Raw genomic sequence first — 72,089 nt, 5'->3', positions numbered from 1 at the left:
TTAGCCTCTTGTTGCCCACTGACATGTTTTGGGTTATTGTTCTTGCTCCAAGGGGTTGACTACTGTTATTGTTGTTGTTTGTTTTGAATGGGCATGAAGAAGAGGCCAGGTTACCATGGCGTGTGTGAGGCTCCCATAGTGCCGTGCTGCAGGAGGGCGATGATGGATGACCACTGAATGAGACAAATTGTTTACAGGCCAGTTTGAAGCAGCCTTGGACCTGGGCGTCTCACCTGCCTGGTGGGCTGTGTCAATCTATCAAATTGTTGTCCTGACGTTCACCTGATTCATAGTATCAGGTGAAGCCTTATATTAACAGAAATAATCTCGCTGACTTTTGCATAGTGCCTCCACAGGAAAGTCAGACTCCAACTCCACTAAGGCCTTTTAACACAACCCATCTGCTGTCTGTGAATACAAACAAACAAGCTGTCAAAGTGAAACAAACTGTTTCTCATTTTCCGCCTCACTCGTTTCAATGACCTCCCTGACAACTCGATATACCCAACAATGTTTTTTAAATAACCCATGTCAATCAAATCTCCTTCCCAAAGCATCGAAGAGTATAATTCTCTTTCTTTAATAAGTTCCATCGCGCCACTTCAAGAGTGAAGCTGTGCTTGAGGAAATTGCTTTAGAGAGAGCACATATTTTCTTATTTCACTGTGCTGTATTTGCCTAGCACCTTGCAGAGAGAAAACAGTGTTTTCTTAATGACGAGTAATGGGTGAAAATGTCAGCTAGAGGCCCGGTCCATGTGCAAGTATACACTAAATGCCAGATGCAAAAAGCCTTAGCACGTTAGCCTGGATACATGCTAGAGGGTGGGAACAAAGCAGGTTTCTTGGGCTGGAAACAACAGTTCAGACCCAGGTTCAGATGGGCAAATAAAGGCACACACTTAGCTACCCTCCACTTAATACTACTACTACTACAAATAATAATAACTCTGGCCCTTACAGGTAGAGATATTGTTTTACGTTGGTGGTTCCTTTCTACTTACAGTAAATAGGTAATTCTACATTTTTAGGTGGGATTTGAAATGTGCCAACAACAGAATGTGCTTCAAAAACTGTAAAGGAGGGCTACCAAAATGTCATAATACAATGTTATTGCTATTTCAAGATGTGAGTAGGAAATAGATATTATACATGTCAGACCTGGGTTACAAATAATATTTATTGTATTTCAATTACTTTCATATACATTTGAAATTAACTATTTGAAAACATTTCTTGAAAATACAATAACTTCTTTTCTTTCTTTTTTTTACAATATTGGCATGTATTTGAAAGTACTCAAATACACAGACAAGTGTATTTTCTAATATAAATATGTAAGTACTCCATGCATCTGAACCCAGATGTGTTTGGTCCTGGGGGTATTTGATATGTATTTGGAAACAACTATTTAAAAGTAGTTTCAAATAGTATTTATATGAAATTACTTGAAAATACTTCAAATAGAGGTAGTTGATTCGGCCACATTATTTTAATATACTCAAATTTACAGATAATATGCATTATTACTTATTTAAGCATGTGTTTGAACCCAGGTCTGATACACGTCAATATGTAGAATATATAGAATACAATCACATATACACTACCATTCAAAAGTTTGGGGTCACTGAGAAATGTGACATTTTTCGTCCATTAATTTGAGAAACAGGCGCCTCAGAAGGCCAGTATCCCGGAGTTGCATCTTCACTATTGACGTTGAGACTGATGTTTTGTGGATACTATTTAATGAAGCTGCCAGTTGAGGACTTGTGAGGTGTCTGTTTCTCAAACTCGACACTAATGTACTTGTCCACTTGTGCACCGGGCCCTCCCACTTCTCTTTCTATTCTGGTTAGAGACCATTTGCGCTGTTCTGTGAAGGGAGTAGTACACAGCATGGTATGAGATCTTCAGTTCTGGGGACCTTTTACTCCAGACAATCAGCCTAAACCACAGCCGCTTAATGCTTCAACAGTTGGCTGGATTGTTCCAATCAAATCTCAGGAAGTTGCTTGAAGAGGAGACGAGACTTAATTTCTACAAAGTAACAATGTTAATCCTCGGCCTGAAGTACTAGAATAAAACGATCAACTTGAAGGTATTCATGTCTTTTAGACACTGAGTATACCAAACATTAGGAACACCTTAATACTGAGTTGCGACATGGACTCAACAAGATGGGGCAGGGACTCAACAAGGTGTCGAAGGCATTCCACAGGGATGCTTACCCATGTTGACTCCAATGCTTCCCACAGCTGTGTCAAGTTGACTGGATGTCCTTTGGGTGTTTGACCATTGTTGATACACACTGGCAACTGTTGAGTGTGAAAAACCCAGCAGTGTTGCAGTTCTTGACAGAAACCGGTGTGCCTGGCACTTACTACCATACCCCATTCAATGGCACTTGTATTTTTTGTCAAGCCCAATTTTTATGTTATTTTTTTAACCTTTGTTTAACTAGGCAAGTCGGTTAAGAACAAATTCTTATTTACAATGACGGCCTACCTCGGCCAAACCCGGACGATGCTGGGCCAAATGTGCGCCGTCCTATGGGACTCCCAATCACGGCCGGATGTGATGCAGCCTGGATTGACACATGCACAATCCACGTCTCAATTGTGGCAAGGCTCCTCCACTTCATCTGCACTGATTGAAATGGATTTAACAAGTAACATCAATAAGGGATCATAGCTTCACATGAATTCACCTGGTCAGTCTGTGTCGTTAAGGTGTTCTTAATATTTTGTATGGTCAGTGTATATTTACATAGATTTTTGGGGGGAAAAGGCATGAGTGTAGTTTGTTTATCATGTTAAACATAATGGTACATTTCAGACAAACTCCATTGACAGCAGCTAACATTAGCTAGCTGGCATCCTAGCATTACTAACTGGCAGGCTTTATCCGGCAGCTTTAGATGCGAGGGCAAATATATTTGCTTGTTAACCATCTGATTGATACATTTGATTGATTCATATAAATGACATTAGCTTGCTGTCAACATGAAACTGCTGTGGAAAACCTCCCACCATCATCGCTGTAGCTGATGCTAAGTTTCTAGAAAAGGAAAAACAATATTTGCTCGACATCCCTGATTTTTTGAACGTTTTTTGTCGAATTACTTTGTTCCGCTGCCTGATTATTGATTGATGGGAGAGTTGGAAAGAAACATGGCTCTCGTAAGTAGGCTGTATTGTTTTGGTATATTAGGCTAAATAGGCTTATGCACATTTACATGTCTGTTTAACAAGGGCCCCGGGACTAGTGGAAGTAAAACAGCCCCATAACATCAAAGATTTGGGTACTAGTAAGTACTCGTGGCTGTATAGTAACATGCTATACATGTCATCGGAGCGCTCTATGTTTTTACCATCGAGGACCACTTTGGAAACAAGCATTTTAATGAATACTTTCCTCTGGGTCCACATTGTGCATTTTGTTGTATATGTTTGTTTCCCAAAATAAATTCAATTCAATTCTATGGGTTTTGACTTGAGCACCACTCTCAACACGAATTTGCCCCTACCCCTCCCTGGTAAATGGTGCAACTTTTGCAAAAAAATAAATCTGTCTGCATGGGGGGAAATGCTGTAAATTAAGATGACTCTATGTATTTTGAAAGATGTTGAAGATTATCATAAATACTGCTTTGATGTCATACAGGCAATCCAAACACCTGTGAGTCCAAATGTGTACTTCATATTTTCAAATCATAAACCCATGTCATATAGTGTCAGTGTTTATGTTGGATGTACAGTAACAAGATGACATGGCATCATACCCTGGGTTGTTCTAAACAGAATGAGCCTATGTTTGTTTATTGTGAAGAAAATTTGCCAGGGCACAAACATCTGAATGCACTCATGACTCTTTTCTATTTGTGCCAAAATTATGATTTGTTTCTCTGAATTTCTTTGTGAAAGCATAACACTGAAAGATTGCATTTTATAACTTAGCTATGTTGGCAATAAAAGCTTTCAAATCATGCCCACCTGATCCCGATTGTGATTTATTATAGACCGTTTTTGAATGCATAAACAGTAATTGTGTGATGGCAGTGATGCAGGGTTGTGTCATATATTAAAAGACTACAAGTAAGCTTCTTCTAGTTCCTCAATATTTCTAAAACTAAAAGCATTGTATTTGGGACAAATAATTCACTAAACCCTAAATCTCAACTACAACTTGTAATAAATAATGTGGAAATTGAGCAAGTTGAGGTGACTAAACTTCTTGGAGTTACCCTGGATTGTAAACTGTCATGGTCAAAACATATTGATACAACAGTAGCTAAGATGGGGAGAAGTCTGTCCATAATAAGGCACTGCTCTGCCTGCTTGACAGCACTGTCAACAAGGCAGGTCCTACAGGCCCTAGTTTTGTCACACCTGGACTACTGTTCAGTCGCGTGTTCAGGTGCCACAAAAGAGCAATTGGTTCAGAACAGGGCAGCACAGCTGGCCCTTGGATGTACAGAGAGCTAATATTAATATATGCATGTCAATCTCTCCTGGCTCAAAGTGGAGGAGAGATTGACCCCATCACTGCTTGTATTTGAGAGATAATGACATGTTAAATGCACCCATGCATACCCCACAAGACATGCCACGAGAGGTCTCTTCACAGTCCCCACAAACACACACACATATGATAAAATACGCGGTATACATACACACTATACATACACATGGATTTAGCATTGTAGATACAGTGCCTTGCAAAAGTATTCGGCCCCCTTGAACTTTGCGACCTTTTGCCACATTTCAGACTTCAAACATAAAGATATAAAACTGTATTTTTTGTGAAGAATAAACAACAAGTGGGACACAATCATGAAGTGGAACGACATTTATTGGATATTTCAAACTTTTTTAACAAATCAAAAACTGAAAAATTGGGCGTGCAAAATTATTCAGCCCCTTTACTTTCAGTGCAGCAAACTCTCTCCAGAAGTTCAGTGAGGATCTCTGAATGATCCAATGTTGACCTAAATGACTAATGATGATAAATACAATCCACCTGTGTGTAATCAAGTCTCCGTATAAATGCACCTGCACTGTGATAGTCTCAGAGGTCCGTTAAAAAGCGCAGAGAGCATCATGAAGAACAAGGAACACACCAGGCAGGTCCGAGATACTGTTGTGAAGAAGTTTAAAGCCGGATTTGAATACAAAAAGATTTCCCAAGCTTTAAACATCGCAAGGAGCACTGTGCAAGCGATAATATTGAAATGGAAGGAGTATCAGACCACTGCAAATCTACCAAGACCTGGCCGTCCCTCTAAACTTTCAGCTCATACAAGGAGAAGACTAATCAGAGATGCAGCCAAGAGGCCCATGATCACTCTGGATGAACTGCAGAGATCTACAGCTGAGGTGGGAGACTCTGTCCATAGGACAACAATCAGTCGTATATTGCACAAATCTGGCCTTTATGGAAGAGTGGCAAGAAGAAAGCCATTTCTTAAAGATATCCACAACAAGTGTCGTTTAAAGTTTGCCACAAGCCACCTGGGAGACACACCAAACATGTGGAAGAAGGTGCTCTGGTCAGATGAAACCAAAATTGAACTTTTTGGCAACAATGCAAAACGTTATGTTTGGCGTAAAAGCAACACAGCTCATCACCCTGAACACACCATCCCCACTGTCAAACATGGTGGTGGCAGCATCATGTTTTGGGCCTGCTTTTCTTCAGCAGGGACAGGGAAGATGGTTAAAATTGATGGGAAGATGGATGGAGCCAAATACAGGACCATTCTGGAAGAAAACCTGATGGAGTCTGCAAAAGACCTGAGACTGGGACGGAGATTTGTCTTCCAACAAGACAATGATCCAAAACATAAAGCAAAATCTACAATGGAATGGTTCAAAAATAAACATATCCAGGTGTTAGAATGGCCAAGTCAGACCAGACCTGAAGTCCAGACCTGAATCCAATCGAGAATCTGTGGAAAGAACTGAAAACTGCTGTTCACAAATGCTCTCCATCCAACCTCACTGAGCTCGAGCTGTTTTGCAAGGAGGAATGGGAAAAAATTTCAGTCTCTCGATGTGCAAAACTGATAGAGACATACCCCAAGCGACTTACAGCTCTAATCGCAGCAAAAGGTGGCGCTACAAAGTATTAACTTAAGGGGTCTGAATAATTTTGCACCCCCAATTTTTCAGTTTTTGATTTGTTAAAAAAGTTTGAAATATCCAATCAATGTCGTTCCACTTCATGATTATGTCCCACTTGTTGTTGATTCTTCACAAAAAAATACAGTTTTATATATTTCTGTTTGAAGCCTGAAATGTGGCAAAAGGTCGCAAAGTTCAAGGGGGCCGAATACTTTCGCAAGGCACTGTATGTGGTAGTGGTGGAGTAGGGGCCTAAGGGCACACAGTGTGTTGTGAAATCTGAATGTATGGTAATGTTTTAAAATTGTATGAACTGCTTTAATTTTGCAGGAACCCAGGGAGAGTAGATGCACAAGCATTTTGCTACACTCGCATTAACATCTGCTAACCATGTGTATGTGACAATTTTTTTTGTTGATTTGATTGATTTGATTTGCTGCTTTGGCAGACGCTAATAGGGATCCATAATCAACACAAATATATATACAGATCAATGACAGCACTTGGTATGTAAAGTGTGAACACATTTTGATTATTTAATTGACCTCCAACATGATTGGCACTACTTTTATTGATCTCATATTATTCCTGTATTTTCCAGAGGTGCGTGTAGTTGGGCTGTCTTCCTTCAGGAATCTGTGGAGAAAATTGCTACCCCACATCTCAATCACTAAGCCAAGGACAGACCTGTGCTGGCAGTGCCAGAGGAACAACTATCATGTCTTCAGATCTGCCACAAGCTGTGAAGTCAGCCAAGCTGAAGAAGCAAGAGCAGCATCACAACAAGTAAGTAACATTTCCTTCTTTATACTGATTAAAGACATAGAAACACACTCAATTTTCTTTTATATATATCATGTGGGAGGCAGGAAAATACCTTTCATTGAGCCATGTAAAGACAGGGTGAGAATTTCTTGTAATTTCTCATAATGTTATTTTGCTGTTTGCAGGTGTACTACACTTCTGACCCTATGTAGCCAGGTCCCATCTACTTTTTAACTCCTTGCAAGTGTGGCTTGTTTGATGTCTGGGGTGAAGGAATACCACTGCTTGACTGATGAAGGCATGTCATCAAATCAAATTTATTTATGTAGCCCTTCGTACATCAACTGATATATCGAAGTGATGTACAGAAACCCAGCCTAAAACCCCAAACAGCAAGCAATGCAGGTGTAGTAGCACGGTGGCTAGGAAAAACTCCCTAGAAAGGCCAAAACCTAGGAAGAAACCTAGAGAGGAACCAGGCTATGTGGGGTGGCCAGTCCTCTTCTGGCTGCCGGGTGGAGCCGGGTAGAGATTATAACATGGCCAAGGTGTTCAAATGTTCATAAATGACCAGCATGGTCCAATAATAATAGTAATAATAAGGCAGAACAGTTGAAACTGGAGCAGCAGCACGGCCAGGTGGACTGGGGACAGCAAGGAGTCATCATGTCAGGTAAGTCCTGAGGCATGGTCCTAGGGCTCAGGTCCTCCGAGAGAGAGAAAAAAAGAGAGAATTAGAGAGAGCATACTTAAATTTACATGGGACACCGAATAGGACAGGAGAAGTACTCCAGATATAACAAACTGACCCTAGCCCCCCGACACAAACTACTGCAGCATAAATACTGGAGGCTGAGACAGGAGGGGTCAGGAGACACTGTGGCCCCATCCGAGGACACCCCCGGACTGGGCCAAACAGGAAGGATATAACCCCACCCACTTTGCCAAAGAACCGCCCCCACACCACTAGAGGGATATCTTCAACAACCAACTTAACATCCTGAGACAAGTATAGCCCACAAAGATCTCCGCCACGGCACAACCCAAGGGGGGGGGCGCCAACCCAGACAGGAAGATCACATCAGTGACTCAACCCACTCAAGTGACGCACCCCTCCTAGGGACGGTATGAAAGAGCCCCAGTAAGCCATTGACTCAGCCCCTGTAATAGGGTTAGAGGCAGAGAATCCCAGTGGAAAGAGGGGAACCGGCCAGGCAGAGACAGCAAGGGCGGTTCGTTGCTCCAGAGCCTTTCCGTTCACCTTCCCACTTCTGGGCCAGACTACACTCAATCATATGACCCACTGAAGAGATTAGTCTTCAGTAAAGACTTAAAGGTTGAGACCGAGTTTGCGTCTCTTACATGGGTAGGCAGACCATTCCATAAAAATGGAGCTCCATAGGAGAAAGCCTTTGCTTAGAAATTCTAGGTACATTTAGGAGGCCTGCGTCTTGTGACCGTAGCGTACGTGTAGGTATGTACGGCAGGACCAAATCAGAGAGATAGGTAGGAGCAAGCCCATGTAATGCTTTGTAAGTTAGCAGTAACACCTTGAAATCAGCCCTTGCCTTGACAGGAAGCCAGTGTAGGGAGGCTAGCGCTGGAGTAATATGATCAAAACATTTTTTGGGGTTCTAGACAGGATTCTAGCAGCCGTATTTAGCACTAACTAAAGTTTATTTAGTGCTTTATCCGGGTAGCCGGAAAGTAGAGCATTGCAGTAGTCTAACCTAGAAGTGACAAAAGCATGGATTAATTTTCCGCATCATCATCAGGTTTCTGATTTTTGCAATGTTACGTAGATGGAAAAAAGCTGCCCTTGAAATGGTCTTGATATGTTCTTCAAAAGAGAGATCAGGGTCCAGGGTAACGCAGAGGTCCTTCACAGTTTTATTTGTGACGACTGTACAACCATTAAGATTAATTGTCAGATTCAACAGAAGATCTTTGTTACTTGGGACCTAGAACAAGCATCTCTGTTTTGCCCGAGTTTAAAAGTAGAACGTTTGCAGCCATCCACTTCATGTCTGAAACGCATGCTTCTAGCGAAGGCAATTTTGGGGCTTCACCATGTTTCATTGAAATGTACAGCTGTCATCAGCATAGCAGTGAAAGTTAACATTATGTTTTTGAATGACATCCCCAAGAGGTAAAATATATAGTGAAAACAATAGTGGTCCTAAAACGGAACCTTGAGGAACACCGAAATTTACAGTTGATTTGTCAGAGGACAAACCATTCACAGAGACAAACTGATATCTTTCCGACAGATAAGATCTAAACCAGGCCAGAACTTGTCAGTGTAGACCAATTTGGGTTTCCAATCTCTCCAAAAGAATATGGTGATCGATGGTATCAAAAGCAGCACTAAGGTCTAGGAGCACGAGGACAGATGCAGAGCCTCGATCTGATGCCATTAAAAGGTCATTTACCACCTTCACAAGTGCAGTCTCAGTGCTATGATGGGGTCTAAAACCAGACTGAAAGCATTTCGTATACATTGTTTGTCTTCAGGAAGGCAGTGAGTTGCTGCGCATTTGAGAGGAATGGAAGATTCGATTTGGCCAAGAGTTTATATTTTCTGGGTCAAGGTTTGGCTTTTTCAAGATAGGCTTTATTTTATTTATTCCATCCGGTGGATAGAGAGCCGTTTATTATGTTCAACATAGGAGGGCCAAGCACAGGAAGCAGCTCTTTCAGTAGTTTAGTTGGAATAGGGTCCAGTATGCAGCTTGAAGGTTTAGAGGCCATGATTATTTTCATCATTGTGTCCAGAGATATAGTACTAAAACACTTGAGCGTCTCTCTTGATCCTAGGTCCTGGCAGAGTTGTGCAGACTCAGGACAACTGAGCTTTGAAGGAATACACAGATTTAAAGAGGAGTCCGTAATTTGCTTTCTAATAATCATGATCTTTTCCTCAAAAGAAGTTCATGAATTTATCACTGCTGAAGTGAAAGCCATCCTCTCTTGGGGAATGCTGCTTTTAAGTTAGCTTTGCGACAGTATCAAAAAGGAATTTCGGATTGTTCTTATTTTCCTCAATTAAGTTAGAAAAATAGGATGATCGAGCCGCAGTAAGGGCTCTTCGGTACTGTCTTTCCAAGCTAGTCGCAAGACTTCCAGTTTGGTGTGGTGCCATTTCCGTTCCAATTTTCTGGAAGCTTGTTTCAGAGCTCGGGCATTTTCTGTGTACCAGGGAGCTAGTTACTTATGAGAAATGTTTTTAGTTTTTAGGGGTGCAACTGCATCTAGGGTATTGCGCAAGGTTAGATTGAGTTCCTCAGTTAGGTGGTAAACTGATTTTTGTCCTCTGGCGTCCTTGGGTAGACAGAGGGAATCTGGAAGGACATCGAGGAATCTTTGTGTTGTCTGTGAATTTATAGCACGACTTTTGATGTTCCTTGGTTGGGGTCTGAGCAGATTATTTGTTGCAATTGCAAACGTAATAAAATGGTGGTCCGATAGTCCAGGATTATGAGGAAAAACATTAAGATCCAGAACATTTATTCCATGGGACAAAACTAGGTCCAGAGTATGACTGACAGTGAGTGGGTCCAAAGACATGTTGGACAAAACCCACTGAGTCGATGATGATGATGAAAGCCTTTTGGAGTGGGTCTGTGGACTTTTCCATGTGAATATTAAAGTCACCAAAGATTAGAATATTATCTGCTATGACTACAAGGTCCGATAGGAATTCAGGGAAAACAATGAGGAACGCTGTATATGGCCCAGGAGGCCTGTAAACAGTAGCTATAAAAAGTGATTGAGTAGGCTGCATAGATTTCATGACTAGAAGCTCAAAAGACGAAAACGTCATTTTTTTTTGTAAATTGAAATTTGCTATCGTAAATGTTAGCAACACCTCCGCCTTTGCGGACTCCACTATGCTGGCAGGCTGGCTAACAGCCTGCTGCCTGGCCTGCACCCTATTTCATTGTGGAGCTAGGGGAGTTAGAGCCCTGTCTATGTTGGTAGATAAGATGAGAGCACCCCTCCAGCTAGGATGGAGTCCGTCACTCCTCAGCAGGTCAGGCTTCAAATCAAATCAAATCAAATTGTATTTGTCACATCCACATGGTTAGCAGATGTTAATGCGAGTGTAGCGAAATGCTTGTGCTTCCAGTTCCGACAATGCAGTAATAACCAACAAGTAATCTAACAATTCCAAAACTAATATCTTATACACAGTGTAAGGGGATAAAGAATATGTACATAAAGATATGAATGAGTGATGGTGCAGAGCAGCATAGGCAAGATACAGTAGATGGTATCGAGTACAGTATATACATATGAGATGAGTATGTAAACAAAGTGGCATAGTTAAAGTGGCTAGTGATACATGTATTACATAAGGATGCAGTAGATGATAGAGTACAGTATATACGTATACATATGAGATGAATAATGTAGGGTATGTAAACATTATATTAGGTAGCATTGTTTAAAGTGGCTAGTGATATATTTTACATCCTTTCCCATCAATTCCCATTATTGAAGTGGCTGGAGTTGAGTCAGTGTGTTGGCAGCAGCCACTCAATGTTAGTGGTTGCTGTTTAACAGTCTGATGGCCTTGAGATAGAAGCTGTTTTTCAGTCTCTCGGTCCCAGCTTTGATGCACCTGTACTGACCTCGCCTTCTGGATGATAGCGGGGTGAACAGGCAGTGGCTCGGGTGGGTGTTGTCCTTGATGATCTTTATGGCCTTCCTGTAACATCGGGTGGTGTAGGTGTCCTGGAGGGCAGGTAGTTTGCCCCCGGTGATACGTTGTGCAGACCTCACTACCCTCTGGAGAGCCTTACGGTTGTGGGCGGAGCAGTTGCCGTACCAGGCGGTGATACAGCCCGCCAGGATGCTCTCGATTGAGCATCTGTAGAAGTTTGTGAGTGTTTTTGGTGACAAGCCGAATTTCTTCAGCCTCCTGAGGTTGAAGAGGCGCTGCTGCGCCTTCTTCACGATGCTGTCTGTGTGAGTGGACCAATTTAGTTTGTCTGTGATAGGTATGCCGAGGAACTTAAAACTTACTACCCTCTCCACTACTGTTCCATCGATGTGGATAGGGGGGTGTTCCCTCTGCTGTTTCCTGAAGTCCACAATCATCTCCTTAGTTTTGTTGACGTTGAGTGTTAGGTTATTGTCCTGACACCACACTCCGAGGGCCCTCACCTCCTCCCTGTAGGCCGTCTCGTCGTTGTTGGTAATCAAGCCTACCACTGTTGTGTCATCCGCAAACTTGATGATTGAGTTGGAGGCGTGCGTTGCCGCGCAGTCGTGGGTGAACAGGGAGTACAGGAGAGGGCTCAGAACGCACCCTTGTGGGGCCCCAGTGTTGAGGATCAGCGGGGTGGAGATGTTGTTGCCTACCCTCACCACCTGGGGGCGGCCCGTCAGGAAGTCCAGTACCCAGTTGCACAGGGCGGGGTCGAGACCCAGGGTCTCGAGCTTGATGACGAGCTTGGAGGGTACTATGGTGTTAAATGCCGAGCTGTAGTCGATGAACAGCATTCTCACATAGGTATTCCTCTTGTCCAGATGGGTTAGGGCAGTGTGCAGTGTGGTTGAAATTGCGTCGCCTGTGGACCTATTTGGGCGGTAAGCAAATTGGAGTGGGTCTAGGGTGTCAGGTAGGGTGGAGGTGATACGGTCCTTGACTAGTCTCTCAAAGCACTTCATGATGACGGAAGTGAGTGCTACGGGGCGGTAGTCGTTTAGCTTAGTTACCTTAGCTTTCTTGGGAACAGGAACAATGGTGGCCCTCTTGAAGCATGTGGGAACAGCAGACTGGTATAGGGATTGATTGAATATGTCCGTAAACACACCAGCCAGCTGGTCTGCGCATGCTCTGAGGGCGCGGCTGGGGATGCCGTCTGGGCCTGCAGCCTTGCGAGGGTTAACACGTTTAAATGTTTTACTCACCTCGGCTGCAGTGAAGGAGAGACCGCATGTTTCCGTTGCAGGCCGTGTCAGTGGCACTGTATTGTCCTCAAAGCGGGCAAAAAAGTTATTTAGTCTGCCTGGGAGCAAGACATCCTGGTCCATGACTGGGCTGGATTTCTTCTTGTAGTCCATGATTGACTGTAGACCCTGCCACATACCTCTTGTGTCTGAGCCGTTGAATTGAGATTCTACTTTGTCTCTATACTGACGCTTAGCTTGTTTGATAGCCTTACGGAGGGAATAGCTGCACTGTTTGCATTCGGTCATGTTACCAGTCACCTTGCTCTGATTAAAAGCAGTGGTTTGTGCTTTCAGTTTCACGCGAATACTGCCATCAATACACGGTTTCTGGTTAGGGAATGTTTTAATCGTTGCTATGGGAACGACATCTTCAACGCACGTTCTAATGAACTCGCACACCGAATCAGCGTATTCATCAATGTTGTTGCCTGACGCAATGCGAAACATGTCCCAGTCCACGTGATGGAAGCAGTCTTGGAGTGTGGAATCAGCTTGGTCGGACCAACGTTGGACAGACCTCAGCGTGGGAGCTTCTTGTTTTAGTTTCTGTCTGTAGGCAGGGATCAGCAAAATGGAGTCGTGGTCAGCTTTTCCGAAAGGGGGGCGGGGCAGGGCCTTATATGCGTCGCGGAAGTTAGAATAACAGTGATCCAAGGTTTTGCCAGCCCTGGTGGTGCAATCGATATGCTGATACATTTTAGGGAGTCTTGTTTTCAGATTAGCCTTGTTAAAATCCCCAGCAACAATGAATGCAGCCTCAGGATGTATGGATTCCAGTTTGCAAAGAGTCAAATAAAGTTCGTTCAGAGCCATCGATGTGTCTGCTTGGGGGGGAATATATACGGCTGTGATTATAATCGAAGAGAATTCTCTTGGTAGATAATGCGTCCTACATTTGATTGTGAGGAATTCTAAATCAGGTGAACAGAAGGATTTGAGTTCCTGTATGTTTCTGTGATCACACCACGTCTTGTTAGCCATAAGGCATACGCCCCCACCACTCTTCTTACCAGAAAGGTGTTTGTTTCTGTCGGCGCGATGTGTGGAGAAACCCGCTGGCTGCACCGCATCCGAGAGCGTCTCTCCAGTGAGCCATGTTTCCGTGAAGCAAAGAACGTTACAGTCTCTGATGTCCCTCTGGAATGCTACCCTTGCTCGGATTTCATCAACCTTGTTGTCAAGAGACTGGACATTGGCGAGAAGAATGCTAGGAAGTGGGGCACGATGTGCCCGTCTCCGTAGTCTGACCAGAAGACCGCCTCGTTTCCCTCTTTTACGAAGTCGTTTTTTTGGGTCGCCGGCTGGGATCCATTCCGTTGTCCTGGTTGAAAGGCAGAACACAGGATCCGCTTCGCGAAAATCATATTCTTGGTCGTACTGATGGTGAGTTGACGCTGATCTTATATTCAGTAGTTCTTCTCGGCTGTATGTAATGAAACCTAAGATGACCTGGGGTACTAATGTAAGAAATAACACGTAAAAAAACAAAAAACTGCATAGTTTCCTAGGAACGCGAAGCGAGGCGGCCATCTCTGTCGGCGCCGGAAGTTGTGATATCAGAAATAGCGTCAATATAAATCAAATATCAATAACGATAGTGATAGACAAGGTAGTTGTATGCATACAATCAGAGGTAAAGTGGCTGAGCAGCGGGATAAAAAATTGTAGCAGCAACGTACGGTGTGTGTTAGAGTCAATTTGATTGAAGGCACTGCAGATGGTGCTGATGACAGGTCCGTTCGAACCACGCATAAACAAGGCAATCTACATTTGGAGAGCCTGTTTCTGTCTTGCCCTTGACTTTGGTGCAGGGCATGTGATGTCCATAGCCTCTTTGTCGCAAAACTCCCTGATCTGCTTAAAAAGATAAGTTTGTCTAGCTGTGTCAAGTCCGGGTGGTGGTTGTACAGGCAGACCATAAGGATGTCAGCGTTGCACAGCAGCTGAAACCTGGTCCCGACCAGTCTCCAGAGCATCGAAGCTGTAAAACAGGAAATAACCTAAAAATTATTTGAAGACTTGCAACCTTGCACAACAATTCACCTCCCAAGAGAAAAAGAATAACCTCACACAATGCAATGGTACTGCAAAAGTACAGAGTCAGGTGTTGTTGCCAGCCAGCTTTCCACCAGCACCACACCATCCTCCAGTCCAACCAGCTGTGGGATGTTGACCCCTGTCACAGTGATGTCCTTCACAACACCACCAATCTCAGACAGAGTGTTCACTCTGGTCCACCAAACTTGGTGTGGCCTGTGATCATGAAGTGAAGGTCCAGACTGGTGGAACTTGTGCATGGTCCGCCAGGTACGATACCAGAGCACAAACCTGTTCTTGTTTTGGCCACTGCAGTTATCACAGTTCAAGTCCACACTCGTTTCCCCAACTCCTTAGTTGGTGAAGAAATGGTACATGTACTGTGGATTAGGACTATACTGCTGCCTTTGCTGGATGACGATGAGACTTGTTTACGTGTTGCTGTGTGTTTTGTTGCCAACCTACTTTGCTACCTGACAACTTTACGGTTTTTACTTTTTAATTACCGTTTATATTTGTTTTTTCCCATAACTTTTTCACTCCGGACGCTTTATCTGGACATGGTTCGTCATGGTTCGTCAGGACCTCCCACAGCCGAAGCTAAGTAGTAACATTAACGTGATGCCTTCTAATTGCAGTCGCTGTACTCATAATATACAGGAGAACGATCGCCTTACGGCGAGGATAGCTGTGCTACAAGCCCAGCTTCAGACGCAAGGGTAATTTCAGTGTAGGAAAGGATGAAACAGCATCTGTGTCACCAGTAAGTACAGATAGTAACGTTAGTATAAATCCCCTCGCACACGGTCCCCGCAGCCGGACAACTTTCTCATTGTTTCTGGAAGGAAATGCTGTAGGAATGCTCAACCGGTGTTGCTCATTCAGCCGACAAACTTTCAAACGGTTTTCCCCATTAAGCAGCGAGTCGGAGTCAGAGTCAGAGCTCTGACAGATTGAAAACTCTAGTCATTGGCGACTCCATTACCCGCAGTATTAGATTTAAAACTAATCATCCAGCGATCATACACTGTTTACCAGGGGGCAGGGCTACCGACGTTAAGGCTAATCTGAAGATGGTGCTGGCTAAAGCTAAAACTGGCGAGTGTAGAGAGTATAGAGATATTGTTATCCACGTCGGCACCAACGATGTTAGGATGAAACAGTCAGATCACCAAGCGCAACATAGATTCAGCGTGTAAATCAGCTAGAAAGATGTCGGCATCGAGTAATTGTCTCTGGCCCCCTCCCAGTTAGGGGGAGTGATGAGATCTACAGCAGAGTCTCACAACTCAATCGCTGGTTGAAAACTGTTTTCTGCCCCTCTCAAAACATAGAATTTGTAGATAATTGGCCCTCTTTCTGGGACTCACCCACAAACAGGATCAAGCATATAAGGCCCTGCACCGCCCCCCTTTCGGAAAAGCTGACCACGACTCCATTTTGCTGATCCCTGCCTACAGACAGAAACTAAAACAAGAAGCTCCCACGCTGAGGTCTGTCCAACGCTGGTCCGACCAAGCTGATTCCACACTCCAAGACTGCTTCCATCACGTGGACTGGGACATGTTTCGTATTGCGTCAGGCAACAACATGATTCGGTGTGCGAGTTCATTAGAACGTGCGTTGAAGATGTCGTTCCTATAGCAACGATTAAAACATTCCCAACCAGAAACCGTGGATTGATGGCAGCATTCGCGTGAAACTGAAAGTGCGAACCACTGCTTTTAATCAGAGCAAGGTGACTGGTAACATGACCGAATACAAACAATGCAGCTATTCCCTCCGTAAGGCTATCAAACAAGCTAAGCGTCAGTATAGAGACAAAGTAGAATCTCAATTCAACGGCTCAGACACAAGAGGTATGTGGCAGGGTCTACAGTCAATCACGGACTACAAGAAGAAATCCAGCCCAGTCATGGACCAGGATGTCTTGCTCCCAGGCAGACTAAATAACTTTTTTGCCCACTTTGAGGACAATACAGTGCCACTGACACGGCCTGCAACGGAAACATGCGGTCTCTCCTTCACTGCAGCCGAGGTGAGTAAAACATTTAAACGTGTTAACCCTCACAAGGCTGCAGGCCCAGACGGCATCCCCAGCCGCGCCCTCAGAGCATGCGCAGACCAGCTGGCTGGTGTGTTTACGGACATATTCAATCAATCCCTATACCAGTCTGCTGTTCCCACATGCTTCAAGAGGGCCACCATTGTTCCTGTTCCCAAGAAAGCTAAGGCTACCTAACGACTACCGCCCCGTAGCTTAATGACTACCGCCCCGTAGCACTCACTTCCGTCATCATGAAGTGCTTTGAGAGACTAGTCAAGGACCATATCACCCTACCTGACACCCTAGACCCACTCCAATTTGCTTACCGCCCAAATAGGTCCACAGACGACGCAATCTCAACCACACTGCACACTGCCCTAACCCATCTGGACAAGAGGAATACCTATGTGAGAATGCTGTTCATCGACTACAGCTCGGCATTTAACACCATAGTACCCTCCAAGCTCGTCATCAAGCTCGAGACCCTGGGTCTCGACCCCGCCCTGTGCAACTGGGTACTGGACTTCCTGACGGGCCGCCCCCAGGTGGTGAGGGTAGGCAACAACATCTCCACCCTGCTGATCCTCAACACTGGGGCCCCACAAGGGTGCGTTCTGAGCCCTCTCCTGTACTCCCTGTTCACCCACGACTGCGCGGCAACGCACGCCTCCAACTCAATCATCAAGTTTGCGGACGACACAACAGTGGTAGGCTTGATTACCAACAACGACGAGACGGCCTACAGGGAGGAGGTGAGGGCCCTCGGAGTGTGGTGTCAGGACAATAACCTCACACTCAACGTCAACAAAACTAAGGAGATGATTGTGGACTTCAGGAAACAGCAGAGGGAACACCCCCTATCCACATCGATGGAACAGTAGTGGAGAGGGTAGTAAGTTTTAAGTTCCTCGGGATACCTATCACAGACAAACTAAATTGGTCCACTCACACAGACAGCATCGTGAAGACGCCAGGACAGCGGAGTCAATCACCACCTTCCGGAGACACCTGAAACCCCACCTCTTCAAGGAATACCTAGGATAGGATAAAGTAATCCTTCTCACCCCCCCCCCCCCTTAAATGATTTAGATGCACTATTGTAAAGTGGCTGTTCCACTGGATGTCAGAAGGTGAATTCACCAATTTGTAAATCGCTCTGGATAAGAGCGTCTGCTAAATGACTTAAATGACTTAAATGTGAAGAAGGTGCAGCAGCGCCTCTTCAACCTCAGGAGGCTGAAGAAATTTGGCTTGTCACCAAAAACACTCACAAACTTCTACAGATGCTCAATCGAGAGCATCCTGGCGGGCTGTATCACCGCCTGGTACGGCAACTGCTCCGCCCACAACCGTAAGGCTCTCCAGAGGGTAGTGAGGTCTGCACAACGTATCACCGGGGGCAAACTACCTGCCCTCCAGGACACCTACACCACCCGATGTTACAGGAAGGCCATAAAGATCATCAAGGACAACACCCACCCGAGCCACTGCCTGTTCACCCCGCTATCATCCAGAAGGTGAGGTCAGTACAGGTGCATCAAAGCTGGGACCGAGAGACTGAAAAACAGCTTCTATCTCAAGGCCATCAGACTGTTAAACAGCAACCACTAACATTGAGTGGCTGAGCCAACACACTGACTCAACTCCAGCAACTTCAATAATGGGAATTGATGGGAAAGGATGTAAAATATATCACTAGCCACTTTAAACAATGCTACCTAATATAATGTTTACATACCCTACATTATTCATCTCATATGTATACGTATATACTGTACTCTATCATCTACTGCATCCTTATGTAATACATGTATCACTAGCCACTTTAACTATGCCACTTTGTTTACATACTCATCTCATATGTATATACTGTACTCGATACCATCTACTGTATCTTGCCTATGCTGCTCTGCACCATCACTCATTCATATCTTTATGTACATATTCTTTATCCCCTTACACTGTGTATAAGATATTAGTTTTGGAATTGTTAGATTACTTGTTGGTTATTACTGCATTGTCGGAACTGGAAGCACAAGCATTTCGCTACACTCGCATTAACATCTGCTAGCCATGTGTATGTGACAAATAAAATTTGATTTGATTTGATTTAAGCAACCATTTGGCTGTACCGTTTACACTTTCTGGAGACCCATCCACTTAGCAAAATATTGAAATATAAAAATGATTATTGATATGTGTGGTCGTAACATGATTTGACCGTATCAAGTGTCCACCACATAAATATTTGCCGCATGCATCTGTTTATGTACTGTACATGTGCACCTCACTCGGGTTCCAACTCAGGTTGCATGGCCTTAACTTATGTATGGAATACTGTGATAAGTGCATTTGTAACAGTGTATAAAGCATGCTAATGTACTGGTGTGAAGGCATTTGGGCAGTGGTGTAAAATTCTTTAAACTACTACTTAAATATTTGTTGGGTGTATCTGTTCCTTAACTTTTACTTTACTATATTCCGAAAGATAATACATTTTCCTGACACCCAAAATACTTGTTCCATTTTGACAGGAAAATTGTCCAATTCACACACTTATCAAGAGAACATCCCTGGTCATCCCTGCGGCGTTTGATCTGGCAGACTCACTAAACACTAGATATCCCTCTAGTGGTGTGGGGGCTGTGCTTTGGCAAAGTCGGTGGGGTTGTATCCTTCTTGTTTGGCCCTGTCCGTGGGTATCATCGGATGGGGCCACAGTGTCTTCTGACCCCTCCTGTCTCTGCCTCCAGTATTTATGCTGCAGTAGTTTGTGTCGGGGGGCTAGGGTCAGTTTGTTATATCTGGAGTACTTTTCCAGTCTTATCCGGTGTCCTGTGTGAATTTAAGTGTGCTCTCTCTAATTCTCTTTCTCTCTTTCTTTCTCGCTCTCTCTCGGAGGACCTGAGTCCTAGGACCATGCCTCAGGACTACCTGGCATGATGACTCCTCCTCCCAGTCCACCTGGCTGTGCTGCTGCTCCAGTTTCAACTGTTCTGCCTGCGGCTATGGAATCCTGACCTGTTCACTGGACGTGCTACCTGTCCCAGACCTGCTGTGTTCAACTCTCTAGACACAGCAGGAGTGGTAGAGATTCTCTTTATGATCGGCTATGAAAAGCCAACTGACATTTACTCCTGAGGTGCTGACTTGCTGCACCCTCGACAACTACTGTGATTATTATTATTTGACCATGCTGGTCATTTATGAACATTTGGACATCTTGGCCATGTTCTGTTATAATCTCCACCCGGCACAGCCAGAAGAGGACTGGCCACCCTTCATAGCCTGGTTCCTCTCTAGGTTTCTTCCTAGGTTTTGGCCTTTCTGAGAGTTTTTCCTAGCCACCGTGCTTCTACACCTGCATTGCTTGCTGTTTGGGGTTTTAGGCTGGGTTTCTGTACAGCACTTTGATATATCAGCTGATGTAAGAAGGGCTATATAAATACATGTAATTTGATTAAACACAAAATGCTTTGTCAATTATGTCAGTGTCGGAATATGCCCCTGGCTATCCGTCAATAAAAAATAAAAATTGGATTGAAATGATTTTTACCTTTGATACTTAACTTCTTGAAACTCCCCATCCCGGATCCGGGATCGTGACTAAAGCCTCAGGCTCATTAGCATAACGCAACGTTAACGATTTCTGAAAATCGCAAATAAAATTAAAATAATGCGTCTGCTCTCAAGCTTAGCCTTTTCTTAACAACACTGTCATCTCAGATTTTCAAAATATGCTTTTGAACCATAGAAATTGACTAATTTGTGTAAGAGTATGCAAAGCTAGCATAGCATTTTGTGTAACATGTAGCACGCAACATTTTCACAAAAACCAGATAACCAAATAAATAAAATAATTTACCTTTGAAGAGCTTCTGATGTTTTCAATGAGGAGACTCTCAGTCACATACCAAATGCGCAGTGTTTCCTGAAAGCGTCTGTGTGTAGGAGAAATCGTTCCGTTTTCTACATTGCGTCTGGCTACCGAAACGAACCGAAAATGCTGTCACCTACAACGTAAAACTTTTTCCGGATTAACTACATAATATCGACCGAAACATGGCAAACGTTGTTTGGAATCAGTCCTCAAGGTGTTTTTTCACATATCTCTTCATTGACATGCAGTTCGTGGAAGCTTGCTTTACTCTCTGTATCGTATGGAAAAATACTGGCAGGTGACTTTTGCGCACCAATTTCGGCGCAGGACACCGGGCGGACACGTGGTAAATGTGGTCTCTTATGGTCAATCTTCCAATGATCTGCCTACAAATACGTCACAATGCTGCAGACACCTTGGGGAAACGACAGAAAGGGCAGACTTACTCCTCTCGCGTTCACAGCCATATAAGGAGACCATGGAAAACAGAGCCTCAAAAATCCTTGTCATTTCCTGGATGCCATCTCATCTTGGTTTTGCCTGAAGCTCACGTTATAGGGCACGCACAGAGAAGATCTTTGTATTTCTGGACACGTCAGAGTGTTTTCTTTCGAACGGTAGCAATTATATGCATAGTCGAGCATCTTTTTGTGACAAAATATCTTGTTTAAAACGGGAACGTTTTTCATCCAAAAATGAAATAGCGCCCCCAGAGCATCAACAGGTTAAGTTAATTTTTGCAATTCCATTTACTTTTGATATTTGTTTTTTATATTAAATATTTTTACTCAAGTAGTATTTTACTGGCTGACTTTCACGTCAGTCATTTTCTATTAAGGCATCTTTACATTAACTCAAGTGGAACAATTGTGTACTTTTTCCACCATTGGATGTGGCTTATAGCATTTCTTTCACATGGGTAATCAATTTAGACAAGTGTGTCTGGGTAAGCATCATCTAATATTTATAAATATATTTTTATCTGGACACTTTGTTTACCTGGAATATTTCCTTATTGTAGACTACGACCACTTTTAGTCTTAATCTTTACTACATTACTCACTGTTTAGCACATGACCTCACATGTGAATCCTTGAAGAGATGGGTGGAGCTGGCTTAAGAGGGTGTGAACAATCCTGAGTGTGTAGACAAAGGAGAGCTCTCCAGTAGGTACCAAAACATTCAAAGGCCCTTTTCTCAAAAGTGAGTTTACAATTTTATCAACTTTCAAAGCAGAATGACTTTCCAATTGTTCCTCAAAAATGCAGTGTATGATATACCATTTTGTAGCTCTGAGTCTCTACTTTTTACCAATGTAAAAAACACCATTTAAAATGTTTAAATAAGACCGATTCCAGGTGGTGAGTCACATATCATTGACTCTGTTGGACTGTACATAATTATGTACATTATCGCAGTTATTCACCTACCAATGCGCAAGCATTGTTTAAAATGGCATAACTCTCTTATTTATCCACTCAGGTTAAGTTTCATACATGAGCCAAATGCAATAACATTTAACAAAACAAACCTGTACTCTATTTAAATCCCAATATGAGCTCCAGTGTAGTTCATTTCACAGTTGCTACTGAGCCAGTTATTCCCAGAGGAAGTTGTTTTTTTACTTGTTGAAAATAAGTAACTGATCTCCACTCTGCCATGGACTAGTTAGTACAACAGGATCTAATCCAGGGAGCACTCCTAGGTGCAGTTGAACGTTTGTGTTATTTATTCAAATTAGCAACAGACACTGTATGCACTGTAAAACATTTCCTGTAAACTGTACAGTATCTTACTGGCAGCAATAGGCCAGTAAGTTACCGTAATTTATGGGTGGGGCTGTATTGTAATTTATTTTACAGTACAGCTACTGTAATACATTTTACGGTACAACAACGTTACTGTAATCTAATTTATAGCACCAAGTCAGTTACTGTAATCTAATTTACAGTACCAATTACAGCATATAAATTGAATTACCCATGATTTTTTATTTTTTTATTACAGTATTTTACTGTATTCTGTGGGAGTAAAGCATTCTCACTCATGGGTGCAACAAATATAGCCTCTTACAAGGCACGCCTTAAAATATGTTAATGAGACAGATACTTTTTCCCCTCACTTTCCCACAATGCACCATAATTAAGTAAGATGGCGCCAACAGACATGGCAGCTCTGCTTCTTGCTCTATAAGCTGAATTGTTAGATACTACTGCATTGGAGCTAGGAACAAGCATTTCACTACACCCGCAACAACATCTGCTAAATAGGTGTATGTGACAAATAAAAATGTATTTGATTTGATTAATTCTGTAAAACACATGCACGGTATTTTACTGAGCATTCTACAGTGTTTTACTGTTGAAATTACAGAAACATCTTACAGTGTCGCTGTTGCACCCAGTAATAATTTAAATGATTGACTTTTGAAATAAAACCTATGTGCCTCGCCTAAAAGACACTGTATAATAACTGGAAGAATGGCTTGCATGGTTTATCAAATTATTATTACTCTGAGCACTGTATATTGCTTTGCATTGTTAATTGATGATTAGAAAAGTGGCTACTGTGTGACAAGTGATGCCATCTGCTAATCTATCAAGTGTGTATAATATACATTTAACCTTATTGCTGCAGCCCATAACCCAGTTTGGTCAGAAGCAAAATTTTCTCCAATTCTCGAGGAAAATAGTACCATGCAGAGGCGAATGAATCAGATATGTTTCCGGCCGCACATCCTCCAAGCTTAATGAATAAATGACAACCTTCATAATTTTCAAATATCTTCATTCAAATGATGTTTTGGAAGAGTTAATCACACACATAAATCCAGAAAATCTTTGACCCTTTAGTCATCTGGAGAGTGGGCTGTAGCGCCTCTTACAAGAATTTATTTTCAGCTTTGTCCGTGTTTAAGAAGTGCATTGAAGCATGTTCCCAGGTCAAATTGCCAGGTTGTTTTTCATACGTTTATAAAGTGTAGGTGGTTCTAACCCCCATTCACCCTCCACTTGTCAACTTTTAAATAAAAAGAGGCCCCCTTGCCAACATTTTACTTAAACAAAAAAATTACTCCACAAGTGTAATACTACAATAAACACAAAGTTACAAATGACCAACTAAATATTCCCCCAGGCTGGCCTGCAAATATTATTAGGGACTCCATTTTCAATGACAATAGGATATCTATATGTATTTCTGCAGGTGTACGCCCACATTGGAAACCAAGCTGGAGAAGGAAAGTGAAGTCAGAGAGACAGGTACTTGGCAGTGCATACAGAGTAATGCAGCTTATATAAACCACCCCCACTTTGCTTCACACAGATGTGAAGCACAGATTTATTACAAAAGCTGAAACATCTCCATTAGTATGTCTAGCCATAATGAAGCGCCATATTATTCTGTTGTTGCGCAGAGAATGAAAATAGAAGGAAACAGACAAATTATCTGTCTCATAAGGAATGTCTTGATGCAAGGAACAGTGGGCCAAATTTGGTAACTGGAGACCAGAAACTATACATACCATTGATACGTTTGCCTCTCATATTCAGGAATAGGTTCTGGTAACTTCATGAAAATAGGTTACACTAAAAGTGTTACAACTAACTCAAAAACCAATCGAGCACTTCTGAGCTCATTGTATCATATCAAAGAAGTGTACAGTAACTCTCACGAGTCTGACTATGTTTGTTGTTTGAATGTGTGTGAGTATGTGAGTGAAGGAATGTGAGAATATGTCTGACATATTTGATACGTACCCAAATGAAACTGCCTATTTCTCGGGCCCAGAATCTAGAATATGCATATAATTGTCATATTAGGATAGAAAACACTCCAAAACTGTCAAAATATTGTCCGAGTTTAACAGAACTGATATTGCAGGCAAAAACCTGAGGAAAATCCAACCCGGAAGTGCTGGTTTTCCTGAAAGCTCTCTGTTCCATTGCATTCCTTCCCTCCATTTAAAAGGGATATCAACCAGATTCCTTTTACTATGGCTTCCACATGGTGTGAACAGTCTTTAGACATAATTTCAGGCTTTTATTTTGAAAAATGAGCGAGAAAGATCACATCGTGTCATTGGATGGCTGGGTGCCAGCAGCGTTTTGCATGCCCCAACAGAGTTTGGGCAGACATTTTCTCTCTCTCTCCTATTGAAGAAGCTACAGTCCGGTTGAAATATAAATCGATTATATATTGTAAAAACAACCCGAGGATTGATTACAAAAAACGTTTGACATGTTTCTACGAACTTTACGGATACTATTTGGAATTTATCTGCACCGTCATGACCGCTCGAGCCTGTGGATTTCTGAACATAACGTGCCAACCAAATGGAGGTTTTTGGATATAAAAATAATCTTTATGGAACAAAAGGAACATTTGTGTAACTGACAAATAAGAATTGTAAAAAGCTTTGGAGCATCTTAAATGAAATGTTGGGCTAAAAGGCAAACAGCTCTATCCTTCATTGAATCAGATGGCTCATTCATCACAAAACACACTGATATTGTCAATGACTTTAATAATGTTTTCATTGGCAAGATTAGCAAACTAAGGCCTGACATGCCAGCAATAAATGCTGACACTACACATCCAAGTATAACTGATCAAATTATGAAAGACAAGCATTGTCATTTTGCATTCTGTAAAGTGAGTGAGGAAGGAAAAAAAATATTGTCGTCTATCAACAATGACAAGCCACCGGGGTCTGACTACTTGGATGGAAAATTACTGAGGATAATAGCACATGATATTGCCACTCCTACTTGCCATATATTCAATTTAAGCCTACTAGAAAGTGTGTGCCCTCAGACGTGGAGGGAAGCAAAAGTAATTATGCTACCCAAGAATAATATAGCCCCTTTACTGGCTAAAATAGCCAACCAATCAGCCTGTTACCAACCCCTTGTAAAACTTTTGAAAAAAATAGTGTTTGACCAGATGCAATGCTATTTTACTGTAAAAAAAATTGACAGACATTCAGCATGCTTATAGGGAACGACATTCAACAAGCATGGCATGTACACAAATGACTGATGATTGCTCAGAGAAATTTATGATAAAAAGATTTGTTAGTCTTCCGTGTGGCTATTGGCATTATCGATCATAGTCTGCTGATAGAAAGAGATATGTTTTATGGATTTACACCCCCTGCTATATTGTGGATAAAGTTACCTGTCTGATAGCACACATAGGGTGTCCTTTAATGGATGCCTCTCCAACATAATCCAGGTAGAATCAGGAATTCTCCAGGGCAGCTGTCTAGGCCCCTTACTTTTTTCAATCTTTACTAATGACATGCCACTGGCCTTCAGTAAAACCAGTGTGGCTACGTATGCAGATGACAAACATAATTCACGTCAGCTACTACAGCAATTGAAATGACTGCAACACTTAACAAAGAGCTGCAGTTAGTTTCATAATAGGTAGTAAGGAATAAATTAGTCCTAAATATTTAAAATTAAAAGCATTGTAATTGGGACAAATCATTCACAAGTCATAAACCTCAACTAAATATTGTAATACATCATGTGGAAATTGAGCAAGTTGAGGTAACTCAACTGCTTTTAGTAACCCTGCATTGTAAACTGTCATTGTCAAAACATGTTGACACAACAGTAGCTAAAATGGGAAGAAGTCTGTCCATAATACAGTGCTGCTCTGCCTTCTTAACAGCACTATCAACAAGGCAGGTCCTACAGGCTCTAGTTTTGCTGCACCTGGACTACTGTTCAGTTGTGTGGTCAGCTGCCACAAAGAAGGATCTCAGAAAAGAGACATACAAAGGTGCAGAAACACATACACATGAGTGTTGTTTTGTAATGTGATAGTTGAGTACTGGCCTGAGGGACCACACTAAATGTATTGATTTATAACTAAAAGTTGGATGTCAAGAGGAAAGCTAGTTAGCTGTTGTTGACTAATATATGTAGCAGCAGTTATTTACATAGCTGGCTGAGCTCCTACCAATCACGACTTGTTGTCTAGCTAGTAAACTCACCCCATTCCGTACAAATGTGCACAACCGCAACATTCAAACGAGGCTACAAAGAAAACTAATGGAACTGTAGCGACTGTGTTGACTTCAAAATCGGGGGTGTGAACTAGGTTTCTATTCAAGCGTTGATCGATATGGTAATGGTTCTATAGTATTGGAGAAAAGTTAAAAAAACGGACCCTCTGTTACATCGTGGCGTGTCATGTCGTAACGTACAGCACGTATAAAGCAACTATTTCTGTCTTACAATCTCTCTCCACCAGGTGTAGCACTTCTCTCACCGTTTTAAAATCAAGAAATGGACAGTGATGGGGGTAAGGGTGATACCTAGTCATTTTTTGCGTCATCATTGCATGCGATCATCATTCTCAAAGCCACTGTTTACTTCTAAGATCACTTTAGCACTGCCCTAAAAACCCGATTCAAATTCGACACAAACCTTCAAATAGGTATGGAATGACACATTAGATAAACTCTTTGTAGTGTTTTATTTACATTTTAGAGGCGATAAGGTGATAAGTTGGACAGATCGAGTGAAAAAAAGTAATTTTCCCACACGACATCTCTCCTTCTCACTATCACGCATTAGTTTCGCTTCCCCACCCGCCATTTTTAAAAAGACCCGACAGGGCTCATTGCTTGCTTGAATTATGCAGAAACGGCAGTGTTTAGGTCATGTAATGGATTATGTGGAAATGGGAGAAATTGTGCTTTACAATGGTATTGACATTAAAGTTGATTTGGAAGTATTACGTTTTTGGGGCGCAAAAATAAGGGCAATTGTACGGACCAAGGCGATGTACGAGTTTACGTGAGTTTGCTGTTATAGTAAAGTGTAGTAGTTCCATCGTGTGTTTAAAATCCTGAATCCATCCAAAGCCTACTATTTGACTACAGGCAGCATGCCTTCGGTAAAAAAATTTAAAAAAAAGAATTAAAGGCAAGACTGCTAGGCAATGCATGCAGCCCTGCCCCAGGTGGAGTTGTTGGTAGGCAATTTGAATATCCAAGTCTATGAGCGTCTCATTGGCTGAGCTGGCAAATCAGCTTTTTTTAAGCGATATACGTCCAAACCAAACTGTTGTTTATACTAAGGCCAAACAGGAGCACAGAGAAAGGCAGATTTTTAACATCCTTCTATTAAATATATATTGTAATTAATTTTTGGTAAATATTTCATAGAAATGTGGAACAGTGGACAGATATTTTAAAAGTACTGTAATTGTGTATCTGTATCAAAATATACTTTCAATGCACTGTATGAATACAAACAACTCAGTGGAAGGTGACAATGCCTTACATGTCTTAAATTCAAGGTATCTTCGACATTTCATCAATGGGCTTTTAATTCTTCAATGGGATTTGTAAGCTGTTAGATATTATTTGTGTGCAACAAACCATTTATGACCTTTCCCAAACCCCACCAGTTCAGTTTGAGATGTACACATGCCAATGGTATTGCCATTTCAATTAAAGGAAATGGTCAGGCTACATCATATTGCTCCAAGAGAAACATGACATTTTGACACGAATGCATGCAGATGTTCTCATCCAATGTTTCAAGCGCTTTACAAGGGGCAGTGAGATAGGTGTGAAGGTATCCAACAAGTGATGTCACGGAACAGCAGTTCAAAGCAACTTTTAACATAACAGTGAGATACATTAAATGATCTGTGATACAAGAAATAGTTTCCTTGATCCTAAACTAACTGAGCAATGTGTTCAAACTGTGACCAGTAAAGTGATTGACATGTTTGTGCATCATCATGAAAAGCAAACATTTACATCAATACATACGATGCGAAAATAGCATGAAAATAGCATGGATTGGGAAGATGTAGTGAAACAGTTTCACATCTCTTGCCAAATCATCATTGGATACGTACATATTATTCCTTAACCACCTCATGAAATAAGGTCTCAGGAAGTGATTTGTGTTATTAGTTTCATGTCAGTTGCTTTCAAAGTATATTTCCCTAACAACTATTAACCAATCTGTTTACTCCAAAAATAAAACTCAGTCCCATTGACTTGTAGGGTTCTGGCTGAACTATAAAACCAAGGTCTCAGGTGAATCCTTTGTCCATTGCTACCTGCAGCCACAGGACTCCACCACCATGTCCTCGTACTGTTTGTAAACCACGTTATTGGCTGAGTCAATGTAGAGGATGCTGATCGGGCTGAGGCGAGTGGGCACGCAGCAGGTGGGCGGAGTCGAGTCAGGGTCCATGGAGTTCATGAGCGTCTGGATGATGGCGTGGTTGGTGGGCTCGAGGTGCGAGCGGATGGGGAAGTCGCACACCCCGTCGCAGTGGTAGGCCTCATACTCCAGTGGGGCAATGATCCAATCATCCCAACCCATCTCCTTGAAGTTGACATGTAGCTGCTTCCTGTGGCAACGAGGCTTGGGGTTCTTGGCCAGTTTCTTGCCACGGGTGGTGGGGGCTCGGCGCATACGGCGCTGGGTGAACAGGTACTCGTACACAGTCTTGTTGTCGTGGCCCGACCGGGCTTTGATCTCGCTGTAGAACAAGTCGCGTTTCTTGGTACGTCCGAACACGAGGAAAAAGGCCTTCTCTTTGGTCTGCCTGCCCAGACGACTGAATCCCATTGCCCTGAGGTCCACTGGGCGGCCTCGTTCCAAGGCCTCCAGCTCGAAACAAAGCTGGACGGTGTTGTGGAAATTCTTGAATAGTTTCCAAATGTCAAACACTTCCCATTTGGGCGTATTGTGGTCCTCGATGGTTCGAGTTTGGAGCAGTGTCGCTTTCTGCTTACCTGCTGCACAGGTGAAAAGCTTCAGGCAGAAAACTCTGCCAGTAGAAAGTGCTTTGCGTGGGTCGGCCAGTCTTTTCCTGAGAATGCGCAGCTCGGCACCCAGTAACCCCTCCTCCTCCAGGGAACTGATGTTGAAGTTATACTTCTGTCTTCTCAGCTGGAGAAGACGGTCATCTGTAAAAGAATGTGACAGAGTCAAGGGTAAGAATAAAATGTGCTAATGTGGCTTCTCAGGTAATGCACAGGAGGTAAGATAATGTTTTCTTTGTTTTTGGTGAGGGAAAGCATGGTCATATACAAATGAAAGCCAGGATTTTCATCCAGGAACAGTATGCATTCGAAAGTACATTAAAACCAGACATTTGCAGACTACAGACCACATTGAAGTATAATCAGACAATTAATGTTGAAATGCAGCTGTTTACCAGTGGACCTACCACTATGTAATATGGCATTTGCTAAGAGGGGACCAAAAATCACTGGAACAATACAAAAGATAGAGAATGGGTGGAGAATTGGCTATGTCAATGTGGAGTGACTTCTGGGTTTAGGTGCCTCACCTGAGATAAAAAACCTACGGTGAACTACAAAAGTATTGGGAGGGTGACACATTTTTTGTTGTTTGGCTTTGTGGTCCAGCACTTTGGATTTGAAAGTGCAGACTGTCAGCTTTAAGTTGAGTGTGTTTTCATCCATCTCGGGTGAACCATTTAGAAATGATAGTACTTTTTGTACATAGTCCCTTCATTTTAGGGGACCAAAATTATTGAGACAAATTAACTAATGTGTTAAAGTAGTCAAACGTTTAGTATTTGGTCCCATATTCCTAGCACACAATGATTACATCAAGCTTGAGACTACAAACTTGTTGGATGCATTTGCTGTTTGTTTTGGTTGTGTTTCAGAGTCCTGATAGAATCGTGAATAATGATGAGTGAGAAAGTTACAAACGCACAAATATCATACACCAAAGACATGCTAACCTCTCACCTTTACAATAACAGGGGAGGTCAGCATTTTTGGAGAGTATGATACCTTTCTCACTCATCATTATTCACAATTTATTCAGGACTATCCATAATCATGGTAGAATCCACAGTAATGTATACGTGTTTATGAACATATTCTATTATTTTCTGCTATAAAAGTGACACCAAAATGATACGATACGTTATTTACCATTCATTTCTATTCGGCACAAAATAATCTGAAACACAAACAAAACAAACAGAAAATGCTTTCAACATGTTTGTAGAGTCACAAGCTTTATGTAATCATTGCGTGCTAAGAATATGGGACTAAATATAAAATGGTTGACTACTTGAATGAGTGAATTTGACCCTATACTTTTGGTACCCTGTAATTTCTAAGCGGTTCACCCGATATGAAGGTCACCAACAATTTGCTGAGGACACGTTAAACAAATAAAGTACAAATTAAAAGTACATTAAGTGATTTACATGTAAATCTTTAGCAGCTAGAAATATTCAACTAATGTCATTTAAAAATCATTTTAAAAAGTTTTACACACTAAAGAAAATATTACATTGAGGCAATTAATTTCACTTGAAGCCCGACGGCCTATTTATTTACACTTTAGAGGCTGCAAATCACTGATGGAATGGCTATGCAGATGGCTACAGAGAGTGTGATAGACTGAGAGACCAAGGTAAAAAAAATGATGTCAAACAGCCAGAAACCTGTTGGGCCACATTACACAAGCAAGGGAACCTTTTGACTTAAGCTTCAAGTTTGCTTTTTCAGTTTGACTTTTACCTCTCTAATAGAGAGGCTGGTTTGATGAGCATAGGCATACAGCTCCAATTGATTCTGAGACCTGGTCTCTTGGTTGTGTTTTCTTTAAAAAAATTAACAAAATGCTACATTTTAAAGATAAGTAAGCATATTCGGAATTTAGCCTCAATCTTCATAATGATTCTATTTTCTTTGGCAGAAATAAACAGCTACTTTATTGGACCATTGATCCATAATGGATAAGCCATTGTGACATTGCAAGCAGTAATGCAGATTTGTTAACGTTTATTAGAAGACAATTTGTTTAAATAGCACTCATTGTTTTTATGGCATCAAAAGTGTACCTTGTCCTTTATCCACAAAGCTGGTGATGGTGTTGGCCATGCCAGCCTCGTGCAACACGCTGGTGTTCACCTCTCCTGTGGATAGTGACCAATACAGTGACAACATGTAGTCGTGCGGAGTCACCAATGGGTGCTTCGGAAGGTCTCTGTCGCTCAGTTTGCCCGTTGCTTTGGCACTCCTTTGGGCTAACGGAGCGCTGTATTTTTGCACAGCAATGACTCTATGCTGTCCAGTTCGTGCTGATGTTGCAACTCTGGGGAACGTCTTTCCTTTGCTCTGTCTGGGCGTATCTCCGCCTTTGCGTGTTTGCACGTTCAACGCCATGAGAGCAGGCACAGCAGCTGCGTTGGTAGCATCCCCGTCGGGTACCCAAGAGCGCGCAGACTCCTTGCGTCCCAAATTGATAGTTCCACGAACACTACTCGCCGTTACGCCGTGTGGTGATGACACTGATGTCACAGCTTTTGCTTTGGCTGCCTCGCCCTTTATCAGCGGGGGTCCTGTCCTAATGCGCGTGATCCTCGCAGCGCTCGGAGACTTCCAACCCGCTACGTCGTAGTTTCCTACCGTAGACCTGGCAGTTGAGGTGATTCCCGGGTTGGCTTCTTTACTTGCTCCGCCTGCGTGCTCCTTGCCTCGGCTCTCGGTTGCGCGCTGTGCCGTCCCGGTATGGCTCAGTGACACTGGGATAAATTCCAGGTATAAGAGAGTCCAACACCCCAATAAAAGAGGGAGACGTTTCAGGACTTTCATCCTCTGATCTTCCTTTGAAAGTTTGCCAGGGAGAAATGCGCACAGGCTTTTCCCGTTTGAAATAAGTAAACATGAACAAGTTTGGAATAGTGAAAATGTGGACTAGAATTTAGTATTCTATGGTAAAATACACTATACAAACCGTTACTCCCAGATCCGCTATTCAGTACCATAGTGATGCAAATGTCCTGTTGCTGGTCTTGGTTTCCAATATAGCCAACAGTTGTCCAAAAAGGTTTGCATTGAGAGGGGAAAACTTGACTTCGTTAAACTCCAACTGTTCTGCTAGATATCTTGTCAGAGACTTGTTTAAATCCCATTTTTTTCCAAGAGGGAAGAACGGCGTAATGCTACCGCAGTTTTTTTCTCTCAAAGTTGAACCCCTTCCAGTGAAAATATTTCACACACATAACCCTGCAGGTGCTCTGAAATATCTACAAACCTGAACTCAGCAATTGGAAAAGGAATTCCAACATTAACCAGTTTAATTAGGTGCGCTTGCTGAAAGCAAAGCACAACTCTAGATTTCATACATATTTATTATTAGGTGTGCTTGCTGAAGGAAAAGCACTAGATTTCTTACATACTCATATTATTAGGTGTGCTTGCTGAAGGAAAAACACTAGATTTCTTACATACTCATATTATTAGGTGTGCTTGCTGAAGGAAAAGCACTAGATTTCTTACATACTCATATTATTAGGTGTGCTTGCTGAAGCAAAGCACAACTTTACATTTCTTACATACTTCTTATTAGGTGTGCTGGCTGAAGGCAAGTCGCACATAGTCGTATTATTATTATATTTATTCAGCCTGCTCTAGAGCTTAACCCTCTAAAGTCTAAGCCCTATCGAAACAAAATATATAAAAATAAATTGGATGAAACATTGAATTTGACATTACTACTATTAGCCAATAGAAACGCATCGAATAACAGATTCACTACACGGTACAACAGATAGTAAAACAAACGAAAGGACGTTTGTTCTGATGTGTCTGTCCTATATCTGAGAGATAAAAAAAATATCAGGAAGCCATTTTTGTTTTTGTTTACATGTATTTATCCTCTTATTTTAGGCACTAAACTATATTCATATATACTTCCATTCATTTTTTCCAACTAGTACCTGGGACCTTCCGGGGCTACAGACTGTTCTGACACTACTGACAGAAGTTGGCAGAAGCGACTGTACCAAGTCTTGTGTCCTAGAGAAAAACGGACCACATCGTGTTCGCCTGAGTCTCATCTTTCCATAGAGTGGCCATAATACGTTGTAGGACAAACCGTTCGGATGCAACATAAGTTTTTGTGAGAAGACCGATTTTCGGTAAGTCTCAAGGTCTGCCAAACACAGTTCCAGCTCTTCCACCTTTCACCACAGATGCGGAAGGGAAATATCGGCTAATGTGGTGGATTGAAATGCAGTCCATGCAAAAAACAGATACAGTATTTGATTTTGATGTTTGTCTTTTATTATGTTGATTAGATTTCCGCGGGCCCATGGAAATGGTATACTAAGGGTTAAACGGTTTAAGCTATTAAAACCAAACAGACTTCCAACTGTTCAGACTGCCCCAACTTAGATTGCTTGAGAAATATTTTTGATAGCGTTTATACAATATTTAAATGAGCTCCCAATGGATTTCAATAGGGAAAAAAGGGCCATAGACTGGAATGATAAAAAATATTTAAAAATTACACCTACAGTGCATTCAGAAAGTTCTAAAATGGATTCAATTGTTTTCCCCCTCATCAATCTATACACAGTACCTGACAATGACAGTGAGGAAAAACAAAGAATTTTTTGCAAATTTATAATAAATAAAACAGAAATACCTAATTTACATAAGTATTCAGACCCTTTGCTATGAGACTCAACATTTAGCTCAGGTACATGCTGTTTCCATTGATCATCCTTGAGATGTTTCTACAACCTGATTGGAGTCCACCTGTGGTAAATTCAATTGATTGGACATGATTTGGAAAGGCACACACCTGTCTATATAAGGTCCCACAGTTGACAGTGCATGTCAGAGCAAAAACCAAGCAATGAGATTAAATAAATGGTCCATAGAGCTCTGAGATATGATTGTGTCGAGGCACAGATCTGGGGAAGGGTAACAACACATTTCTGCAACATTGATTGTCCCAAAAACACAGTGGTCATTTTAAATGGAAGAAGTTTGGAATGACCAACACTCTTCCTAGAGCTGGCCGCCCGGCCAAAATAAACAAGAACCTGATGGTCACTTTGACATAGCTCCAGAGTTGCTCTGTGGAGAAGGACAACCATCTCTGCAGCACTCCACCAATCAGGCCTTTATCGTAGAGTGGCCAGCTGGAAGCCACTCCTCAGAAAAAGGCACATGAGAGCCCACCTAGAGTTTGCCAAAAGGCACAAAAGGTCTCTCAGACCATGAGAAAGTAAAGTCTCTGGTCTGATGAAACCAAGATTGAACTCTTTGGCCTGCATGCCAAGTGTCACGTCTGGAGGAAATCTGGCATCATACCTACGGTGAAACATGGTGGTGGCAGCATCATGCTGTGAGGATATTTTTCAGCGGCAGGGACTAGGAGACTAGTCAGATCGAGGGAAAGATGATCAGCGCAAAGTACAGAGAGATCCTTGATGAAAACCTGCTCCAGAGTGCTCAGGACCTCAGACCGGTAGAAGGTTCCCTTTCCAACAGGACAATGACCCTAAGCACACAGCCAAGACAACACAGGACTGGTTTTGGGACAAGTCTCTGAATGTCCTTGAGTGGCCCAGCCAGAGCCCAGACTTGAACCCAATCGAACATCTCTGGAGAGACCTGAAAATAGCTGTGCAGTGAGGCTCCCCATCCAACCTGACAGAGCTTTAGATCTACAGAGAAGAATGCGAAAAAGATGGGAGAAACTCCACAAATACAGGTGTGCCAAGCTTGTAGCGCCATACCTGAGGGCTCCCCAGTGGCGCAGCGGGCTAAGGCACTATAGTCACTGATTCAAATCCAGGTTGTATAACATCGAGCCATGATTGGGAGTCCCATAGGGGGGCACACAATTGGCCCAGTGTTGTTTGGCTGGGGTAGCCTGTCATTGTGAATAAGAATTTGTTCTTCCTAGTTAAATAACAAAATGTAGAGAAGGCTGTAATTGCTGGCAAAAGGTGCTTCAACAAAGTAGAGATTCTGAATACTTATATAAATGTGATATTTTTTTTTTTATTTGAAATATTTGAAAAACATTTCTAAAAATGTGTTTTTGATTTGTCATTATGGGGTATTGTGTGTAAATCAATTACGGGGGTAAATCAATTTAATCCATTTTAGAATAAGGCTGTAACTTAACAAAATGTGGAAAAGGTCAAGGGGACTGAATTCTTTCTGAATGCACTGTATATCCCCCTGCACCGTTTATGCTAGCAACACCAAACCAACTATGAGATGTTCAAACTTTCCGACCTTAGGATATTTGATACTATGTATACTTTTGGAACTACAACCATTTTAAATTAGCATAAATTAACATGGGTTTGAATAAGAACCTGTCATGGCTGGCCTGTGGTTAGAGTGATTCAGCTCTACAGAGATATCTCTCTCTCCCGCAGAGGAGGAGAGGTATGGAGGTGGGGGGTTTATGACCTCGCGCCCATCGTAAATTGTAAATCTTCCGATCTCTCACATTAGACCAGAAAGGAGTTGGTCTGCTGCCTGTGTGCCTTATGAAGAGTTTATAGCCCAAAACTAAATCATTAAATGAATGGACTTTGGGACATTATTTGGGAATAATGGATGGAATATGAAAATGTACAGTTGCAAGAAAAAGCATGTGAACCGTTTGTAAAAATATGGATTTCTGCATAAATTGGTCATACAATTTGATCTGATCTTCATCTAGGTCACAACAATAGACACACAGTCAGCTTAAACTAATAACACACAAACAATTATACGTTTTCATGTCTTTATTGAACACGCCGTGTAAACATTCACAGTGCATGGTGGGAAAAGTATGTGAAAACTTGGATTTAATAACTGGTTGACCCTCCTTTGGTAGCAATAACCTCAACCAAACATTTTCTGTAGTTGCGGATCAGACCTGTACAACAGTCAGGAAGAATTTTGGACCATTTCTCTTTACAAAACTGTTTCAGTTCAGCAATAGTCTTAGGATGTCTGGCGTGAACTGCTCTCGAGGTCATTTCACAGCATCTCAATCGAGTTGAGGTCAGGACTCTTGACTGGGCCACTCCAGAAGGCGTATTTTCTCCTGTTGAAGCCATTCTGTTGTTGATTTACTTCTGTGTTTTGGGATGTTGTCCTGTTGCATCACCTAACTTCTATTACGCTTCAACTGACAGACAGATAGCCTAACATTTTCCTGCAAAATGTCTTGATAAACTTGGGAATTCATTTTTCTGTTTGATAGCAAGCTGTCCAGGCCCTGAGGCAGCAAAGCAGCCCAAACCATGATGCTCCCTCCACCAGACTTTACAGTTGGGATGAGGTTGATGTTAGTGTGCTTGCCTTTTTTTCCTCCACACATAGTGTTTTGTGTTCCTTCCAAACAACTCAACTGTAGTTTCATCTGTCCACAGAATATTTTGCCAGTAGCGTTGTGGAACATCCAGGTGCACATTTGCAAACTTCAGACATGCAGGAATGTTTTTTTGGACAGCAGTGGCTTCTTCCCTGGTGCCCTCCCATGAACACCATTCTTGTTTAGTGTTTTACGTATCGTAGACTTGTCAACAGAGATGTTAGCATGTTCCAGAGATTTCTGTAAGTCTTTAGCTGACACTAGGATTCCTCCCAACCTCATTGAGCATTCTGCGCTGTGCTCTTGCAGTCATCTTTGCAGAACGGCCACTCCTAGGGAGAGTAGCAACAGTGCTGAACTTTCTCCATTTATAGACAATTTGTCTTACCGTGGACTTATGAACATCAAGGCTTTTAGAGGTATTTTTGTAACCCTTTCCCACTTTATGCAAGTCAACAATTATTAATCTTAGGTCTTCTGAGATCTCTTTTTCAGGCAATGCTTCTTGTGAATAGCAAACTCACATTTTTTTAGTTTTTTTTATAGGGCAAGGCAGCTTTAACCAAGCGCAGCGTGGTAAGTGTTCATGACTTTTTATTTAAACTGAACACTATAACAAAATAACAGAGAATAAACAAAACCCGAAAAACAGTCCTGTCAGGTGCAGAAGACACTAAATAGAAAATAACTACCCACAAAACATAGGTGGGAAAAAGCTACCTAAGTATGGTTCCCAATCAGAGACAATGATGGTCAGCTGTCCCTGATTGAGAACCATACCAGGGCAAAACAAAGAAATACAAAACATAGAAAAAGGAACATAGAATGCCCACCCAAATCACACCCTGACCAAACCAAAATAGAGACATAAAATGCTCTCTAAGGTCAGGGTGTGACATATGGTGTCTTCAGAGAGTGTTCATACCCCTTGGCCTATTCCACATTTTGTTGTGTTACAGCCTGAATTCAAAATTAATTTAAAAAAAGAAACATTCTCCCACCCATCTACACACAAAAAACGATAATGATAAAGTGAAAATGTGTTTTTAGAAAATGTTGCTAATTTATTGAAAATTAAATACAGAAATGTAAATACGTATTGACACCCCTGAGTCAATACATATTAGAATCTGCTTTGGCAGTCCCTAGAGCTTTGCACACCAAGATTGTTCAATATTCGCACATTATTCTTAAAAGAAAAATTCAATCTCTGTAAAGTTGGTTGTTGCTCATTGCTCGACAGCCATTTTCAAGTCTTGCCATAGATTTTCAAGACGATTTAACGCAAAACTGTAACTACGCCACTCAGGAACATTCAATTTTGTCTTGGTAAGCAACTCCAGTGTATATTTGGCCTTGTGTTTTAGGTTATTGTCCTGCTTTTTTATTTTAAAAAACTCTAGTCATACCCATAACATGATGCAGCCACCACCAAGCTCGAAAATAGGAAGAGTGGTACTCAGGGATGTGTTGTGTTGGATTTGCCTCAAACATAACGCTTTGTATTCAGGACATAAAGCTAATTTATTTGTCATATTTTTTGCAGATTTACTTTGGTGCCTCCCATGCAAACAGGATGCATGTTTTTAGAATCATTTTACACAACCCTAAGCACAGAGCTAAGACAATGCAGGAGTGGCTTCGGCACAAGTCTGTGAATGTCCACAAGTGGCCCAGCCAGAGCCCGGACTTGAACATCTCTGGAGAGACCTGAAAATAGCTGTGCAGCGACGCTCCCCATTCAACCTGACAGAAGCTTGAGAGGATCTGCAGACAAGAATGGGAGAAACTCCCCAAATACAGGTGTTCCAAGCTTGTAGCGTCATACCCAAGAAGGCTCGAGGCTGTATTCGCTGCCAAAGGTGCTTCAACAAAGTACTGAGTAAAGGGTCTGAATACTTATGTAAATGTCATATTTCAGTTTTAATTTTAAAAAGTCAATTGCAAAAATAAAATAAATGGTTTTGCTTTGTCGTTAAGGTATTGTGTGTAGTTTGAGAAAAAAAAACTATTGAATCCATTTTAGAACAAGGCTGTAAAGTAACTAAATGTGAAAAAGTCAAGGGGTCTGAATACTTTCTGAATGCACTGTATAGAGCGTTTTGGATTGTTATGGTATAGAAATGTATTGCATCCACTGGAAAACACTTTCAATATTGCCCATTATAACCTAATATTGCTTACATTTTATTTTAAGTGAATTATGGGACATGTCAAAACAATTTCTTTAATTTCAGCACAGCAAATTGATTCTTATTAACATGACAAAATACAATCCTAACAATGTCTCAATCCCGGATACACGGGGGATAATAGGAAGAGGGCCCAGACTGCGTACCAATGGTTGGATGATCGTCTTTCTGTCCACGTAGTAACAACTCCAAACCTGGCATAGAGAGGAGCATTGAAGGGACTGTGCCAGAGACAGTATCTAACCCAAGAGGTGTGTAAAATCCTTTGTGTTTAGCCTGAAGGTTTAAGTTCAGGACACAGAGACATAAACATAAACACACTCACGGTGGGATGAAAACCTCAGTGCTTGGCCTCCACTTTTTTTTTTTTTTTTAGAGGTGTGCACAGCACATTTTGAGTCCAACTGTCCTGAATGTATTCCATTCTCAGGATGTTTGAAAAATCCCAAAGGAAATCTGTCTCAGTTTGTGGTTTACCTCGTACTACTCTGGCATGCAGAAGCAGGGGAACATTGTCTTTGTGTGAATGTGGCACTGTGCTCATGCTAGCCATTGCCATGCAACGGTAGTAATAACTTTGAGGTGGTAAATGTGTACAGTACTGCTAATGAGACGAGATGACATTCAAAAACCACATAAAAATCTCAGACAATTTGTTACGAACTAACTACCTTCAATAACTTTGGGTCGGTACTTGGAGACTTGTTTGTCCATGTAACTCTGAATATCTCTCCATTTCAAATATTACTCAGCAAAAAACCTGATTTTCAAAATGTCAGGACACTTATGAGCTGTGGAACACGGCAATATTCGACAGGTTGTAAGACCGACCTACAGCCTACTGGATACAAGTGACAATGTTTTCAAAACACTAATTCTCTTATACAAGGTTACAATTTTACAGATTTACAGTGCTATCCAGTTGAACATAAGCCTCATATTCCCTTGTCACAAGGCCTGTTCCCTAACCCCATATGTATAACATTTGGTTACAGAGAGTATCCTGTGCTTTGTGGTGAGCCCTTAATTGACCAAGTGAAGCAAAAGCAGTTTTAAACAAATGCACCAGTGCCCCCTTTAGGCTATGTCTTGTCTCATTGTGTAACAAATTGAGAACATGCAATCTATTCCATGAATGGGAAAGGGGGATACCTAGTCAGTTGTACAACTGAATGCCTTCAACTGAAATGTGTCTTCTGCATTTCACCCAAACACTCTGAATCAGAGAGGTGTGGGGGGTTGCCTTAATGGTTGCCACCATTCTGTATACTTCTGTCCCTTCTTTGGACACCTTTAACTAACCTCCAGACGAGCTTCAATGCCATACAACTCTCCTTCTGTGGCCTCCAACTGCTCTTAAATGAAAGTGAAACTAAATGCATGCTCTTCAAACCGATTGCTGCCCGCACCTGCCCGCCCATCTAGTATCACTACTCTGGACGATTCTGACTTAGAATATGTGGACAACTACAAATAACTAGGTGTCTGGTTAGAATGTAAACTCTCATTCCAGACTCACATTAAGCATCTCCAATCCAAAATTAAATCTAGAATCTGTTTCCTATTTCGCAACAAAGCATTCTTCACTCATGCTGCCAAACGTAACCCGTAAAACTGATCCATGACTTCGGCGATGTCATTTACAAAATAGCCTCCAACACTCTACTCAGCAAATTGGATGCAGTCTATCACAGTGCCATCCATTTTGTCACCAAAGCCCCATATATCACCCACCACTGCGACCTGTATGCTCTTGTTGGCTGGCCCTCGTTTCATAATTGCCACCAAACCCACTGGCTCCAGGTCATCTATAAGTCTTTGCTAGGTAAAGCCCCGGCTTACTGGTCACCATAGCAGCATCCACCTGTAGCACACACTCCAGCAGATATATTTCACTGGTCACCCTCAAAGCCAACTCCTCATTTGGCTGCCTTTCCTTCCAGTTCTCTGCTGCCAATGACTGGTACGAATTGCAAAAACCACTGAAACTGGAGACTCATAACTCCCTCACTAACATTAAGCATCAGCTGTCAGAGCAGCTTACCCATCACCTGTACATAGCCCATTTGTAAATAGTCCACCCAACTACCTCATCCCCATATTGTTGTTTATTTTTTAGCTCCTTTGCACCCTATTATCTCAACTTGCACATTCATATTCTGCACATCTATCACTCCAGTGTTTAATTGCTAAATTGTAATTATTTTGCCACTATGGCCTATTAATTTCCTTACCTCCCTAATCTTACTTTATTTGCACACTGTATATAGATTTTTCTATTGTGGTATTGACTGTATGTTTGTTTATTCCATGTGTAACTCTGTTGTTTGTGTCGCACTGCTTTGTTTTATCTTGGCCAGGTCGCAGTTGTAAATGAGACAGGCCTACCTGGTGAAATAAAGGTGAAAAAATAAAAAATAAAAAAATAAAATCAACATTCACATCTTCAGCACACAGGGAATAGTGTGTAAACTGCCTTGCTCATCAGGGGTTGAACAACAGATAACCTTGTCCGCTCAGGGATTCAATCCAGCAACCTTCTGGTTTCTGGCCCAGCGCTCTATCCACTAGGCTACCTGCATGGAGAAGGGCTAAAGGTTCAAGGTGGACAAAATGTCATGCCGATCATTGGTACTGTCACGACTTCCGCCGAAGTTCGTCCCTCTCCTTGTTCGGGCGGCGTTCGGCGGTCGACGTCACCGACTTTCTAGTCACCACCGATCCATGTTTCATTTTCATTTTTGCTTTGTTTTGTTTTCATTATACACACCTGGTTTCCATTCCATAATCAATGTTCCTTATTTAACCCTCTGGCTTCCCTTTCTGTTTTGTGAGTGATTGTCATTGTCATGTGGGTTTGTTCTTTGTGCTTGCCGTGCGGTAGCAGAGAGAACAGTCTATGACTAGGTTGGTTGGAGTCTTTGACCATTTTTAGGGCCTTCCTCTGACACCGCCTGGTGTAGAGGTCCTGGATGGCAGGAAGCTTGGCCCCGGTCATGTCCTGGGCCATACGCACTACCCTCTGTAGGGCCTTGTGGTTGGAGGCCGAGCAATTGCCATACCAGGCAGTGATGCAACCCGTCAGGATGCTCTCGATGGTGTAGCTGTAAAACGTTCTGAGGATTTGAGGACCCATGCCAAATCTTTTCAGTCTCCCGAGGGGGAATAGGTTTTGTTGTGCCCACTTCATGGACCATGTTAATTTGTTGATGATGTGAATGCCAAGGAACTTGAAGCTCTCAACCTGCTCCACTACAGCCCCGTCGATGAGAATGGGGTGTGCTCGGTCCTCAATTTGCTGTAGTCCACAATCATCTCCTTTGTCTTGGTCACGTTGAGGGACAGGTTGTTGCACCACACGGTCAGGTCTCTGACCTCCTTATAGGCTGTCTCATCATTGTCAGTGACCAGGCCTACCAATGTTGTGTCATCGGCTTGAATCTGCTTGAAACATGTTGGTAATACAGACTCAGACAGGGAGAGGCTGGACATGTTAGTGAAGACACTTGCCAGTTGTTCAGCGCATGCTTAGAGTACACGTCCTGGTAATCCTTCTGGCTCTGCGGCCTTGAGAATGTTGACCTGTTTAAAGGTCTAACTCACATCGGCTGCTGAGAGCGTGATCACACAGTCATCTAGAGGGGACTTTTTTATGAAGTATTCTCATTTGTGTTTATTATGGATCCCCATTACTCTTCCTGGGGTCCAGCAAAATTAAGGCAGTTTATACAATTCGAAAAACCTTACTATACATTCACAGATGTCACAACACATTACTCAGGCCCCTACTCCACCACTACCACATATCTACAGTACTAAATCCATGTATATGTGTGTGTATAGTGCGTATGTTATCGTGTGTGTGTGTTTGTGTGTGTGTGCATGTTTGTGTTGCTTCACAGTCCCCGCTCTTCCATTAAAAAAAAATTAAATGTATTTTTGAAATCTTATTTTACGGTTTGCATCAGTTACTTGATGTGGAATAGTTCCATGTCATCATGGCTCTGTGCACCTCCCATAGTCTGTTCTGCACTTGGGGACTGTGTAGAGACCTCTTGTGGCATGTCTTGTGGGGTATGCATGGGTGTCCGAGCTGTGTGCCAGTAGTTTAGACAGACAGCTCGACATGTCAGACAGCTCAACAGACATTCAACATGTCAACAACCTCTCATAAATACAGGTAGTGGAGGTACTCCTCCACTTTGAGCCTGGAGAGATTGACATGCATATCATTAATAATAGCTTTCTGTGTACATCCAAGGGCCAGCCGTGCTGCCTTGTTCTGAACCAATTGTAATTTTCCTAACTCCTTTTTTGTGGCACCTGACCACACGACTGAACAGTAGTCAAGGTGCGACAAAACTTGGGCCTTTAAGTCCTGCCTTGTTGATAGTGTTGTTAAGAAGGCAGAGCATCACTTTATTATAGACAGACTTCTCCCCATTTTAGCTACTACTGTATCAGTATGTTTTGACCATGACAGTTTACAATCCAGGGTTACTGCTTGGGTTACTGCTTTACTTGCCTGGTAATGATAGGATTTCTATGGATTATTGAACATTTAAATAATCTCCATATTTGGTTCCTAAAACTATACCTGAACTTCAGGAGGAACAGGGTAACCTTTTCGCTAAGTATTACTTTGAAAATGTTTTGTTTCTTTGTACAGAACATCTCCATTTCGCTCCCTGGAAAATTCTAGCTGCAGTAATTTTGCCCGGATTTATTTGGTTATCCTGAGTGAACACATATTAGAGCTTTCAGGTCCTTCTGACAAGACTCCAACGGCTAACCTGGTCGCAGCCAACTCCCCGCCACGCCACCTTTATAGATAATGAGTTTGGCTTGTTTAAACTCCTCTAACTGTGCAGCCAGGCTTTGTGCCTGACGACGCAAGAATGGGACCTCTGTATCCGGGACACGCTTTCCCACCTGAGCTGTAGGTTTACGTGCCTGTGGCTTTTGAGTGGTCAAGCTCCATTCATTTTTACATTTGGGATGGAAATGTTGACCTTTTCCCCCACTGGCTAATGCTTCCCAGGAAAGGGAATGAGTTTGAAACTGTTTGACTGCAGCCTATTGATTTCTACATGTACCTTTTGACTTTGTAAAACGGTATGTTTTAAATTGGGGTTTAGTAAAATATACTGCAATAAACAATAAATTAGACCCCTATTGCTATTTTAAGCCCTGTTCCAGAATAATGCACACTTGAATCCATGCACAATGTTTACAAGATGAAAAATGCTTTCAATGGTTTATCAAATCAAATATGCTATCTTGATGCATGGGGAAAATAGTAACCCACATCCAGAGGATTATATACAGTGTCTAGAAAAAGCATGTGAACCCTTTGGAATTACCTGGATTTTTATATGAAATGTCACAACAATCAACAAACACAGTCTGCTTAAACTAATAACACACAAACAATTATAAGTTTTCGTGTCTTTATTGAACATACCGTGTAGACATTCACAGTGCAGGGTGGAAAAAGTATGTGAACCCTTGGATTGAATTACTGGTTGATCATCCTTTGGTAGCAATAACCTCAACCAAACGTTTTCTGGAGTTGCGAATCAGACCTGCACAACGGTCAGGAGGAATTATGGACCATTCATCTTTACAAAACTGTTTCTGTTCAGCAATATTCTTAGGATGTCTGGTGTCAACCGCTCTTGAGGTCATGCCACAGCATCTCAAGCGGGTTGAGGTCAGGACTGACTGGGCCACTCCAGAAGGCGTATTTTCTTCTGTTGAAGCCATTCTGTTGTTGATATACTTCTGTGTTTTGGGGCGTTGTCCTGTTGCATCACTCAACTTCTGTTGAGCTTCAATTGGCAGACAGATAGCCTGACATTCTCCTGCTAAAAAAACAACAACCTGGGAATGAATTTTTCCATCTGACAGCAAAGCAGCCCCAAACCATGATGCTAAGGAGACCAAAACTAAGGAGATGATTGTGGACTACAGGAAAAGGAGGACCGAGCACGCCCCCATTCTCATCAACGGGGCTGTAAGTGGAGCAGGTTGAGAGCTTCAAGTTCCTTGGCGTCAACATCACCAACAAACTACAATGGTCCAAACACACCAAGATAGTTGTGAAGAGGGCACGACAAAGCCTATTCCCCTTCAGGAAACTAAAAAGATTTGGCATGGGTCCTCAGATCCTCAAAATGTTCTACAGCTACAACATCGAGAGCATGGTTGCATCACTGCCTGGTACGGCAATTGCTTGGCCTCCGACCACAAGGCACTACAGAGGGTAGTGCGTACGGCCCAGTACATTACTGGGGCCAAGCTGCCTGCCATCCAGGACCTCTACACCAGGCGGTGTCAGAGTAAGGGAATTCCCCCCCCTGTATTGGACAAAAATGAATGGCAAATTATTGGCATAGTACAAACCATGTACACATTGGTCAATACCACCCAAATCGGCGTTGATTCATGCAAAATGTACTTCAAATGCCATATGGCTATTGCCAGTTGTAACACTTCAAAAATCCAACAGGTGGCGTGTGCGCTCCACCGTGGTTTTTCATATTGATATTGGACTCCAAGTCAACATCCAAAAGCCAAATTTTGAAAAAATTGATTTTTTGTCAAAAACTTATCACCCCTTAAAAAAGTGCTTTCTGGACCGTTTTTCGAAATTCTTTCGCTTTTTTTTGTCAATTACACGTGTAAGAACTGTATGAATATACTTTTGTCCAATTTTATTCTCAGATTTTTTTTTTTTTTTTACTTGCGCATTATTGCATGTGTTTTTTCTCCATCTGCAATATGATTTCATAGGAAGTCAGAAGTCAAAATCAATAATTGCAAAATTTCATAAAAAAATTCACACACCCCTAAAAAAGTGCTTTCTGGACCGTTTTTCGAAATTCTTTTGCTTTTTTGTCAATTACACATGTGTAAGAAGTGTATGAATATACTTTTGTCCAATTTTATTATCATTATTTTTTTATTTTTTTTACTTGCGCATTATTGCATGTGTTTGCTGCATCTGCAATATGATTTCATAGGAAGTCAGAAGTCAAAAGTCAATAATTGCAAAATTTCATAAAAAACTTCACACACCCCTAAAAAAGTGCTTTCTGGACCTTTTTTCGATTTTTTTTCGAATTTTGTGAATTTTGTGTCAATTACACACGTATAAGAACTGTATCAACATATTAGTCATATTTTATTATCATAATGTTTTTTTTGTTTTTTTTACTTGTGCATAAGGCATATGTTTTGTGGGGGCCAAATGTCATAAGAAATTTGACATGCTCAAAAATCCTTCAGAAATGCAAAATTGACTGGCCTGATGAACTCGGGATGGCCGGGCAGTGATTGTTGTTCCTTTCAATCACCCGTGGTGTTGATTTCATCATGTCCATTTGTTTATGTTTTCTCACTTTTGCAAAGTCACTGTGCATTTGCAATATGGTTAACTGGGCATTCACCATCACCAATTTGTCATGCTATAAAAATCATGCAGGAATGCCAAATTGACTGGCCCGATGAACTCGGGATGGCTTGGCAGTGATTCTGGTACCTCTCCATCGCTCGTTAGGGTTGATTCCAGAATGTCCATTTGGTGATGTTTCTCACTCTTTCAAAGTCACTGTGCATTTGCCATATGGTTAACTGGGCATTCACCATCACCAATTTGTCATGCTATAAAAATCATGCAGGAATGCCAAATTGACTGGCCCGATGAACTCGGGATGGCTGGGCAGTGATTCTGGTACCTCTCCATCGCTCGTTTGGGTTGATTTCAGAATGTCACTTTTGGTGATGGTACTTCACTGTTAAAACATATTGCAAATGTTTTCTCACTTTTGCAAAGTCACTGAAAATTCGTGCAGGAATGCCAAATTGACTGGCCCGATGAACTCGGGATGGCTTGGCAGTGATTCTGGTACCTCTCCATCACTCGTTAGGGTTGATTCTAGAATGTCCATTTGGTGATGTTTCTCACTCTTTCAAAGTCACTGTGCATTTGCCATATTGTTAACTGGGCATTCACCATCACCAATTTGTCATGCTATAAAAATTGTGCAGGGATGCCAAATTGACTGGCCCGATGAACTCGGGATGGCTGGGCAGTGATTCTGGTACCTCTCCATCGCTCGTTTGGGTTGATTTCAGAATGTCACTTTTGGTGATGGTACCTCACTGTTAAAACATATTGCAAATGTTTTCTCACTTTTGCAAAGTCACTGAAAATTTGTGCAGGAATGCCAAATTGACTGGCCCGATGAACTCGGGATGGCTTGGCAGTGATTCTGGTACCTCTCCATCGCATCTCGTTAGGGTTGATTCCAGAATGTCAATTTGGTGATGTTTCTCACTCTTTCAAAGTCACTGTGCATTTGCCATATGGTTAACTGGGCATTCACCATCACCAATTTGTCATGCTATAAAAATCATGCAGGAATGCCAAATTGACTGGCCCGATGAACTCGGGATGCCCGATGAACTCGGGATGGCTGGGCAGTGATTCTGGTACCTCTCCATCGCTCGTTTGGGTTGATTTCAGAATGTCACTTTTGGTGATGGTACCTCACTGTTAAAACATATTGCAAATGTTTTCTCACTTTTGCAAAGTCACTGAAAATGTGTGCAGGAATGCCAAATTGACTGGCCCGATGAACTCGGGATGGCTTGGCAGTGATTCTGGTACCTCTCCATCACTCGTTAGGGTTGATTCTAGAATGTCAATTTGGTGATGTTTCTCACTCTTTCAAAGTCACTGTGCATTTGCCATATGGTTAACTGGGCATTCACCATCACCAATTTGTCATGCTATAAAAATCATGCAGGAATGCCAAATTGAATGGCCCGATGAACTCGGGATGGCTGGGCAGTGATTCTGGTACCTCTCCATCACTCGTTTGGGTTGATTTCAGAATGTCACTTTTGGTGATGGTACCTCACTGTTAAAACATATTGCAAATGTTTTCTCACTTTTGCAAAGTCACTGAAAATGAAAATCTCGTGCAGGAATGTGCAGGAATGCACTGTGCATTTGCAAATTGACTGGCCCGATGAACTCGGGATGGCTTGGCAGTGATTCTGGTACCTCTCCATCGCTCGATAGGGTTGATTCCAGAATGTCAATTTGGTGATGTTTCTCACTCTTTCAAAGTCACTGTGCATTTGCCATATGGTTAACTGGGCATTCACCATCACCAATTTGTCATGCTATAAAAATCATGCAGGAATGCCAAATTGACTGGCCCGATGAACTCGGGATGGCTGGGCAGTGATTCTGGTACCTCTCTATCGCTCGTTTGGGTTGATTTCAGAATGTCACTTTTGGTGATGGTACCTCACCGCTTAAACATATTACAAATGGACAAGAGTCACCTGCAAGTCACCATCCATCAGTCAATTTGATATCATTCAAAGCTAACTATTGGAGGCACTGTCAGTCTCTACGCACCCCAATAATACGTCCCTCCATCCAAGTTGTGAATCTGTGTGATTTAGTTTTCCTTTGAATTTTTATGGGAAAAATGACTGATTTACAGTTCACGGGGGTTGCCTAATCATATATATGAAGTTTTGGAAAGATCTGATTTTTTTAACCCCTCAAAACAGCCCATGAGACACCAATTATGGCACTTCCGGTTGGCACAGGAAGCTGTAACTCAACATACATCTTCATTGGGGTATTCCATTACAGAATCCTGAGTTTTAAGTCTTTACCATTAAAACTGACTGATTTACACAGGGTTGAATGCACTATGTCTATCAAACTGCAGGCAGGTTATGGGTATACACTTTTAGGGCGATTTGAACCACTTCCGGTTGGTCCAGGAAGCTTAGAATCGACACAGGTAGACCTTATAGTGGCCTGATGGACTGGTACCGAAGACAGGTTCATACAGCATTCATAACCCATATAGACTCCAGGTTGTATTTAGTGGAGCAGCCAATGTATTCCTATGGGGAGAGAAGTCAATGCACACTGTTTTTATGTAAACACCTTCTTTTGACTGTGAAGGGTTAATGTCACACGGTCAAGGATAGGCTTGCACAGATTGGGATGACCTTAGGAACAGTCCTGTGGTTGAATTGTCCTTCTAAACCTAACGGTTCCGCCGCTGTCACCCAAAATCAAATGACGTACTGGTGCAGGCTTCATTGTGGGCCTATTTTTCTCATGGTCGCTGCGCTCAGACCGAGCGAGCTATGGTCAAGAGGGGCACCTCGTTGGACTCGGCACAGTCTGGACACTATGGTGATGCCATTGTTTGTGTTGATTTCAGAATGTCCATTTGGTAATGTTTTCTCACTCTTTCAAAGTCACTGTGCATTTGCCATATGGTTAACTGGGCAGTCACCATCACCAATTTGTCATGCCATAAAAATCATGCAGGAATGCCAAATTGACTGGCCCGATGACCTCGGGATGGCTGGGCAGTGATACTGGTACCTCTCCATCGCTCGTTAGGGTTGATTTCAGAATGTCGCTTTTGTTGATGGTACCTCACCGCTTAAACATATTGCAAATGGACAAGAGTCGCCTGCAAGTCACCGTCCATCAGTTAATTTGATATCATTCTGACACCAAACTGATACAAACTGACACCAAACCCACTTTTCCCAACTCGTTTAGGAGCCAAGTATCACATACTGCAGAGCTGGCCCAAAATTCACAACGCCTTCGGTTCAAACCATAAAAAAAACATAAAACACATAGTTACTTTCTAGCTGCGGGGCCAGTTCGGACATTATGTGTAGTCCTATGTGAGGCGACCCCGAATCCCGAGTTTCGGCTCGATAGGTCATTTGGTGTCCGAGTAAAAGCCTAATTGGTGCTGAAAATCCACTTTTTTCCATGCCTTGCTATGGGGTCCTTGAATGAGCTATCGGACAGAGATGTTGGGTTCTGTCTCTATGGGCCGAGACAGTCACAATGCACCTAGTCTTGTGTCTCTGGGACATTTCTAAATGTCACCATTTTCGTAATGGTCAAAATGAATTGAAGTCATTGCAAATGTTCGACGCTGTTTCTCGGTCCGAGAACCTTCTAGAGCGCCGTAACTCACCACGCACTATCGACCTGAGGTCTAGAACAGGATTCTAAAGTTTCGGAACTCTAGGTCTGACGGTTCTTTTTTAGCTCGAACAAAGCTAACTATTGGAGGCACTGTCAGTCTCTACACACCCCAATACGTCCCTCCATCCAAGTTGTGTATCTGTGTGATTTAGTTTTGAATTGTTTTGAATTGTTCTTCTAAACCTAACGGTTCCGCCGCTGTCACCCAAAATCAAATGACATTGTGGTGCAGGCTTCATTGTGGGCCTATTTTTCTCATGGTCGCTGCGCTCAGACCGAGCGAGCTACGGTCAAGCGGGGCGCCTCGTTGGACTCGGCACGGCCTTGGGATTATGTTTATGCCATTGCCTGCTCTCTGTGTCTTTAAACACCGCGCTTTGTCACTCCATCCTTGCTGTGTGTGTGTGTGAGAGCTTTTCTTTGACATCTGTTGGGAGAAATGAGTGATTTTACAGTTCAGGAGGGTTGCCTAATCACATATGAAGTTTTGAAAAGATCTGACCTTTTTAACCCTTGGATACAGCCACTATGACACCATTTAAGGCACTTCCTGTTGGCACAGGAAGCTATAAATAAACTCATATCCTCATTGGGGTATGCCTTTACATTATCCTGAGTTTTAAGTCTTTACGTTAAGAACTGAGTTATTTACGGAGGGTTTAGTGAGTGTGTGTTATTTCAGAAAATCATAGAAAATCACAGAAATGTCGCAGAGCTCCGCAGCACACTTTAAAAATATTCGTATGAACACCCTGCAACTGGATCTGTAACCGTTGAAAAAAAAAACACCTATATCTGAACATCACAAACCTTTCATCGTACGATTTCTCTTAAATGACGATAGATAAATGGCTGATTTTTTTGTTATTGACACCGGAGGCTCCTTGACTTTGACGTGAAGTGAAAAAATCTTTTCTCTATTTTCATTTTGGACCTTTAATCCCAGAAATATGGCCATAACTCAAAAACCGTTGAGGCCTAGACGCCATCTTGTTCGGGGCCAACTGCCCATTATGCCAAACCTATGCTCACCAAGTTTCGGCTTCGAAATATTTTCAGTTTTCGAGATATGGCCCGTCGTGATTCGGGATGTTTTGTCCAATAGCAATATGATTGCTTATGCCCTCTTGTGGGATCTTCCGGCATAGCGGAAAAATTGACCAAAATTTGATTATTTTATAAAACGAAAACCGAATGTCCGACAAAGTTCATTTGATGACTTCCCGGTAGGTCTGGCCCTGCCGCTCGGCCCGACGCCGTCCCCGAATTTTAAAAATGTTTTCGGACGTCTTGTAAGGGACGGTACATTTCCAATATGGACTTTCTCACTAACCATACGGTGATTGTCAAAAAGTTCCCTTAAGGTATGGAAGGCCCTAAAAATTGTCAAAGACGCCAACCACCCCAGTCATAGACTGTTCTCTCTACTACCGCATGGCAAGCTGTACCGGAGTGCCAAGTCTAGGACAAAAAGCGCTTCTCAACAGTTTTTACCCCCAAGCCATAAGACTCCTGAACAGGTAATCAAATGGCTACCCGGACTATTTGCATTGTGTGCCCCCCCAACCCAACCCCTCTTTTATGCTGCTGCTACTCTCTGTATATCATATATGTATAGTCACTGTAACTATACATTCATATACTACCTCAATTGGCCCGGCCAACCAGTGCTCCCGCACATTGGCTAACCGGGCTATCTGCATTGTGTCCCGCCACCCACCAACCCCTCTTTTACACTACTGCTACTTTCTGTTTATCATATATGCCAGTCACTTTAACCATATCTACATGTACATACTACCTCAATCAGCCTGACTAACCGGTGCCTGTATATAGCCTCGCTACTGTATATAGCCCCGCTACTGTATATTGCCCCGCTACTCTATATAGCCTCTCTACTCTATATAGCCTCGCTACTCTATATAGCCTCACTACTCTATATAGCCTCGCTACTCTATATAGCCTCGCTACTCTATATAGCCTCGCTACTGTTATTTTAATTGCTTTACTTGTTCACCTAATACCTTTTTTTGCACTGTTGGTTAGAGCCTGGAAGTAAGCATTTCACTGTAAGGTCTACACCGGTTATATTCGGCGCACGTGACAAATACACTTTGATTTTAATTGATTCTCCCTCCACCAAACTTCACAGTTGGGATGAGGTTTTGATGTGGTGTCCGTGGTGTCCTCCCATGAACACCATTCTTGTTTAGTGTTTCACGTATCAAAAGCTCATCCGAGATGTTAGCTTTTTCCAGAGATCTGTAAGCTTTTAGCTGAAACTCTAGGATTCTTCTTAACCTTGTTGCGCATTCTGCTCTGTGCTCTTGCAGTCATCTTTGCAGAACGACCAATCCTAGGGAGAGTAGCAACAGTGCCTTCTCCCTTTACAGACAATTTGTCTTACTGTGGACTGATGAGATACTTTTGTAACCCTTTCCCGCTTTATGCAAGTCAACAATTCTTAATCTTAGGTCTTCTGAGATCTCTTTTGTTCAAGGCATGGTTCCCATCAGGCAATGCTTCTTGTGAATAGTAAACTCAAATTTTCAGGCAACTCTAACTAACATCAACAAGGCAGCTCTAACCAACATCTCTAATCTCGTCTCATTGATTGGACTCCAGGTTAGCTGACTCCTGACTCCAATTAGCTTTTGGAGAAGTGATAAGCCTAGGGGTTCACATACTTTTTCCAACTTACACTGAATGTTTACATGATGTATTCAATATAGACAAGACAAATATAATAATTTGTGTGTTAGTAGTTTAAGCACACTGTGTTTGTCTATCGTTGTGACTAAGAAGAAGATCAGATCAAATTTCATGACAAATTTATGTCTAAATCCAGGTAATTCCAAAGGGTTCACATACTTTTTCTTGCCACTGTATAGTTCAGTAAATGCATGGGACCAGCGAACTCACCTCTACTGTTTAGCGTGTTGAGTTACCTCAGAGGAGGAAGGGAAGGACCATCCTACTCAGTGAAAGTCCTTTAAAAAAAGTGAGAGAAAAAAGTTATCCTTTTTTAGGTAAGACTTTACTAAATACATTCGCGTCACCAAATAACTGTTTTGCAATGGTCTACAGTAGCTCAACAGCACCCTCTAGGGTAGCATAGTGGTGTAGCTGGAGGACAGCTATTTTCTGTCCTCTGGATACATTGACTTCAATACAAAACCTTGAAGGCTGATGGTTCTCACCCTCTTCCAAAGACTTACAAAGTAATTGTTATATCTTCCAGACGATGTCCTCCAACCTAGCAGAACTCGCAGTATGAACTGACAAGTTGTCAGAGAATGATTCTAGCACTGAAAGCATAATCCACAACTAGCAAGCCAGCACTGCACTAAATAAAGACAATTATTTAACAGTTAACAAATTAATGTCTTAAAAAATTAAGGCGAAGCAGCATAAGAGAGAGCGAGAGCTAGGTATATTTTGTTTCGTTTTTTTCTTCTTAGTTTACCTTTCACTTATGTAGCTAATGCAGCTAATTTAGCCTACTCAACAATCCGACTCAGAGAGGAATGCTATTTATGTTAGCTAGTGGGCTAAGGCTATCCAACACAGCAACTCTTCCAAGTCAAGTTAAGCTTTCGGTTTTATTAATTAATGGCCACCGGGGCCCACCGGTGTAACTGCTAAACTGCTTGCTGTACACATGGATTGGATTGTGGGTTTACTAACGCGTCAGTTCTAGTTTGTTGACAATAACATTAAAATGGGGACAATGATGTAGGCTGTGTAGCGGTTTGGCTTGGAGGTTTTTGCACCTGGTCACAGACAGCTGTTGTGTTGTGTACTGAAATCCACAAGCGAAGGGAAAAGGTGAGAGGTGGAGAGTGCATAGATGCAAGAAGGATTTATACAACAAGCAAGTGATGATGTCATATGTGGCTGCTATTAAAATTAACTGTGCGCAGGTGATTAGGGATGTATTCATTCCACTGATTTTGTAGCAAAATGTTTCTTAAACGGAAGCAAAACGGAAGAAAATTAATTTGTCCAATAGATACTTTCATTTCCAATTGTTTGGATTGATGATTACACACCAAATCAGCTAGATGCAGGCAAGAGTGTACAAGGCGGGATTGAATGTGCCATTGTCTGTCACCTTGATTACTCCAATTTGTCTCTTGACCTGTGCACCTACATTATACACTTTATTTTGTAGGCTTGGTTGTAGCAACCTCATGATGGGTATATGGCAATTTTGAGTATCATGTACTAGCCTAAACCTATTGATGTTACATTGAACTGCGTGAATGGGAATATGAATGGCAGTCATCCAATATGCTGTAATAGAAATAAGGCCATTCTCATTTGTAAAAAAAATACTGTCCTCCATAATCCTAAACGGCACCAACCACTATTGACGCTAAACGTTGATGTTAAGTAAACAGGGGTATTGTAGATATACACTGAGTATACAAAACACTAGGAACACCTCTTTCCATGACCGACTGACCAGGTGAATCCAGGAAAAAGCTATGATCCCTTATTGATGTCACTTGTTAATTTTTTTTTATTTTACCTTTATTTTACTAGGCAAGTCAGTTAAGAACAAATTCTTATTTTCAATGACGGCCTAGGAACAGTGGGTTAACTGCCTGTTCAGGAGCAGAACGACAGATTTGTACCTTGTCAGCTCGGGGATTTGAACTTGCAACCTTTTGGTTATAAGTCCAACACTAGGCTAATCCACTTCAATCCACTTAAAGAAGGGTTTTTAAGTCTTGAGATAATTGAAACATGGCGTGTGTATCTGTGCCATTCAGAGGGTGAATGTGCAAGACAAAAGATTTTAGTGCTTTGAACGGTTTGAGTGGGTTTTTCATGCTCAACAGTTTCCTGTGTGTATCAAGAATGGTCCACCACACAAAGGACATCCAGACAACTGCACACAACTGTAGGAAGCATTGGCGTCAACATGGGCCTCCCTGTGGATCGAGTCCCAACGAATTAAGGCAAAAAGAGGTGCAACTCAAAATTAGAAAGGTGTTCCTATTATTTTGTGCACCATTGTACACTAGGGATGTGTAGATCACTTTATTAATTGGTTTAATAAATCAGCTAATGCTTTAGTTTAAGATTCATTTTTATATAATATTCATCTATTTGAAAGGCCACAACCACAAAAAAAACAAAAACATTTTTAGGCTAAAACACAGCGGTACTAGCAGCCCTAAACTGGCAGCCCTAAAACAGATATTTGCAAGTTGTTGATCTCTAGCTAGTTGTATAACTATGAGCATCCTACTGATATTTTGTGAGATAGCTAAAATCTTTGGGCTATACACTACTTTCTGACCTTGTCATTTTGCACGTAGACCCTGTAGCAGTCCTCTGTTGGGTATGACATGTCCCCAATGGTCATACTGGCCTTCATAGCCCTCTCACCCACATCACATCAGTAGGTTCCCACATCACCCCTTCTAATGGCCCTCATATTACTTCACGTGAGGACATCAAGGTTTATTTTTGTGAGGATACATTTCCTCGTGTTCTCTGCCAGAGACATCATTATGCTGGAAATAATAGAGTGGAGATTGTGTGCCTAGCTCCACAAATGAAACGCATGAGGGGAAACTAAATCACTAATAATTACTCCCACACCTTTCTAATGCAGGTGATTTGCACCCCTTCATTTATCTTCTGCCCTCCGATCTCAAGGCAACATTAATTTCATGGTTCATGCCTCTAAACAGATGCTTGAATGTTCTTGTTTGTTTTTTTTTTGCTGTGGGGACCAGGTCAATTGTGTATTGTAGTTTCCTACATAATTCTGAATTGTAAATAAGAATTACATTTAAAAAAAAATTAAATCAATGTTGATCTTGAAAAAAAACAAGTAATCCTATTTTGTTTCATGAATGCTGAAAATATATTATCTATGCAAGCACTGATACATGTGCAATGTAAAAAGGGGAAACATCTAAAACAAACCCATTATTACCTCCTCCAAAATCCCTGACCTGTGGTGGCAGGTAGCCTAGAGGTTTGAAGCAGGCCAGCAGTCAGTCACTGGTTCAAATTCCAATGGGGACATTTGGTGGGGAGTGAGCTGGCAACCGGAGGGTTGTATCAGTATCCTAGATGCCATCTCCTGCCGTTGTGCCCTTGAGCAATGCACGTAACAAACATTGGCACAGACACATGCACACACACACACACGCACACACACATACACATGGATTTAGTACTGTAGATATGTGGTAGTGGCCTGAGGGCACAGTGTGTTGTGAATGTATTGTAATGTTTCAAAATTGTTTAAACTGCCTTCATTTTGCTGGACACCAGAAAGAGTAGCTGCTGCTTTGGCAGACGCTAATGGGGATCCATAATAAACACAAATACGTAACCCCTTAATCTGCTCCAGGGGCGTTGCACTTTGTCCGACTCTGGGTTCAAATAAAAGCAAAGACAAATTTCAGTCTTCTTCTTCCGTCTTGAGTGGACTGGAATTGAGGTAGACTTGGCCACAGCACTACTTGACACATGCAATCCACACATATGCGTTGATTGAACATTTACTGATAGTACATCTTAAATGTGAATCAATGGATAACTCTACTGTCGAGATTACTGAAATAATTTTGTGAGTGGACTTTGAAACTCTATTAGGGAATGATTCATTCAGGTGCATAGTGCCACCTTCTGGATTGTAGAATAATTTACTCCCCCATAACAATTTACTCCCCTCTCAATACTAAAACATATGGACATTTGGTTTTGGGTCTTGTGTGATATTATGCTTTCTTTGTGTACAAATCAATCTCCAGCAATCTAGTTTATCAAGTATTAGAGCGTGTTCAGATGCATAATTTAATAATATTTTATTTTAGCCAACCATCCACTGTCTGGTACATACTTAGAAAGGACATGGTAAAGTGGTGCCAACCAGCTGAAACAGGACTGTAAAAAGTAATTTGAGATCTGTTTTATAAGGAAATATAGAATGATACTTTTGAATATTATGTTCTGCACATACAGAAACACACAGACCTACAGCTGGAATTATTGTCATGTTCAATCTTGCTTGAATTGGTGTTTTTTTATGACATGTCAGGACATTACTGACAGAAGGGGGGGGTGGTTTGGTCATAAGCTCTGATCGAAAGAGAAGAGTCACTGATCGTGTGTTCTTTACCAGCCATTGTATAACCTTCACGCAGACATGCACCATCGGCAGCACAGGGGACAGAATCAGCAAGTTTCATTCAAAATTTGGACTTACAGCAACTCGCAACATCTATGACTCTTCATGGTCTGCATCCTGTTCCCCACATAGTGCCCCACGTTTGACCAGGGCCCATAGGGCAAAAGTAGTGTCCTTTGACATAGAGAATAGAATGCCATTTGGAACTCAGCCATAGTCAAATCTGAGTCAAACCTGATAGCATGAAATGTATTCAAACCTGACAACATAAAATAGCCTACATACAGATCACACTGTTCACATTAACCATAGACAGGTTAGTGAATTCTGACAAGAAAAATAACATTGACTGAAGTCAGCTGCCGATTATTGAGATAGAGCATTTGATTTTGTAATCCATCATGTTACTCCCATATACCCATAGTTCCTATTCAGACATCGATTCTACTGGCTAAGAAATTAGTTACTGTATGTTGTCTTGTTGTATCTATCAGACATCACTTTCAATAGGGTCTAAATTAGTATACAGGACTATGGGTTGCTGGGGTTTGGATTACTTGAATACAGGTACTTCATTAATAAATCCTCTTGAGCTGCCAGCATTTTTGCACTGTATTCGTCAATATAGCAAGAAGACAATATTTATATTCACCTGCAATTGTTTATTTATGTCAACAACAAAAACACATGTTTCAGCCCATATGTATATACTATTATAGTTATATAATGAATTAGCCTTTTCTTACTTTATAATATGTCCATATCAGTGGAGGACCCTCAGAGGAAGAAGGGGAGGACCATCCTACCCAGTGAATTTCATAAAATAAAATTGATCAACTATCCTCATACTGTATATTCAAGTCACCAAATAACTGATTAAACACTTTCGACTATGAAAGTACAGTAGCACTCTCTGGGGTAGCACCATGGGTACAGTGACTTCAATACAAAACCTAGGAGGCTCATGGTTCTCACCCCCTTCCATAGACTTACACAGGACTTCCTCCAGAAGTCCTCCAACCTATCAGAGCTCTTGCAGCATGAACTGACATGTAGTCCACCCAATCAAAGGATCAGAGAATTAATCTAGTACTGAAGGCCTAAGCTACAACTAGCTAGCACTTCAGTGCATTTGATTTTGATTACGGAATTGTTATGAATTTTATGTATAATGACTAAATGATGTATACATTTAAAGTAATGATAGGACTATATCTAACAGAGTTCTACCCTGTCTCTGTATAATGATGAAGAATGTCTGTCCATAAGAAAAGAGGGACTGTTAGCAGGCAAGGAACTGTGGCAGACAACTTGTGACCACTGTGAAACTGATAACAGGGAAGGAAGTATCCCCACCTAGGGAGGGGGAAAACCTTGGGTTTGCAGTAGATTGTGTAACAGGTGGCAGGATGTGATAAGAAATATATGCGTAGAAGACTTGTAAAACCATATTGTCATTGTCTGAGAGGAGGAGGGACATTTATGACGAAATGAGAGGTATATAAACCAATGTACATGGAATGATTGGCAGAGCTCTCGTAAATAAACGTTGCTGACTATTGTAGACTGGCCTCTGTCTGTTTCATTTCAACAATAATCTTACAAATTCTTGGTAACCGACCGAAGTAGTTCAATTGAAGTTCAGTTTATGAACATTGAGAACATAATTCTCTTAACAGGAATGAATCTTGAATAATGATAAGTGAGAAAGTTACAGATGCACAAATAGCATACATGCTAACCTCTCACCATTACAATAGCAGGGGAGGTTAGCATTTTTGGGGTGGTATGATATTTGTGCGTCTGTGTCTAACTTTCTCATATATCGGTATTCACTTTAACTTCGTAGTCATTGTATCATTTCAAATCCAAAGTGCTGGAGTACAGAGCCAAAACAGCAAAACATTTCACTCTCCCAATAATTACAGAGGTCACTGTATATGGCAATATATGTGTATTATGGGCATATATGGTGAAAACCTATATGCATCTACTCATACACTGAGTGTACAAAACATTAAGAACACCTTCCTACTATCGAGTTGCACCCCTGCTTTGCACTCAGAACAGCCTCAATTCGTCAGGGCATGGACTCTACAAGGCGTCGAAAGCGTTCAACAGGGATGCTGGCCCATGTTGACTCCAATGCTTCCTACAGTTGTGTCAAGTTGGCTGGATGTCCTTTGGGTGGTGGACCATACTTGATACACACGGGATACTGTTGAGCGTGAACAACCCAGCAGCATTGCAGTTCTTGACACACTCAAACTGGTGTGCCTGGCACCTACTACAAAACCCCTTCAAAGGCACTTAAATCTCACCCTCTGAATAGCACACACACACAACCCACGTCTCAATTATATTGAGGCTTAAAAAAACCTTCTCTGTCTCATCTACACTGACTGAAGTGGATTGAACACGTTATATCAATCAGGTGAATCCAGGTGAAAGTAAAATTCCCTTGTCAGTCTATGTCATGGAAAGAGCAGGTGTTCACAACCACTGACCACAACCACACAACTACTGACCAAAACTACTGACTACTACCACACAACTATTGACCACAACTACTGACTACTACCACAAAACTGCTGACCACAACTACTAACCACAACTACTGACAACAATTACACAACTACTGAACCACACACCTACTGTCCATACAACCACTCACCACAACTACGAAGCACAACCACACAGCTACTGACCACTACTGACCAAAACTACTGACCACAACCACACAACTACGGACTCCGACTACTGACCACTACCATACTGTAGGGTCCAAAGAACCTGCAACACCACGACACAACTACTGACCCCAACTACTGACCACACAACTACTGACCACAATTACTCACCACAACTACTGACTACAACCATACTGTAGGGCCCAAAGAACCTGCAACACAGCCGCACAACTACTGATCTCAACTACTGACCACAACTACACGACTACTGACCAAACTACTACTGAACAACACAACTACTGATTAGAACCACACAACTACTGACCATAACTACAACCACATCCATACAACTAACAACCACAACTACTAACCACAACTGCACTGTAGGGCCCAAAGAACCTGCAACACAACCATACAAATACCGACCACAACCACTGACCACAACCAAAAAGGACCCCAACTACTGATCGCAACTATCTCTGTCTCTCTGTGTGTCTCAATTCAATTCAATTTGAGATTGGAATGACGTAACAATGTACATATTCCCAAAGCTTATTTTGGATATTTAGAATATGAAAATAATGAGAATCAAAATTGTCAACGGGGCAACAGTAACAACAATAACCAAGGGTAAAAATAACCATACACATAACAATAAGTATACAGTAGAGGACATGTGCAGGTTGATTGGTCTTTCAGACACTGTCCCTCAACTTATGGCAGGCAGCAATGTAGTGCGCTGCCAACCCACAGCTCTCTGCGTCCTCCCCCAACAGGACGGGTAGCCTATCCTCATCAGAGAGGTCTTAGAAACCTTGAATAAGGGTTTCAAATTTGGGGAAATGACACTCTAATTGTTTAATATTTTTGACATTTTGTCAGGAAATGCAGCTCCGTCTCAGGTTCTGCTGTTGTGCAGTGGTTGCACAGCCTTTCCTCTACAGGGAGCCAGGTTTTCCTATGTCTACCCTTCTCAATGGCAAGGCTGTGCTCACTGAGCCTGTACTTTGTCAAGGTTTTGATCAGTAACCATGGTCAAATAGTTAGTCACGGTGTACTGTCGATTTAGGGCCAGATAGCACTGCATTTTGCTTTGTGTTAGTGTTTCCCAATAAGCAATATAGTTTTGTTTTGATTGTGTTGTCATTTGGTTTATCCTGATTGATTGGATGTTCTGGTCCTGAGGCTTCAGTGTGTTAGTAGAACAGGTTTGTGAACTTAGCCCCAGGACCAGCTGGATGAGGGGACTCTTTTCTTTGCTTAGCTCTTGGCATTGCAGGGCTTGGTAATGATATGAGAGGGGGTCACTGTATTTTATATGTTTCCAAAACTTAATTGCTCTTTTTTGAATTTTTATTATTAGTGGATATTAGCCTAATTCTGCCCTGCATGCCTTGTTTGTAGTTTTCCTCTGGACATGTAGGAGAATCTTATCCTGTTATCGCTGCGATCCCCCGTACAGGGACCAACATCAGGGGAAATTTCAATTTCTAAAAATACAACTTCATAACATTAAACATTCTTGAAAATGCAAGTGTATTACACCCTTCAAAAGATTAGAATCTTGGTAATCAAACTACGTTTTCCAATTTAAAATAGCTATTACAGAGAACAAGTACCATGCTTTTGTTTGAGAAGAGCAATCAACAGCAGAAACATTTTCCACCATGACAGTTTTTACACATTCACATCTGAAGGTAAAATTATGACTTACATTCTGATATCTTGCTCTTATTTCTCTTCCCGAGGGTCCCAGTGATCAAATGAAGTGCCGCTTTCTTTGATAAAATCTATTTTTATAGCCCAAATCGAAACATTTTGTAAAACATTTGTGCAGTGAATCCCATCTCTATCAATTTTTTACGGAGCATTCGACGTGATTACACACCGTAAACAATCATTTATCTAGTCATGGTTGGTTTCGGTGCATTCCTCTGGATGTTTGCAACACAGCCAAACGTAATTGTTTTTTTTGCGGGGAGTATTGACTGAAGTGAACTGATTTGAAGACAACGAGCAATGACTACCTTATATGCACCAATAATTTTAGCAAAGCTTCATTGATTGACTATATTTCTGCCCAATGACCACTGATCTTCTTGAAATCTAGCTGCGTAGATAGCCAATGAGCTGAGGTAAACGCCAGTATGTAATGGTTTTGGGTTGGACCACCATTCCTTGTTTGTAATCGCACGCGTAAGGAACTCCATTCTCGCCTTGACGATCAGAGGAATTGCTGTAAGGCTTTTTACGTGCAGCTGTATTTTGGAAAGTTGTATTTTCAACGATTTCATTGACGATATCATGGCGAATAAATCAGGAAAAGCGAAGTCAAAGTCTAAAGTGAAAAAGTGAAAGTGAGACAGATTTTTTGTTTGAGGAATCTTGGATTGTTATTATTCAAACGAACTGAGGAGCTGTTTCTGCAAGGACATGATGTGCTAATGCCGTTTTATGAAATATAAAATATATATATATTATTTTATTTTTTTTAAACGTAGTTTTTTTTTGCAATGAAATGTGTGGTTTGTTTGTGTGTGTGTGTGTTGGTTTGTTTGGGTGGGTGTGTGTGTGTGTGTGTGTGTGTGTGTGTGTGTGTGTGTGTGTGTGTGTGTGTGTATATATATGTATATATGTATATATATATGTATATGTATATGCCTCTCTCTGTCTCTTTATTTATATATATATATATATATATATATATATATATATATATATATATATATATATATATATATACACACACACACACACCCAAACAAACCAACACACACACACAAACAAACCACACATTTCATTGCAAAAAAAAACAACGTTTAAAAAAAATATATAATATATATATATATATTTTATATTTCATAAAACGGCATTAGCACTTACCCATCCAGAAGTACATCATCATCAATATATATATATATATTTTTTTTCTTCCCATGTCAGATTATATTTTCAATTTTTTTTATTCAAATGGAATGGAGTAGAACAGCAAACACACACATGGCCACTGCGCCTGCTACTCATCCTCATTTCCATATGAAATAGCCATTGGGTGCTGTTCAGGGGAGGGCAGGCCCACAACAATGGCCGGAGTTGAATGGAACAGCACTTCACCTTAGTGACTGTTCCCTCTGCTCTATACAATACATATCTGTTTATTTTATGTGATGATAAAAGGCTCATACAATACAAATATTTTTGTTATGTTTTCTTTCACAATGATAGCGACTCTGACTGGGAGCCCCCGGTGCCAAGCTGCACACTCTACCTCTGCCCCCAGTAGTGTTCATATGCCACAGTTCATTACTGCAGGCATGACTGTGCCTCAGGGCCAAAAGGGCACAGCATGGAGGCGTTGTTGTGTTCTATCGCATGAAATGCACCACTTGTTCAGTTTGCCTCTGCTTTACATCAGAAAGAGACTGCTATGGGACATGGTACAGGCAGCAAAATATTGTGACGATGAATTCCAAGGGGTGTACTGTTTAAAAAAAATAGACCTCTGTTGTTTAAACATTTTGTGTGTGTGTGTGTGTGTGTGTGTGTGTGTGTGTGTGTGTGTGTGTGTGTGTGTGTGTGTGTGTGTGTGTGTGTGTGTGTGTGTGTGTGTGTGTGTTAGAATTGCTTTTTGATAATGTTGTATATAGTTATTTGCACTGCTGTATATAGTTATAGGACATTTCACCAATTCGGCCACTTGGATATATTTGGGCAACTTGGGTGGGACACCTGGGTGACTTCATATATGCTAACTGTCATGGAGCTCACCCATTCCTGAAGTTATCAGTCTGAAACTTTGTACACCTACTGTTGCCCTCTTGTGTTATACATCAAAATTATCTCCAGCATCCTATCTGACTGTGTGGATATTCTAGTACATGTCAAAGATGATGCTACAACAATAAAAAAAATAGAAAACGTATGCTCTTTCTTTCTCTTTTCTTCCACCAGATCTACTGTGTTATATTCTCCTACATTCAATGAACATTTCCACAAACTTCAGAATGTTTCAATTCAAATGATACCAAGAATATGCATATCCTTGCCTCTGGGGATGAGCTACAGAACGAAGGGATGCAGCCATAACCGGTTAAATAACTCTGCATGCACCAATAATTTTAGCAAAGCTTCATTGATTGACTATATTTCTGCCCAATGACCACTGATCTTCTTGAAATCTAGCTGCGTAGATAGCCAATGAGCTGAGGTAAACGCCAGTATGTAATGGTTTTGGGTTGGACCACCATTCCTTGTTTGTAATCGCACGCGTAAGGAACTCCATTCTCGCCTTGACGATCAGAGGAATTGCTGTAAGGCTTTTTACGTGCAGCTGTATTTTGGAAAGTTGTATTTTCAACGATTTCATTGAAGATATCATGGCGAATAAATCAGGAAAAGCGAAGTCAAAGTCTAAAGTGAAAAAGTGAAAGTGAGACAGATTTTTTGTTTGAGGAATCTTGGAGTGTTATGATTCAAACGAACTGAGGAGCTGTTTCTGCAAGGACATGATGTGCTAATGCCGTTTTATGAAATATAAAATATATATATATTATTTTATTTTTTTTAAACGTAGTTTTTTTTTGCAATGAAATGTGTGGTTTGTTTGTGTGTGTGTGTTGGTTTGTTTGGGTGGGTGTGTGTGTGTGTGTGTGTGTGTGTGTGTGTGTATATATATGTATATATATGTATATGTATATGCCTCTCTCTGTCTCTTTATATATATATATATATATATATACATACACACACACACACACCCAAACAAACCAACACACACACACAAACAAACCACACGTTTCAATGGGGTGATTGTCCCATTTGATGAAACCTTGTGTGTGGGGTCCACATGCAAAACATTTCTCTCTCCCTCGCCCTCTTTCTCTCTTTCTCTCTGTCTCTTTCTCTCTTTCTCTTTCTCTGTCTCTTTCTCTCTTTCTGTCTGTCTCTTTCTGTCTGTCTCTTTCTCTCTGTCTCTTTCTCTCTGCCTCTTTCTCTCTGCATCTTTCTCTGTCTCTTTCTCTCTTTCTTTCTTTCTTTCTTTCTTTCTTTCTTTCTTTCTTTCTCTGTCTCTTTATTGCTCTCTCTCTCTTTCTCTCTGCCTCTTTCTCTCTGTTTTTCTCTCTGCCTCTTTCTCTCTTTATCTCTGTCTCTTTCTCTCTGTCTCTCTCTGTCTTTCTCTCTGTCTTTCTCTCTGTCTCTTTCTCTGTCTTTCTCTCTGTCTTTCTCTCTGTCTTTCTCTATGCCTCTTTCTCTATGCCTCTTTCTCTATGCCTCTTTCTCTCTGCCTCTTTCTCTCTGCCTCTTTCTCTTTCTCTCTTTCGCTCTGCTTCTTTCTCTCTGTCTCTTTCTCTCTGCCTCTTTCGCTCTTTCTCTCTGCCTCTTTCGTTCTTTCTCTCTGCCTCTTTCTCTCTTTCTCTCTGTCCCTTTCGCTCTTTCTCTCTGTCTCTTTCGCTCTTTCTCTCTGTCTCTTTCTCTCTTTCTTTCTCTCTGCCTCTTTCTCTCTGCCTCTTTCTCTCTGCCTCTTTCTCTCTGCCTCTTTCTCTTTCTCTTTTTTTCTTTCTCAGAGAAAGGGAGGCAGGGAGAAAGAGCGAAGAGCTCTATTTCTCTGTCTCTTTCTCCCTGCCTCCCTTTCTCTGTTTCTTTATTTCTCTCTCTCTTTCTCTCTGCCTCTTTCTCTCTTTCTCCTTCTCTCTGTCTTTCTCTCTCTTTCTCTATGCCTCTTTCTCCCTGCCTCTTTCCCCCTTTCTCTCTGCCTCTTTCTCTCTGCCTCTTTCTCTCTGCCTCTTTCTCCATTTCTCTCTGCCTCTTTCTCTCTGTCTCTTTCTCTCTGTCTCTTTCTCTGTCTCTTTCTCTCTGCCTCTTTCTCTCTTTCTCTCTGTCTCTTTCTCTCTGCCTCTTTCTTAAACTTAAAAAGAAACTTAAAAGAAAACAGTTGAAGGTGTGACAAAAGTAACTACTGTTAAGTGTCAGCACAACGTGTTTACATTCATGGCCTATGGTCTGTATTTTTTGCCATTTCAAAATATGTTAATTTCACATGTTGAAGATATAGATCATGAATATTCAGCTTTTCTCTCTTTCTCTCTGTCTCTCTTTCTCTCTGCCTCTTTCTTTCTGCCTCTTTCTCCTTTACTCTCTCTCTTTCTCTCTGTCTCTCTTTCTCTCTGCCTCTTTCTCTCTGCCTCTTTCTCCTTCTCTCTGTCTTCTTCTCTCTCTCTCTTTCTTTCTTTCTCTCTCTTTCTCCTTATCTCTGTCTTCTTCTCTCTGCCTCTCTTTCTCTCTGTCTCTCTTTCTCTCTGCCTCTTTCTCTCTGCCTCTTTCTCTCTGCCTTTTTCTCTCTGTCTCTCTTTCTCGCTGCCTCTTTCTCGCTGCCTCTTTCTCTCTGTTTTTCTCTCTGCCTCTTTCTCTGCCTCTTTCTCTCTGCCTCTTTTCTCTCTGCCTCTTTCTCTCTTTCTCTCTGTCTCTTTCTCTCTTTCTCTCTGCCTCTTTCTCATTGTCTCTTTCTCTCTGTCTCTTTCTCTCTGCCTCTTTCTCTCTTTCTCTCTGTCTCTTTCTCTCTTTCTCTCTGCCTCTTTCTCATTGTCTCTTTCTCTCTGTCTCCTTCTCTCTGCCTCTTTCTCATTGTCTCTTTCTCTCTGTCTCTTTCTCTCTGCCTCTTTCTCTTTGTCTCTTTCTCTCTTTCTCTGTCTCTGTCTCTTTCTCTGTCTCTTTCTCTGTCTCTTTCTCTGTCTCTTTCTCTGTCTCTTTGTCTCTGTCTCTGTCTCTGTCTCTGTCTCTTTCTCTGTCTCTTTCTCTGTCTCTTTCTCTGTCTCTTGCTCTGTCTCTTTCTCTGTCTCTCACATTTTGTGGCCAGTTTTCAGCACGTTGCATCATTGAAATACAGAAAAAACGTTTTTTCCATAAACAAGCTCTAAATCATGTTTGATGCACTCTGGATGTCCAATTTTTGCTCTGCTGTCTAAATGAACAGTGTGGACAGTTTTCAGCAAGTTGCATCATTGAAATACAGATAAAACCTTTTTTCCATAAACAAGCTCTAAATCATGTTTGATGCACTCTGGATGTCCAATTTTTGCTGTGCTCTCTATTCGAGTTGAAATGAACACCGTGGACAGTTTTCAGCAAATTGCAACATTGAAAGGCAGAAATAAGCACTTTTCCATACACAAGCTCTAAATCACGTTTGATGCACTCTGGATGTCCAATGTTTGCTGTTGCTGTCTATACAAGTTAAAATGAACCCCGTTGACAGTGTTCTGCTAGTTGCAACATTGAAATGCAGAAATAAGCACTTTTCCATACACAAGCTCTCAATCATGTTTGATGCACTCTGGATGTCCAATTTTTGCTGTTGCTGTCTATACAAGTTAAAATGAACCCCGTTGACAGTGTTCTGCTAGTTGCAACATTGAAATGCAGAAATAAGCACTTTTCCATACACAAGCTCTAAATCACGTTTGATGCACTCTGGATGTCCAATGTTTGCTGTTGCTGTCTATACAAGTTAAAATGAACCCCGTTGACAGTGTTCTGCTAGTTGCAACATTGAAATGCAGAAATAAGCACTTTTCCATACACAAGCTCTCAATCATGTTTGATGCACTCTGGATGTCCAATTTTTGCTGTTGCTGTCTATACAAGTTAAAATGAACCCCGTTGACAGTGTTCTGCTAGTTGCAACATTGAAATGCAGAAATAAGCACTTTTCCATACACAAGCTCTAAATCACGTTTGATGCACTCTGGATGTCCAATGTTTGCTGTTGCTGTCTATACAAGTTAAAATGAACCCCGTTGACAGTGTTCTGCTAGTTGCAACATTGAAATGCAGAAATAAGCACTTTTCCATACACAAGCTCTCAATCATGTTTGATGCACTCTGGATGTCCAATTTTTGCTGTTGCTGTCTATACAAGTTAAAATGAACCCCGTTGACAGTGTTCTGCTAGTTGCAACATTGAAATGCAGAAATAAGCACTTTTCCATACACAAGCTCTAAATCATGTTTTGATGCACTCTGGATGTACAATTTTTGCTGTGCTGTCTATTTGAGTTGAAATGAACACCGTGGACAGTTTTCAGCAAATTGCAACATTGAAAGGCAGAAATAAGCACTTTTCCATACACAAGCTCTAAATCACGTTTGATGCACTCTGGATGTCCAATATTTGCTGTGCTGTCTATTCGAGATGTTATGAACACTGTAGACTGTTTTCAGCAAGTTGCAACATTGAAATACAGTAAAAACGTTTTCCCCATAAACAAGCTCTGAATCATGTTTGACTCATTCTGGATGTCCAATTCTTGCTCTGCTGTCTTATTCGAGTTGAAATGAACACCGTGGACAGTTTTCAGCAAGTTGCAACATTGAAATGCAGAAATAAGCACTTTTCCATAAACAAAGCTCTAAATCACGTTTGATGCACTCTGGATGTCCAATATTTGCTGTGCTGTGTATTTGAGATGAAATGAACAATTTGACAGTTTTCAGCAAATTGCAACATTGAAATGCAGAAATAAGCACTTTTCCATAAACAAAGCTCTAAATCACGTTTGATGCACTCTGGATGTCCAATTTTTGCTGTGCTGTCTAAATGAACAGTGTGGACAGTTTTCAGCAAATTGCATCATTGAAATACAGATAAAACGTTTTTTCCATAAACAAGCTCTAAATCATGTTTGATGCACTCTGGATGTCCAATTTTTGCTGTGCTCTCTATTCGAGTTGAAATGAACACCGTGAACAGTTTTCAGCAAATTGCAACATTGAAAAGCAGAAATAAGCACTTTTCCATACACAAGCTCTAAATCACTTTTGATGCACTCCGGATGTCCAATATTTGCTGTGCTGTGTATTTGAGGTGAAATGAACAATATGACAGTTTTCAGCAAATTGCAACATTGAAATGCAGAAATAAGCACTTTTCCATACACAAGCTCTAAATCATGTTTGACTCATTCTGGATGTCCAATTTTTGATCTGCTGTCTTATTCGAGTTGAAATGAACACCGTGGACAGTTTTCAGCAAGTTGCAACATTGAAATGCAGAAATAAGCACTTTTCCATAAACAAAGCTCTAAATCGCGTTTGATGCACTCTGGATGTCCAATTTTTGCTGTGCTGTCTAAATGAACAGTTAGACTGTTTTCAGCAAGTTGCAACATTGAAATACAGAAAAAACGTGTTCCCCATAAACAAGCTCTAAATCATGTTTGACTCATTCTGGATGTCCAATTTTTGCTCTGCTGTCTTATTCGAGTTGAAATGAACACCGTGGACAGTTTTCAGCAAGTTGCAACATTGAAATGCAGAAATAAGCACTTTTCCATACACAAGCTCTAAATCACGTTTGATGCACTCTGGATGTCCAATATTTGCTGTGCTGTGTATTTGAGATGAAATGAACAATTTGACAGTTTTAAGCAAATTGCAACATTAAAATACAGAAAAAACGTTTTCCCCATAAACAAGCTCTAAATCATGTTTGACTCATTCTGGATGTCCAATTTTTGCTCTGCTGTCTTATTCGAGTTGAAATGAACACCGTGGACAGTTTTCAGCAAGTTGCAACATTGAATTGCAGAAATAAGCACTTTTCCATAAACAAAGCTCTAAATCGCGTTTGATGCACTCTGGATGTCCAATTTTTGCTGTGCTGTCTAAATGAACAGTTAGACTGTTTTCAGCAAGTTGCAACATTGAAATACAGAAAAAAACGTTTTCCCCATAAACAAGCTCTGAATCATGTTTGACTCATTCTGGATGTCCAATTTTTGCTCTGCTGTCTTATTCGAGTTGAAATGAACACCGTGGACAGTTTTCAGCAAATTGCAACATTGAAATGCAGAAATAATCACTTTTCCATAAACAAAGCTCTAAATCACGTTTGATGCACTCTGGATGTCCAATTTTTGCTGTGCTGTCCAAATGAACAGTGTGGACAGTTTTCAGCAAGTTGCATCATTGAAATACAGAAAAAACGTTTTTCCATAGACAAGCTCTAAAATCATATTTGATGAACTCTGGATGTCCAATTTTTGCTGTTGCTGTCTATAAAAGTTAAAATGAACCCGGTTGACAGTTTTCTGCAAGTTGCAACATTGAAATGAAGAAATAAGAACTTTTTCATAAACAAAGCTCTAAATCATGTTTTGATAAACTCTGGATGTCCAATTTTTGCAGTGCTGTCTATTCGAGATGTTTTGAACACTGTAGTCTGTTTTCAGCAAGTTGCAACATTGAAATACAGAAAAAACGTTTTCCCCATAAACAAGCTCTAAATCATGTTTGACTCATTCTGGATGTCCAATTTTTGCTCTGCTGTCTTATTCGAGTTGAAATGAACACCGTGGACAGTTTTCAGCAAGTTGCAACATTGAATTGCAGAAATAAGCACTTTTCCATAAACAAAGCTCTAAATCGCGTTTGATGCACTCTGGATGTCCAATTTTTGCTGTGCTGTCTAAATGAACAGTTAGACTGTTTTCAGCAAGTTGCAACATTGAAATACAGAAAAAAACGTTTTCCCCATAAACAAGCTCTGAATCATGTTTGACTCATTCTGGATGTCCAATTTTTGCTCTGCTGTCTTATTCGAGTTGAAATGAACACCGTGGACAGTTTTCAGCAAATTGCAACATTGAAATGCAGAAATAATCACTTTTCCATAAACAAAGCTCTAAATCACGTTTGATGCACTCTGGATGTCCAATTTTTGCTGTGCTGTCCAAATGAACAGTGTGGACAGTTTTCAGCAAGTTGCATCATTGAAATACAGAAAAAACGTTTTTCCATAGACAAGCTCTAAAATCATATTTGATGAACTCTGGATGTCCAATTTTTGCTGTTGCTGTCTATAAAAGTTAAAATGAACCCGGTTGACAGTTTTCTGCAAGTTGCAACATTGAAATGAAGAAATAAGAACTTTTTCATAAACAAAGCTCTAAATCATGTTTTGATAAACTCTGGATGTCCAATTTTTGCAGTGCTGTCTATTCGAGATGTTTTGAACACTGTAGACTGTTTTCAGCAAGTTGCAACATTGAAATACAGAAAAAACGTTTTCCCCATAAACAAGCTCTAAATCATGTTTGACTCATTCTGGATGTCCAAGTTTTGCTCTGCTGTCTTATTCGAGTTGAAATGAACACCGTGGACAGTTTTCAGCAAGTTGCAACATTGAAATGCAGAAATAAGCACTTTTCCATAAACAAAGCTCTAAATCGCGTTTGATGCACTCTGGATGTCCAATATTTGCTGTGCTGTGTATTTGAGATGAAATGAACAATTTGACAGTTTTCAGCAAATTGCAACATTGAAATTCAGAAAAAACTTTTCCCCATAAACAAGCTCTAAATCATGTTTTGATGCACTCTAGATGTCCAATTTTTGCTGTGCTGTCTAAATGAACAGTGTTGACAGTTTTCAGCAAGTTGCATCATTGAAATACAGATAAAACGTTTTTTCCATAAACAAGCTCTAAAAATGTTTGATCTACTCTGGATGTCCAATGTTTGTTGTGCTATCTATTTGAATTGAAATGAACACCGTGGACAGTTTTCAGCAAGTTGCAACATTGAAATGCAGAAATAAGCACTTTTCCATAAACAAAGCTCTAAATCGCATTTGATGCACTCTTGATGTCCAATTTTTGCTGTGCTGTCTAAATGAACAGTTAGACTGTTTTCAGCAAGTTGCAACATTGAAATACAGAAAAAACGTTTTCCCCATAAACAAGCTCTGAATCATGTTTGACTCATTCTGGATGTCCAATTCTTGCTCTGCTGTCTTATTCGAGTTGAAATGAACACCGTGGACAGTTTTCAGCAAGTTGCAACATTGAAATGCAGAAATAAGCACTTTTCCATAAACAAAGCTCTAAATCACGTTTGATGCACTCTGGATGTCCAATATTTGCTGTGCTGTGTATTTGAGATGAAATGAACAATTTGACAGTTTTCAGCAAATTGCAACATTGAAATGCAGAAATAAGCACTTTTCCATAAACAAAGCTCTAAA

General features: G+C 41.3%; 1 protein-coding gene across 2 annotated transcripts; it reads right to left on the bottom strand.

Annotated features, from left to right (window-relative positions):
* Positions 1–27,284: 27,284 nt before the first annotated feature.
* On the bottom strand, positions 27,285–56,360 carry LOC135539508 (growth/differentiation factor 5-like). 2 transcript variants are annotated; one of them, XR_010455623.1, is made up of 3 exons: positions 56,179–56,360; positions 53,145–53,212; positions 29,712–29,767 (listed from the first exon to the last, which is right to left on the bottom strand). XR_010455623.1 is itself a non-coding variant. In XM_064965420.1 (2 exons), exons 1-2 carry the CDS (start codon positions 32,444–32,446, stop codon positions 28,905–28,907), a joined length of 1,617 nt encoding a protein of 538 aa, XP_064821492.1. In that variant the 3' UTR covers positions 27,285–28,904. The 2 variants fall into 2 exon arrangements, 1 of the variants encoding a protein (XP_064821492.1); XM_064965420.1 differs by lacking the exons at positions 53,145–53,212; positions 56,179–56,360 and adding an exon at positions 31,693–32,446 and having other exon boundaries at positions 27,285–29,767.
* Between the last annotated feature and the right edge of the window lie 15,729 nt (positions 56,361–72,089).

The sequence above is a fragment of the Oncorhynchus masou genome, chromosome 5, assembly GCF_036934945.1.
Source record: "Oncorhynchus masou masou isolate Uvic2021 chromosome 5, UVic_Omas_1.1, whole genome shotgun sequence".
Lineage (NCBI taxonomy): Eukaryota > Metazoa > Chordata > Actinopteri > Salmoniformes > Salmonidae > Oncorhynchus > Oncorhynchus masou.
Note: the sequence above shows the minus strand (reverse complement) of the source record. Positions and strands in the feature narration are given on the sequence as shown.

What these genes read in the sequence shown, in the direction of transcription:
- LOC135539508 (XM_064965420.1), bottom strand. Translation starts at nt 32,446, where the DNA reads ATGAAAGTCCTGAAACGTCTCCCTCTTTTATTGGGGTGTTGGACTCTC. An exon ending in CTTTGTGGATAAAGGACAAG is followed by an intron (nt 29,768 to 31,692) that starts GTACACTTTTGA and finishes ATTCTTTTACAG; the next exon opens with ATGACCGTCTTCTCCAGCTG.